This window comes from Schistocerca gregaria, chromosome 5, assembly GCF_023897955.1.
Source record: "Schistocerca gregaria isolate iqSchGreg1 chromosome 5, iqSchGreg1.2, whole genome shotgun sequence".
NCBI lineage: Eukaryota > Metazoa > Arthropoda > Insecta > Orthoptera > Acrididae > Schistocerca > Schistocerca gregaria.
Window position 1 is genome coordinate 294,120,874 of NC_064924.1, and position 72,089 is coordinate 294,192,962.

Sequence of the window (72,089 nt, forward strand, 5' to 3'; positions counted from 1 at the left end):
AAGATGTGCTCAAGGTTCCTAAAAATGCGTCTTTTACACAGGAGACTGAGAACTTAGGTTAGATGAAGCATAACTTCAACTACGTGTGCACTGATATTCACCAGCAATAAAAAGACTAATAGCTTCATCCATGTTGTTTTGAGCTATATGGCTTTGCTCATTCTTACGAATTATTTAAATTCGAAATGCAACTACTTCATGACTACAACAAACTATGAATACGTCTTAACTAATATACATTGAATGTTGTGTTGCTCGTTGTGACAGTTTAATATTCTGGTGATGGTGTGATACATTGCAATGTTCACATTTAACGATATTTATATGTATTACCACTAGTTATGTAAAATGAGGATACATTTCTAATTGATTTTTACCTCTTACTCCTCTGAAAGTTCAAGGTTTCATTTGCTTCAATTTTTTACCGATTCGACTGCACTATATTTCTGTGTAATACAGTATCACAGATCTATGGATCTTGCCGCTGTCATTTAAAGAATTGTTTGTAACGTGCACTTAATTTTTGCTTTCGCTACACTAAATTACTTTACGTCTGACGGTCGTGTGGCTTTCATGGTAGGGTTTGAATCTATCTATACGTATTATAAACTGCAGTCCCTCGCCGAGTTTTTTCCATCTGTATGTGGAGACTAATATCAGGAGCTACTGCGGGGATTTTGATACGGTATTCGGCAACTGACCGATTCAGGAGGAAGGATTAATTTACTACCGCTACGCAAGACAATTCGTCCTGCCGTATATACTTTTACAGTGGTTTCCGCACTAAGCCAGTGCGAATCGCTGGTTTAATAAGCTGCTGATTTCCAGTGTTTAATATTCAGATCTGTTATCACTCTGTCACACAATAGTACTTGGTCTCACCACAGCATTACTTAACGAATATTCAAACTTAGATAGATTGTTTAAGCAACATTTATATTCTGAATAATTAACTTCTACTTCATGCACCTAACGCCTAAGGAACAGCAGGCACCTCGAAATGCGTCACACTGTAATAGAACAAAATATAAAATATCAGAGTTCCCTGGACAGCCCCTCTTCCCTTCCTGTAAAAAACTATTTACGCCTTTTCGGAACACGCAGTCCTATTTACCTGAAGATGAAAGGAAGTTTAAAAACGCAAAACAGTGCAGTAAAACGAAAACTAAAATATATTTGTAACCCGTAGAAGTACAGATACATAAGATGTTTCAGAACATTCAAGACCATTAGCTGATATGGCAAGAAACAACACTAGCTTAATGCTGGAAACTGACGTAACACGCACGACGTCAGGTAAATACTTAGTAACAGAGTTTTTTTTGCGTTCTTTGTTCATTTCCTTTTTCCTACTGCAAAATACAATGAAACATGTTCAGAATATTTCAGTTTCTGACATTTGTGCATTCCATGGCCTGAAGCACTGCCAGCTGTTTCGTATCAACAGTTCGTGTGTAACGTGCTGCCACCTGGTTCGATTTGGGAACGGTAAGTGCTACCATCTGGCGGCAGCGTTGCGCATTGTCTGGCTATCAGATGCGCTCACCTCTGCTTTCTGGAAGGAAGGATACCATTTATTTTAGTTCTGTAACTTCGTCTTTGCACGCTGCAGTACCTGATTTTCGCGCATGACCACTGATCATGCACCTTCGTTAGTAGAAGGAAATCTTTCATCGTCCGCTCTTCTGCTGTTTTTTTTATCATTACTCATGGCTGCGTCGTACAATTTGGCTCTTAAATATGATTTTAGCGGGGAAGGGGTTTCTCAATACATATATCTGTTTCAGTTATGTTGGGTTGTAGGTATACTTTAGGGACCTGAGTTTCTTCAAAAGCGTTGCCATTTTTTGCTACCTTTTATTCTCTGTCCTCTGAGATGGCACTTTAATAAACATGGTAGGGAATTGCGTCCTGGTATTATTTTTGAGGCAGATGCCCCCTTTAGTGTGGGTAACGAAATTGTCCGAATGGCCGTTTTCAAGATATTTCCCCTCGTATGCCGGCCGGAGTGGCCGAGCGGTTCTAGGCGCTACAGTCTGGAGCCTCGCGACCGCTACGGCCGCAGGTTCGAATCCTGCCTCGGGCATGGATGTGTATGATGTCCTTAGGTTAGTTAGGTTTAAGTAGTTCAAGTTCTAGGGGACTGATGACCTCAGATGTTAAGTCTCATAGTGCTCAGAGCCATTTGAACCATTTTTCCCCTCGTATGCACCAACAGTATAAGAACTGTATTTCGTTTGCTATGTCCAGCGATATGGGTAGTGCTGCCTATATGTGGTTGACTTGGCTGAGAACAGAGATGTTGAAGAACAATATTCTGTTTTTTATTTTATTTTTAATATGTCCAGGTTTCTCAAGATGCGTTCTCTTATTATTGTACATAACGAGTTAGCTATTTGCCCTTGATTTTATTTCAGACACTTTTTTGAGTTTGCGATTAAGTTCCAATCGCAGAAATTATTTTATACCACTTGGCTAGTATCAGAAACTCGTGTAAATGTTAATTAGGAAGAGATCTTGTACTAGTACAGCTAAACCTCGAAAACTGTCAAGAATTGTTATTGTGTTTTACTCGTATCTTTCCAGTATGCAAATTGTGTTAACGACCTTTTGGTAATTCGTAATGTTTAAAATTACTTAAAAACATGGTATTTGGTAAAACGTCTCGGTAAATATCCCTCTCTTTCCTAGTGTTTGTCTCCTCTTAAAGGGCTCCATTGCTTTCATGACTGGCAATTTTATTTTTATTTTAACATTGTGGCCGGATGCTGCCCCTATCGTCACAGTCGCAGTTAAACTAAGGGAGCGAAGACGTGTAGGCCATCTGTCCGTGAAACGCGTAAACTTCGTTCTGTGTGTTATTATGCTTCCATTATTTGTTTATAGGTTTTTCAGAGGTCCAGCATTTTCCTGGGCGATTGCGGAAAACCGTCAAGAAAAACAGTCAGATTTTAGAGCACCGACCAACGGTTGTTTCACCCCGATATCGCGGAGGAGACCAGAAAACAGCTTCGCGGGGATTACTTCCGGTAAACGAATTACGTCAAGATCCATAATATAAATCCGATCTTGAAGGCCCTAATTTCATATGTTACTGTTATCTACTTTATTTTCCTTCACTGTCACAATTGTGTAATCTTGTTTCACGCTTTATTTATTTGTCTTAAGGGATATCTTCGTAAATAAGTAGTTGCATCGAGGACATTTGACGAAACTGACTAATGTGTTCGCAAGTAATGTCGGATTTGTCCGAAGGAAGCGGAATATTACATATAATGTTATCAATAAACGTAGGTGATTTATCATATAGAATCGGTGTCATTTTAAGATTTTTCGCTAACGAAGCTGCTGTGTACAGGAATGTATTACCTTTGGAGCGTCATAACAACACTTGTACTAAAGACTGACAGAGCTGAGATATGGGATATTCTCTTGCTCCTGGGGGTGGGAAACAGCTACCAAAAGGCCGAAGAACGAGCAATGATCAACGGCTGGTAGTTCTAAGTTCTAGGGGACTGATGACCTCAGAAGTTAAGTCCCATAGTGCTCAGAGCCATTTTTTTCGAGCCTGCGACCGTAGCAGCAGCGCGGCTCCGGACTGAAGCTCCTAGAACCGCCCAGCCACATCTGCCTGTTTATATTGTTTCCTGCGGAATCTCAAATTGCGAGCTTACGTAATATGGGACCAGCTTTGTATTTCAGAACTTCCTGGCAGACAAAACTCAAAGCTTTCTTCTTAAAGGAGGAAACTGTAAATTGTGAAAGTAGCATATAGTACTGGGTAATGTAGTCATCTGGTTCCTGTTAGCGCCGAACTGTGTGTGAAAAGCGAAAGCGTGTACTGACGAGACAGCAGAAACTTGAAATAATTCACAAACTCGAAGAAGGAAATATTGATATGCAGAATCTGCCACTTATTTACAATGTGGCTGAAACTACGATCCGTGATATTCGGAAAGACAAATACAAAATAATTCAATTTGCTACGACTTCAGACTCATATAAAGGTCTGTCAACGCGGAAGGCTTGAGGGCACTCAAGCGTGGCGACTTGCAGTATTACAGTCAGATGTTCTCCATTGCTTTCTGGCTGATCAGAGAAATAGTTTTCAGACCCTCCTGAGAGAGAGCGACGAACGAACAAATACATATTTCTTACTTCTGTATATTCTACCCGCCGATCCACGCAAGTATCTGGCCCAATATGCGAAAAATAGCCCAGTTTTTCTTCAAAATCTTTTGTGCTGAAGGACATTTTAATGCATCACATTTTAATGCGTCTTCCGGCTGACTAAAGCGATGTAAACAGCATCATGGTATTCGGGAGACCATTGTCCAAGAAGGAAAGTTAAGTGCAGATAAGAAGGAAGCTTCTGAATTTTGTAATGATTTCCAGATGTTTAGTGCACGAGAAAATTTAGAGCTGGAGTAAATATACAACGCGGATGAAACCGGGCTGTTTTGGATGTGTCTACCAACAAAGAATTCAGCTCTCGAGACAGAGCGCGTTGCACTGGTTATAAATCAAGTAAGGAAAGGTTGACTATGTTGTGGTATGAGATCACATGAAGTTAAGCTTGATGTAATAGGTAAAGCTAAAAAACCTGCGCTGTGTGAAAGGAAAACAAATGCACAATTTATCTGTCCATTGTTTTCAAAAGAAAAGGGCCTGGATAGACAACGCAGTATTTCAAAAATGGTTCCTTAATTGCGTTGTGCCACAGGTGCGAGAACTTTTGAAGCTGAAGGGTTTACTTGCAAGAGCTGTATTGCTACTGGGCTTTCCCCCATCGCATCCGAATGAACTTGTTCTGAGGCTGGATGGGGAGATGATATTTGTGAAATATTTACCCCATAATGTGACAGCGTTAATTCAGCTAGTGGATCATGGTGTTATTGCTGCCATGAAGAAAGTTTGTATAGGATGTTGTATTCTCTTTAGCCGCTTTTATGTCGTCTTGTTGTTTCTGTAGAGCTGTACCATGAGAAGCAAGGAGAGGATGTTGGCTGGTGGCCGGTATCCTCGTTCTATAACACAAACTGCAAGGAATTAATATCTGGGTTCTTTATTCATCAACAAAGAGCTACTTAACTTTCCATGTGCTGTGCTAGAAGCTCTGTTATGTATAGTCCACGTAGCCTCAATGCTATTGAAGTACAAGTCCGCTATGTTCACTATAAGGTTACTGTGTGCTGTGGGTCTCTCTGCTAGAGGCTGTCTGCAGCTCCGTCTCTGTGAAACGCTGGAACTTTCACGGCGTACAGATTCGAACTAACCGAGGTAACAAGCTCGAACGAACTGACTAGCTAACTGGCCCTCCGGTACACCGCGGCAATCCTAAATACTGGCGGCTGAGAGGGCGTTGGCAGCGCGTTTTCAGCGACTATCGATACTCTCGTAACCTCTATGCTACATGGTATGCTGGCGCCAGCGTACGCCAGCGCAGAGGAAATCTGCTCTAGAAGCTTACCGATAAGGGCAGTAATCTTCAAACATTTTGGAAACGACTGATCGTGATACACGCCATTTATGAAGTGTCGAAGGCGAAACAATCAACCATACTCATGTCATGGAAAAACGTTAATCCTGAAATGGATGAAATGAGAGATTCCAATGACGAAGAAGACTGTTGATTAGCAACGTTTACTTCTGTTTTGAAACGTACGCCAGAGAGTGAAACTGTGGACAAAGAAAATATTGCTGAATGGTTTGACGTGGGTCGCAGAGAGCCAGGTCATGAGATGTTGAGTGACAGTTCTGATGTTCAACGGGTACAAGGGAAATCCGATGAGGCGAACGACACTGGCGAAGACGACAACGTTCCTCTAATTCCACAAGCAGTAATTAGTCGTACATCAGCAGTTCAATGAGCCATAGAGGTACTTGATTACCTGGAAAAGCAAGAAGATTGTCCCCTTTCTGACAAGTTGGCATTGCTTAAAATTCGTTGTATGATATATAAAAGACAAGCTACGTCGCTGAGACAGAAAGCAGTTCAAGATTATTTTGTAGTGTAGTGTAATGTGAAATTGGTTTGCACTCTATTCTCTTTAAGTATTGTATTCTCACACATAATTTTTTGTCCATAGTGGAATTAATTATAAGTGATTTTAGTTATGACACTAATTTATTTTTGTTTTTGAACAACTCTAATATATTACCGTGTACTATAATTGCGTGTTATCCGTAGAATTCGATTATCAGCGGGTAATCGAGAGTACACTGTATTGTTATTATTTTGTACTCAATATAAAGTTCTTTGTCAGGATCAAAGGCATTAGTTTCCTATTATTATTGATAAATGCGGAAGTTGTTTATGAGTAACAGAAATGTGTTTTATATGAGTTCGACGAAGTATTGATGTGATGTCTGATATGTTGTTGTATGTTTTATTTATTTTACCTTTTTGTTGAGAAAACTGCGTTTTAAAGAGCAGCAGCCACTATAAATTAAAAAATAAAGTAGTTACAGACATTGGCTACATGTAGACATTGATTTATATCAATGGGGAAAGTAGGACATTAGTGCCGGACTGCGATTAGATAGCATTTGCCTAGTAATCAGGAGACCCGGGTTCGTATCTCGGTCCGGCACAAATTTTCAACTTTCCCCTTTGATTTAAATCAATGCCCATTCGCAACCAATGTATAATTCGTTTGTTTCTTAATTATTTATATTTACTGCGATACCCCTCTGTTTCAAGTTAGAAATCAACAGTTTTCGACTTCAACCTGAATTAAACATTGACAATTACAATTTTGATACTGTGTATTCTTAGGCAGAAAACATGTTCCGTAGGTTACTCGGCTCTTTATGCATCCTCACTCAGTTTCCAAACGGTTCACCAATTCCAGTTTTTAGGGGAATCTAGAAAGACACTGCATACGTAAACATGGGTAAGATCTTAACTGACCAAAACTACTAGGAAAACTACCTTAGTCTACACTTACTTATGGTAGTCTTCGGCAGCCTATGGTAGTAGTCGGACTCTAGATCTGCCACAGGGTTGTCCCCTGAGAAGATGGCTGGAAGGCAACTTGTCGACCATGTCTGTAAAGCGGCTACCCTTCGTCCTAGGCGAAGGATACAACATCAGCAATTACTACTCATTATACAAGGGGTGAACCAAGTAACTTCGACATCATGGAAGTTTTCATAAACGGTTGTAGATGTTGGAGTGGGGATTCTGGCACAAGTTCTTGACAAACACTGATGAGACAAAACATGATCACTGCCCACCGTGACACGGAATGCCGCCTTATAGCGCTGCAGACACGTGACTCGATAAGGAAAGTCGTTAAACAGAGCAGAGACAAACGGACGATCGCCGGTATGACTATGAGACGCCAGCTGAGAAGAAACTCCGTTGCAATAATCAGGGAATGTCTAGTGACTATACAGGTTGCAAAGGCGGAGCTCAACCGACATAAGCGACGTTGACGGATGGGAGACTGATATGGCCCAGTGTCTGGGATCAAGCGTATCGTAAACAGAGAGGCTGGTCGATTGTACACTTGCTACTGTCATGAGCATCTGTGAAAAGTGGTTGAAGGATGGTGAAACATCTCGTGCTTTAATCATGACTCTGCTGGACGTCCAGGCCCCATCACAGAAATGTAGGTTGGAGTCTCAACCGCTGTGTAAAGCGTGACAGGCTGCGATCTTTGGCGACGGGGCGGCAGAGCATACATGATACTTGCTTTCTGGAAAGCCTTGGCAGGCATCCTCAAGTTGAAAATGGCACCTGTGAAAGACGCCTACGACCGTTTGCACGAGCAAACACCACTACACAAAATTTCTGCTTAGTTGTTCTCTTTAAGTTGGAAGTTTGAATAACTTAATTGGAATGATAAAGGAAATATGGCGTTGCTGTGAGGAACCAAGTTACGAATTTTATATAACAACAACATTTATTTCCTAGAAAACTTGAAAATACCCATCAATCACTCACTTCACTTGATAATGCGATTCTATGGAACTGTAGCCCATCATAAGTAATACAAAATAAAAATAGCAATTTTATCCAACCTGACTATCTCTCCCAACTGAGATGACTGTGGGAGCAATCACACAGAGCGTCCGTACTCACCAGAGCCTCAGCAGGGAATGCCTACTCGTCTCTCCTCGTCCGGGGTCCACACACAGTGACCGGAGGGGCTCAGAGAGTCTGCACAGCGGCTATTTGCCAACCTAATGCGACCTGCTAACGCGCGGGGAACTTACGTCTCTCTGGTCCAGTGGAGTCGCACTCTGCTGAATACAATGGTTGGCTAAACTGCATCTGCACATTCACAGAACCCACAGCAGACAGCCCACGCATACATCAGTAGAAGACCCGCAATCACACTTGCAGACAATACAAAGAGTGGTAATATTAAAGTAATCACCTATATTAAACATAATTCCGAATAATGAATCTTATATTGATCTTCCCTGAGTGTCGGAAGGGCACACAGTTGTGTTTTGGGTATATGACTGTTGTGTCAAGCCATGTAGCGGCTCACATGGAGCCGTTGCAAGCACAATGAAGGTGCAGGCTCGTTTTGGAGTTCAGCATTCAGCACACATTGTTGAACACGGGGTTCCCATGTTTACCCAACAACATCGTGGATGCATGGAAACGTGACGACTTTGTGCCTGTCACATTTCGTATTACACCAGCTAGACGGTTGTGTACAGATATGTTTTCATCCAGGCAAACGGTTGCTCCAACCATACGCCGTGCTATGAACGCAAGCTATTGGGGGCTGTATTACGCTAGAGGGAATATTCACCAGGACTGGTGTTAGTAATCGAAGGCACCATGACAGCGGTATCGTCCTTCAGTTCTGCACCTCAGCGGTGTGTAATTGTTTGGGAAATGTGTGACCTGTGCGAAGACGTCTAGTAACACTAACCCTCGAAATATACTCGTATCAAGAACTCGCCGAATATATCCTACCCAGAATCGTTGTTGGGCTATTCTCTGAAGGTTGAAGAACGCGCTTTTAAGCAGTTGGTCGTAATATTTTATCTGTTCAGTGTATACACGGTGTGAAGGATATACGTGCAGATATTTCTGTTAGTGGCTGAGAACGGTGTACTGAAAAACGTTGCATCACTGTCTACGGCATTTGTAGGCTAATGGTTATTACAAGTCTTATGTTTTTAGATTGTGTAGTATCTCCAAGTAAATGTCGCAAGTCATAATCGCTTATTTTCCTCTGGGAAATAGGTCAGGTGTCGAATGTGGACGCGTGGACGCCGTAAAATGGTTATTCTAGACTGACAGCTTGTAAGTGGGCTGCTTCTGTGTTGGCAGCGTTGTGTAGCACTTTGCATTGGATCTCTGACTGCGCTTTCTTTGTAAAAGACTCTTTAGCTGGTTGGACTCGTTGATGGAAGTTAATCGCCAGTAGTGTTGGGCAGATGGAAGTTAGTCGCCAGCAGTGATGGAAGTACTGTTGGGCTGTTGGAGGTGAACAGCTAACAATGGTGCATGTTAAATGTGAGAAGTAGCATCAATGGAGGGTAGACGTCTGAAGTGTAAGCGTAAGCTAACGATCTGGGTACATCAGATTTCGAGATTGAAAATTATTCATGATTATCTATCTTTGTACTGGATGTCATCGGCGATTTATATTCTTGTTTGAACTGGATCTCAAAATATTAAGGTAAAAAATACATTATTTGATTTGCAACAAAACTTTCCTTTGCTAACCACATGCCTATTAGTAGTTAGTGGCTTTAGGAGTTAGAATCTTTTATTTAGCTGGCAGTATTGACCGTCTCTGTATTGCAGTAGTTAGCGTAACGAAGATTTTTGTGAGGTAAGTGGTTTATGAAATGTATAGATTATTGTCAGGATTGCTTCTTATTCAGGACCATTCTTTTGTATTGATTATTTGAAGTAAGGTTGTAATTTTTTGGGGGCGGTCAGTTTGCGTTGTGCTAGAATATTGTGGGTCAGTGCTGACATGATAAGAAAAAGTAAGGACAAAATAGGCTCAGTACGTTCTGTTTTACTCAGCTGTTTCAGAATCAAATAACGCAGAAGTTTCATCTTCTCAGTCATTCTGCAATTTAAGTTCCTTAGTGGTGCAGCTACGACTGTACATAAAACATCTGGTAGTATGTTATGTGACGTGTTTAGGGAAGATTGACAGACGCAGAGGAAAGACAACCAACAGAGATTTGCGTACAAATATACAACGCGTAACGCTGGGAGCTCCGTGTGGCTGCTCGCAGACGACGATCTTCTGTATAGTGAAATCACAAGTTTAAAAAAAAATGTTGAGAAATGCAGGAAGACATGCAACAGTTTCACATTTGGTGTTGTGTTCTTGCCGCGCGGGATTAACTGAGCGGTCTCAGGCGCTGCAGTCAGGGACTGTGCGGCTGGTCCCGGCGGAGGTTCGATTCCTCCCTAGAGCATAGGTGTGTGTGTTTGTCCTTAGGATAATTTAGGTTAAGTAGCGTGTAAGCTTAGGGACTGATGACCTTAGCAGTTAAGTCCCATAAGATTTCACACACATTTGAACATTTTTTTGTTGTGTTCTTCTTTTGTAGAAGCAGGAGGACAAAGTGAATGGTGTATATTATATACAGATTGAAGCAAAGATTAAAAATTTGTACGAAGACTGGGATTCGAACCCGAGTCTCCTGTCCGCTTTGTTATTTTTTTTTGTTCGTTGTTGATCGATGTGTTTGGTCGTTGCGGACGTCACATGACATCCGGTCAAGTTCGGTTTGTTGATACTTCCACTCAGTTTTTTATTACAGAGGCCAACCAGCTCTCTGACCGAACACGCTGAGCTACCGTGCCGGCTAATTCGCTAGGAAGATGCGCTAACCACTACGCCACTCAATCACTGGAGCGCAGCACAGTGGCTTTTCACAGTTGCAAAAACTACCGTAGCACATCTCTCTCCTCAGTCCAGATTCCCATTCACGCCTCAGCCCACTCAGTATTCCTTCTAAACTCAAACAGCATTGCAAAGGCTCTCCAACTGTATTGGAATTGCACGTCATCATCGAATGAAACAGTCTAGCATATCTGAAACCCAGGGATAGCTGCTTTAATAATAAAACGAAAGTGTATGGTTCCAGAGACCTTTTCAAGTGTCAGACATCTACGATGTATATGTGCAGACTGAAGTGACGAGTAAAAATTTGTACCAAGGCCAGCATTAGAACCCAGGTCTCCTACTCACTAGACGCAAGCGCTGGCCACTATGCCATTACCGTAGCACGCCTCAGCCCACTTGGTATTCCTCCTGAACTCAAGACTTGAGCCTCGAAAAGGTCTCTGGAACCATATCGTTTGATGTGAAAGAGAACGATGTTAGAACTTGCAGACACAGTCACATAACACAATTCTTTATTTAGTATTGAAAATCACTTATTTTTGTAGATATTCACTGCAATGACTGAGTTAAACACGAGTGGAAGTAGTTGTACAAATATGAATCTTGATAACAAAGAAGGAGCCGAAGACACTGAGATGGAAAGTACGTAGATCTCGCACTCTGACTATTCTTAGTTCAGTACTGCAACAACTGACTGGCATGCATTCGGCAGATCGATGACTCGACGGCTCTGTGCGCTGAAGGCGGAAGTGGATCTTCAACCCTAGGCGGAACTCAGGACGGAACCGCCGCACTTGTCCCATGCGACCATGGTTCATGAACACTACGTGTCAGTGGCGCCTCCCTACTCCCGGGAGGCGTGGCTCTTGGCTGGTCTGGATTGGCGCCCGGTGATGCTGCGTGGATATGCTGCGTCTCCGGGCAAGACATTAGTAAAATATGTGTAATATATGCAAAAAAAACATTTATCTGTGTTCTTATATTTCATTTCTGTATGAAAAATTATCGATTATTTGGATTCTGTATAATCGTTTTGCATTTTATGTTTGTATAATATTAGGTACGTCAAGTTTGCAAATAATAACAAGTTAGTTTGTGTGGCCATCCTCCGCAGCAAGCATATAAATACTTGTTTTGCAAATCAAACTGCCAATTCCTGCTGTTAGTTATTTTATTAATCCCATACGCGTTTCGCCTTCTCCTTTTCTAAGGCATCATCAGTGGGATGATTTGCCGATCTGCGTTTCCTCACATCTGGTCTGGAGCTCGCACTACCACTTTTATCACTGCCATATATTCACATCATTGTGTTTTCGGCATCCACACACTGTTCTCCATGTTTCTCACTCTCATACCAAAGACGATGAAACACGCAATGGAGTCACAATATTTACGCTGTGAAAAGAAGTGTACGACGAAATAGTTGTATCAAGTCACAGAAGAACGATAGTCCACCACAAAAAACAAACATGGTGGACAGTGTGTGGATGGCGAAAACACAATGATGTGAATACAGAACAGTGATAAAAGTGGTAGTGCGACCTCCAGATCAGATGTGAGGAAACGCAGATCAGCAAATCATCCCACTGATGATGCCTTAGAAAAGGCATGTGGCCGTCCGGAGCCTGGTCTTCTTGCGATGATACATTCTAGTGACCACCGCTGCCAGCAATCATTTACAATGCCTACATTCCTGCCAAGTTTTTCTGCCGTATCACAAGAGGAACATCCAACTTCTCGTAACCCTATTACACGATCTCGTGAAAATTCAGCGAGGTGTTGATAACACCTTCTTCGCCTTAAAGGCATACTTGGGTAATGTCAGTTCACCATGTGCAATCTCAAAGGTATCTAATGTTCACGGCTGTTAAAGCTTGTATTTAAAGCAATCCTGGTTTACTTCGTTGTAGTAGCGCTATTAGAACCACTGTTATGCGACTGGCGCGAAATTTGAGTAGACAGCATCTTACACATGTAAGAACGAGCCTACAAGCTTTTGTTTATACCGCACGCCTTCTTCTTAGTGTTACTTGTTTTCCGTCAGAGCGGTTTGAGCCGTGGCGCGGCTCTCGAGTGCAAGACACTATCGATTACTCCTCTGGTTGAGGTTAGCACTATGTGCGATCGCAAGCGCCTCCTGTCGGAGCGCGTCCTAACGAGGGAGTGAGTGCGAGTACGGGGTCTGGGGCGGACAGCAGGGGAAAACGGACATTGCGGCCGCACTCTGAGGCAATAGGAGAATAGTTGTTGTGCACGGCCGTGAATGGAGCGTTGAGCAAGGCGACAGTCAGCATCGCTTTCCGGGGGACAGAGAGTTGCGGCAGTCCGGTTTGTGGACGTGACGTGGGTCGTATTTTGGCGCAGTATAGTTTGCTTGGTACGCATCTGCTGCTCCCTTTATGCCCACGTGTGTTGTTCTGTCCGTATGTGCATTGAAAAGGTTACGCTCCGGCTGGAACAGTGGCTTGTGCTTTACGTTCATGCACTCTGACTCATTTGTTTTGCTGCAGGCACCTGTAATTTCAGAGATTTTTTTTCGTCGCGATTCTCTTAGCCCGGTGTTGCCTAGTATCCGAGATCAAGACAGCTAACGTGTGACCTGTTGTTTTGGGTTTTGGAGTCCTGTTTGGGCAACCTAGTTATCACGCACACAAATGTATTGCTGCCGAGTGAGGTTAGTCCTAATCTTGTGGAACTGAGCTTGCAGTGACTGGCTCGTCTGCAAATTAATTAATTTAACCTTTGTGGTGTGTTTTTTTTTTTTGCTTTCAATGGTGAATTTCTTGTCATTCATTTGTGTATGTTTCGCCGTTAATGATAACTGTGAGTAAGATAGCAAGGTCTTGAAGGGCTTACGTATCGTGACTATATTTTTGGCAACTGTTTAATTTGATTTCTTGTTTATCGGTCTGGTGAAAACTTGTGCCAAGTTTACTAATTTCCGCCTGTGGTCCGGAAGTTGGTTTGGAGGTAAATCCTTTGGTAAATCTTTACTCGACCTAACTGTTAACTGATCTTGCATTGAACTAATGCCATTATTAAATCGTTTCTTGTGTGATATAAATTGTATTACAATAAACAAGGAGACAGGGCACATTCTGTGGTCGAGGGGTAGGCACGGTTGGTGCTATGCGCGTGGCCTCGCTATCATTTCCCGAGTTAGTACAGGCGGCGTGAGATTTGTTGCTCGCGGTTGTGTGGCCGCTAGTCAGCTGTGCCTGCTCCCGCTTCAGGGTGTGCCGTGTTTCGTAAGGCGTACGCCGACTTTCAGTCAGTGTTACTTCTGTGCTGCTGTCTGTCGCTTACCGAGACGTTGGTCTGTTTCAGCACGGTGGCCACTGGGTCGGGACGATGTCGGGACGATGTCGGTTGATGACCAGCGTTGGGGCGGTCGTCCGCTCTGAGTGGCTTCGGTCGCTTGGACTTGGCAGTTACCTTCTGGCTAAACAGATCAAACTTGTTTATTTGCTGTAAATTCGTAAGTAGTTTGTGAGAAAAGTTGTAACTCAGCTTTTCATGATTTTACACAATTCAAGCATTTTGGTTAGGCATTTTTCTATCTATGTTTTATTTAAATGAGATTTCTTTATTGGGGTTATTCACCTGTTGAAGCTTAACATAAAATTTGTAACTTAACTTTTATGATTTTACTTAATTTAAGCATTCTTGTAAAGCAGTCCTTTATCTACGTTTTATTGATTGGTAATTCTTGATTGGTTGAAGGTTAACATATGTTTGTAACCAAGTTTATGTCCTTGCTTAATTGAAATTTGTTAAGAGCCTTTATTGCTGGAAGATCATTAAAACTTGGGTGCTTTTAATTGTGAATACTGTTGTCTGTCTATGTTGTGGGCTACCCTTCCACTTCCACAGCCAAGCTGTCATGTCTACCAGTACACGGTTATAGGGTGTGGAAATGTCAGACTGACTGCATTGGCAGAATTGTTATAAACTGACTAAAGAAATAGCTTATAACTCGTTCATTACTCGTGAATCTGGGACGCATCATATGTAGAAGCAGTCGAAGAAGTTGATGTCTAAAGAAGAGTAGCCAGTTTCTTCAAGATTACATTGAAAAACCTACAAAATCTCCACAGAGATGTTACTCATGCTCCAGTGGCAGGAGGTACAAGAGATATTGTGTGCCACGAAGAGATATATCGTTAAAATTCTGGGTGTATACGTTTTAAGAATTTTCAGAAGGTAATTATAACTGTTACCAAAATCAAATACAGGTGAACGTGACATGTAGTCAAATGAATGAATGGTAGACGGACCAAGAAAGTTCTCTGTTGAGTTTGTCAAGAGAAGAGCTACTCGACGATCTAATGGAAGGTTGGTACTCATATTAGAAAGTACCCAGGATCGCGATAGATGTGCGTAGCTGTAAACCGCAATTCGTGAAGAAGTCTAGTGAAATGCTTACGACGCTGATCAAATACGGTTTAGAGTACAAGAATTTAAAAAAGAAACATTGAAGCCTGACAGAAATACACTATTCAAATGACTTAGATTAGGCTTGTATCAACGTCCGCAGTGTCAAATCTACACTCCTGGAAATTGAAATAAGAACACCGTGAATTCATTGTCCCAGGAAGGGGAAACTTTATTGACACATTCCGGGTCAGATACATTACATGATCACACTGACAGAACCACAGGCACATAGACACAGGCAACAGAGCCTGCACAATGTCGGCACTAGTACAGTGTATATCCACCCCTCGCAGCAATGCAGGCTGCTATTCTCCCATGGAGACGATCGTAGAGATGCTCGATGTAGTTCTGTGGAACGGCTTGCCATGCCATTTCCACCTGGCGCCTCAGTTGGGCCAGCGTTCGTGCTGGACGTGCAGACCGCGTGAGACGACGCTTCATCCAGTCCCAAACATGCTCAATGGGGGACAGATCCGGAGATCTTGCTGGCCAGGGTAGTTGACTTACACCTTCTAGAGCACGTTGGGTAGCACGGGATACATGCGGACGTGCATTGTCCTGTTGGAACAGCAAGTTCCCTTGCCAGTCTAGGAATGGTAGAACGATGGGTTCGATGACGGTTTGGATGTACCGTGCACTATTCAGTGTCCTCTCGACGATCACCAGAAGTGTACGGCCAGTGTAGGAGATCGCTCCCCACACCATGATGCCGAGTGTTGGCCCTGTGTGCCTCGGTCGTATGCAGTCCTGATTGTGGCGCTCACTTGCACGGCGCCAAACACGCATACGACCATCATTGGCACCAAGGCAGAAGCGACTCTCATCGCTGAAGACGACACGTCTCCATTCGTCCCTCCATTCACGCCTGTCGCGACACCACTGGAGGCGGGCTGCACGATGTTGGGGCGTGAGCGGAAGACGGCCTAACGGTGTGCGGGACCGTAGCCCAGCTTCATGGAGACGGTTGCGAATGGTCCTCGCCGATACCCCAGGAGCAACAGTGTCCCTAATTTGCTGGGAAGTGGCGGTGCGGTCCCCTACGGCACTGCGTAGGATCCTACGGTCTTGGCGTGCATCCGTGCATCGCTGCGGTCCGGTCCCAGGTCGACGGGCACGTGCACCTTCCGCCGACCACTGGCGACAACATCGATGTACTGTGGAGACCTCACGCCCCACGTGTTGAGCAATTCGGCGGTACGTCCACCCGGCCTCCCGCATGCCCACTATACGCCCTCGCTCAAAGTCCGTCAACTACACATACGGTTCACTTCCACGCTGTCGCGGCATGCTACCAGTGTTAAAGACTGCGATGGAGCTCCGTATGCCACGGCAAACTGGCTGACACTGACGGCGGCGGTGCACAAATTCGACGGCCAACACCACGGTTCCTGGTGTGTCCGCTGTGCCATGCGTGTGATCATTGCTTGTACAGCCCTCTAGCAGTGTCCGGAGCAAGTATGGTGGGTCTGACACACCGGTGTCAATGTGTTCTTTTTTCCATTTCCAGGAGTGTATTATACCGGAGCCAAGGAAGACCCTGAGGGCCGGCAACCCATATTACACCACAGAGGACGAGGTTGTCTATGCCCAAGGCGTACCAAACGATCATGGTAAACACCGGCTATTTACATATAATGGAAGCAGACATTCCGAGCACTACTTCCTGCAGGGGGAGCTCGAGCCACGGCCTGCAGGAAGTATCACTACGCCAAAATCTGATTGGCTGGAGACAGCTATTTAGGGGCTAGAACCATCCCCAAAGTTCAGTTCACGCCCGATGCCGATCTCGTGTACTGCGACCGTTGAAGATTACCTCTTCGTCTCTGAATGGGACTGTTATTAGATTGTGTGTGTGTTACCACCAACCTTTGTGGAAAATTAGAAGTGAACTTTTGTTTGTCTCGGTTAGGAGACTTTTACTGGCATCGTTATTGTTACCTTTCGTTTGTTGTTCAGTCATCAACCTTGTGAAGTTACATCAATAAAGTTGTGTATGTGAAAAATTGCGAATTGTCAGTCACAACAAAATCTGTTTCGATACAGTCAGTACCTGTGGTATTATTGCATCGCTAGGGTTCTCCGCTTTCAATGTAAGCAAGGCAATAATTAAAATCATTCGCCATGTATTGGCTGTGTTACCTATTACAATATTAGGTGACCCCTCAGAAGGGAATACCCCGCTTGACACGGCGACATTCTGAGGTCGCCTTCAGATCTGCTGTTCCCATGTCAACTAGCAACTTCGTCGCATTCAGGGAGTGAGTACCGGTATCCTATTGTTTTCTAATGAGGAATATACGGATGGCAGTTGTCACTTAGGTTCGTCAATGCAACAACGTTATGCAGTACAAGTTGCAAGGACGGTCTGTTTGATCCAAAACGGGTGCACTTTCGGTCGTGTTGCTGCAGATGCCAACGCCTCTGCGTGTGTCATCCATAATTTGTGGACACGCTACACGAGGCGAGTTGGACAAGGTAGCCAGTGCATTACAACCCCGCGTGAACACCGATATCTGACCATCTGTTGGCCAGAGAATTGCAAGACGATCTCAGAAGGAGCACTGGAGCTGCTCTGTTCGATCAGGAAGTAATGAATAGGTCACGTGAAAGTACCTCACTATGCAGATGTCCTTTTCGGTATCTGGCGTGACACGACAACATCTTGAAGATCGTTGTAAACGTCCACTGCCGGAACTGTCACAATAAAATTTTCAGGCTATTATGCCGTGGTCGAATGGTTTTCATTTTAAAACAGGTCGATTCGTCTCCATCTGCGGAGGACATTTCCAGGGCCATAGTAGCTTCTTTGACGTCCAATTTACACCGAGATTCGCTGCTGACTACAGCAAAATTCAGATTCCTAGAGCTTCCGCACAATGGCGTCACATCACACGTTTTTAATTTATCTTTTTTGGTCATCAGTCTTTTAAGTGGTTTGATGCGGCCCGCCATTAATTCCTCTGCTGCTCCAACCTCTTCATCTCAGAGATACACTTGCAACCTACGTCTTCAATTATTTGCTGGATGTATCCAATCTCTGCATTCCTCTACAGCTCCCTCTAGTACCATGGAAGTCATTCGCTCATATCTTAACAGATGTTCTATCATCCTGTCCCTTCTCCTTATCAGTTTTCCACACGTTCCTTTCGTCTCCGATTCTGCGTAGAACCTCCTCATTCCTTACTTTATCAGTCCACCTAATTTTTAACATTCGTCTGTAGCCCCTCATCCCAAATGCTTCGATTCTTTTCAGTTCCGGTTTTCCTACAGTCCATGTTTCGCTACCATACAATGCCGTACTCCAGACGTACATTCTCATAAATTTCTTTCTCATATTAAGGCCTATGTTTGATACTGGAAGACTTCTTTTGGCCAGGAATGCCCTTTTTGCCATTTCTAGTCATCTTTTGATGTCCTCCTTGCTCCATCCGTCATTGTTTATTTTACTGCCAAGGCAGCAGAATTCCTTATGTTCATCTACTTCGTGACTATCAGTCCTGATATTACGTTTCCACTGTTCTCGTTTCTGCTACTTCTCATTACTTTAGTCTTTCTTCGATTTACTCTCAAACCATATTTTTTACTCCTTAGATTGTTCATTCCATTCAGCATAGCATGTAATTCTTCACTTTCACTCAGAATAGCAAGTCATCTGCGAATCGTACCATTGATACCCTTTCACCTTGAATTTTAATTCCACTTCTGAACTTTTCTTTTAATTCCATCATTGCTTCTCCGTTGTGCAGATTGAGCAGTAGGGGCGAAAGACTACATCACTGTCTTACATCCTTTTTAATGCGAGCCCTTCGTTCTTGGTCGTCCATTCTTATTCTCTCTTGGCTCTTGTACATATTGTATATTACCCGCCTTTCCCTACAGCTTACCCCTATTTTTCTCAGAATTGACAACATTTTGCGTCATTTTACATTGTCGAATGCTTTTTCCAGGTTTACAAATCCTATGAACGTATCTTGATTTTTCTTTAGTGTGGCTTCCATTATTAGCCGTAACGTCAGAATTGCCTCTGTCGTGCCTTTACCTTTTCTAAAGCCAAACTGATCCTCATCTAGCGCATCCTCAATCTTTTTTTCCATTCTTCTGTATATTATTCTGTCAGCAACTTGGATGCATGAGCTGTTAAGCTGATAGTGCGATAATTCTCGCACTTGTCAGCTCTTGCAGTCTTCGGAAATGTGTGACTGATATTTTCCCGAAAGTCAGATGGTATGTCGCCAGACTCATACGTTCTACACACCAACGTGAACAGTCGCTTTGTTGCCACTTCCATCAATGGTTTTAGAAATTCTGATGAAATGTAATCTATCTCTTCTGCTTTACTTGAACCTAAGGCCTCCAAAGCTCTTTCTGATTCTAATACCGGGTCCCCTATCTCTTCTAAATCGACTTCTGTTTCTTCTTCTATCACATCAGACAGATGTTCCCACTCATAGAGGCTTTCATTGCATTCTTTCCACCTGTCCACTCTCTCCTCTGCATTACCTGTTGAATTTGCACTCTTAATGTTACCACCCTTGCTTTTGTCACCGAAAGTTGTTTTAACTTTCCTGTAGGCTGAGTCTGTAATTCCGATAATCATTTCTTTTTCGAATTATTCACATTTTTCATGCAGTCATTTCGTCTTAGCTTCCCTGCAGTTCCTATTTATTTCATTCCTCAGGGACTTGTATTTCTGTATATCTGAGTTTCCCGGAACATTTTTGTACTTCCTCTTCTCGATCCCGCTTTGAGTACGCGAGCGCAATTGCCGTTATCGACTGCCGTTGTCCACTGTTGCTATCATCCCATGGCGGGAGGCCCTGTGTTGTTCCTGATCCACACAAACTATATAGGAGACTATCTGAGCAGTCGCCTTGGATTGTTTGTAGATGATGCTGTCGTGCACCGTTATGTAAAGTCATCAAATAATCAAAACAAATTGTAAAATGACTTATACAATATATCTGCATTGATTTCTTGTTCAAATTATTTTGCAGTTCGTTTTGATCGTCTGTTGACAGCATAATCGGCAAACAATCTAAGAGGACTCCTCAAACTGTTTCCTAAACTGTTTATGCAGATCAGGAACAACAGAGGTCCTATAATACTTTCTTGAGGAACGCTAGATATTTCTTCTGTTTTACTGGATGACTTTTTGCCACTTATTAAGAACTGTGATCTTTCTGATAGGAAATCATGAATCCAGTCACATTATGAAGATGATACTCATTACTTCGTGGGAATAAAGAGCTATTTATGTTGCACAAGGACTACACTTTCTGAGTACCTGTTGGCTATTTAACAATAAATAGTTTTCCTCATGGTGATTCCTAATGTTCGAGCACAGTATATGTTCCAAAGTCCTACTGTAGTTCGACGTTAGTGGTGGTGGTTAGTGTTTAACGTCTCGTCGACAACGAAGTTAGTGATATATGTCTGTAATTCAATGGATTACTCGTATTTCCTACCTTGGGTTTTGATGTGACTTGTGTAACTTCCCAGTCTTTGGGTGCGGATCTTTCTACCAGAGAGCGGTTTTATATGAATGCTAAGTATGGAGCTACTGTATCGGCATACTCTGAAAAGAACCTAACTGGTATACAATCTAGACGAGAGGCCTTGTGCTACTTAAGCGGTTTCAGCTGCTTCGCTACGCCGAGGAAATCTGCTTCTAAGTTACTTATTTTGGCAGTTGTTCTTGATTCGAATCCCGGTGTATTTACTTTGTCTTATTTTGTGAAGGACTTTCGGAAAATCGTGTGTAGTAACTCTGCTTTGGTGGCGTCATCATCAGTCTCATCACCATTGTCATCGCGTAGTGAAGTTACTGATGCTTCTGTTAAACTTCGCCAATCTTGAGGATTTTGTGTTCATTTAAATTTGACATATGTTTTTCGTTGCTTCTGGAATAGTAGTCTGAGCTGTTCTATGTACCACAGGGGATCGGTAACATCTCTTATAAATGTATTTGGTATATATCTTTCAGTTGCCGTCTACATTATTTACATGAATTTAAACTAAATACGATCTACACTTATGCAGTCGGAGTGAAATGAGCGGAGACTGTCTCGTAGGAAGGTGTCAAGAGAATTTTTATCTCCTTTTTTAAATAGATCTATTTTGCGTTTATTTTTGGTGAGTTTGGGTGTTAGGGTATTCAGTCTAGCTACATCAACCTGGTAGTCAATTATCGCTGTCCTTATTTCTTCAGGATTATTTGTTGCTACGAGGTCAAGTGTGTTTTCTCAACCACTTACACTTCGAGTGGACTCCTGAACTAATTGTTCAAAATAATTTTCTGAGGAGGCATTCAGTACTATTTCGGACGAAGTTTTTTGCCTACCATCGACTTCAAACATATAGAGGGCAGATTGAAGTCACCACCAACTGTAATTATATGTGTGCGGTACTCATTTCAAATGACACTAAAGTTTTATTTGAACTGTTCGGCAACTTTATCATCAGTGTTGGGGTGCCGGTAAAAGGGATCAATTATTAATTCATTCCGGTTGTCAGGTTAACCTCGACTTTCACTAACTCACAGGAGCTATGTACTTGAATTTCACTAAAAAGTAAAATACTTCTGACAGCGATAAACACTCCACCACCAACTTTATCTAATCTGTCGTTTCTGAATACACTTGGGACTTTTCTAAAAATTTCAGCTGAAATTATTTTCTGCTTTAGCCAGCTTTCCGTACCTATAACGATTTGAGGTTCAGCGTTTCTATTAGTGCTTAGAGTTCTGGTTCTTTTCCAACACAGCTACGACAGTTTACAACTACAATATTGATTGTTGTTGTGTCTACCTTCTTCCTCGTTCGTCCCGCACCCTTTGAAACTAAAGCTCTTTCTGCACTTTCGCGAGACCGCCTAACCTAAAAAGCCGCCCATTACCCTCCACACAACCCCCACTACCCGTGTACCTGTTTCCTGCTGGTAGTGGATTCGTGACCTGTTTAGCGGAACCCGGAACCCCACCACCCTATGGTACAAGTCGAGGAAGCACCACTGTTTTGCTCTTGAAAATATGGTAGTTTCCATAATCCATTGTGTCTTCGTCTGTTATGTGTGTTTCGTGCAGGACAAGTACCATTTTCTTCTGTTTATCGAACTCTAACGTTAGGCTGTACAGTTTTCCTGGTTGGATCAGTATGTTTATGTTGAACGTTCAAAAAAAAAAAAAAAAAAAAAAAGTTCTATACTGACTTTCTCTGTGATCGTGTGAGCCCATTTTCGCCAGAATCAGAGTTGATGGGTGGATTGGTTACCACCAGGATGTTGTTGTTATTCCTTGCACAAGTCATGCCAAGCGTTTCTACTACGAAATTAGAATCAGGTATTGTTAGTTCCTGGAGTATTCAGTTGCTGGTCGCACCTCTGCTTGGACAGACGCTGGTGAGGAAGCCATCCACTCCAGATACTCAGGCCTGGATTTTCTGTGCTTTTTTTGGTCCAGCCGAGTATTGTATTTTCTCAGTACCCATCATATCTGATGAGCATCCCCCTGTCCGCCACATGGGGAGGCACCCTTTGGGAATAGCAGCCCACCTGGGTGTATACGAGGTGCGACAATAAAGAAATGAGACTGATTTTCTTTGCAAGATGTGGCAACCCAGCAGGCACAATATCTTTGACCTTGGTCTATAAGCTGCTTCTAGTCCAAGCGGCACATCGATGCAACTACTCTGTCGTGAGTTGTGCTGTAACAAGCTAACACTTGTTTGTATCTCTCGCCACGGAAATGGATCGCACAATATTGCACAACAGTATGCCATTTCTTTTTGTGTTAAATTGGATGAAAACGCGAAGACAACTTACTGTAAGCTTCAGAAGGGTTTTGGAGAGGAGGTTATGTCAAGAGCTCAAGTTTTTCGTTAGCATAAAATGTTTAGTGAAGGCAGAACGAATGTTGAAGATGAAGACTGCAGTGGAAGACCATCAACCTCACGGACGGATGTCAACTTGGCCAGGGTGCATGAACTCGTACGATCTGATTGAAGATTATCCGTGAAAATGATTGCAGATGAACTGAACATCAATCGAGAAACGGTTCGTCTAATAATAACTGAAGATCTTGGTATGAGAAAGATTTGTGCAAAAAATGGCCCCCAAAAATCTCACACCACAACAGCGAGAAACACGGAAAAATGTGGCAGCCCTCTGTTAGAGCAAACGGAAATCAATCCAGAATTGTTAAGCAGTTAAGCAGTGTTATCTCTGTTGATGAAATTTGTTTTTTTCAGTACGATCCAGAGACAAAACGCCAAACTTCGCAATGGTGCTCAAAGGGAACACCCAGACCAAAAAAAGCTCGCATGTCAAAGTAAAAAGTGAAATGCATGCTTGTGTGCTTCTTTGAATCTAAAAAAGGTCGAACATGGGTGATTGAGCTGCGCCTGTTGCTGTCATTTTATGCAACCCGAAATACTATATCTGGCCTTCAACAAGAGACGTTCTTGGTAGAAAATTTAATGTAGTTAAATTTTGTACCGGAATACGTTTGCGCTAGAGACCGTAATTTTCGAGTTATTCAAGAAAAACGTTCAAAAGTGACCTTCAAATGCACCCCGACTCCCACACCCGGCCCCACCGGTCTGGGTTTGTAGTATGTTGTTCACGGCACTCCTTCCTACCACTACGAAAATTCTGCAGGTTTGCGGCTGCATCGGACTGTAACCGGCCTGAATACAACTTGTCTTAATGTTAAATGCGCGAATGAAGTAAAACAATTACCTTGCCCTAATCAAAATTTCCACTTACCTCAAGTCTTGACAACATTGTTGCAGATTTCTCGAAAGTACAACCAGAAACGGCAAGCAGGCAGCAGATAAGTTAGGTTTATGTTTTTTAAATAAAAGTTCCAAACAATTTGAAACTGTTGCAATTTGGTAATGCGTAATGATAAACCTTCTGTGAACAGAAGTATGGGGAAAATAACTATTCCTATTAAATAGTGTTCCGAGACAACGATTTCAGAATGTAGTATGTATTCGAAAAGACATAGTAAAACTTAGACTTTCACACTTAACACTGGTCTAAGCAGAACTGTGCTTAACAAAGTGAACAATGATTAAAAAAAGAGTACAATATTAATAGAGAATTTCTATAAAAACCGAAGAGTTTATTCAGTTGGTATGTTAATGCATGACTCAGGATAGCGAGATGGTCTTTCCCTCAGCTCTGAGCAGGTGAAGAAAGTTAACTAATTCACAATAATCATTCCGATAAACTGCCTGTACAATGCTGCAGTCTTACCTCAAACATCTTCTCTTCAAAACAACAACAGTATACAAAAATTATAATTTTTCACCTTTCGACCTTTCGATGTATACATCATATTCATCCTTGATGTCCATTACAATAAATCTTTCTTTACGTCTTTACGACGTGTTTTGCTGCAGAACAAGAAATTATCTATGGTTAGTAAGGTGAGTGTACCTCTAACTTTAAACTGTAAATAAAAATTTTCTCAACGCGCAATTAACTTATCAAACTTGGTTCTGTCTACAAGCGAACAAAGAAACGTGAAAACAATGATTATTCGCATGATGAACAACCTAACGTGTTTCTTCCTTTCTTCGGTTCTACACTCCTGGAAATGGAAAAAAGAACACATTGACACCGGTGTGTCAGACCCACCATACTTGCTCCGGACACTGCGAGAGGGCTGTACAAGCAATGATCACACGCACGGCACAGCGGACACACCAGGAACCGCGGTGTTGGCCGTCGAATGGTGCTAGCTGCGCAGCATTTGTGCACCGCCGCCGTCAGTGTCAGCCAGTTTGCCGTGGCATACGGAGCTCCATCGCAGTCTTTAACACTGGTAGCATGCCGCGACAGCGTGGACGTGAACCGTATGTGCAGTTGACGGACTTTGAGCGAGGGCGTATGGTGGGCATGCGGGAGGCCGGGTGGACGTACCGCCGAATTGCTCAACACGTGGGGCGTGAGGTCTCCACAGTACATCGATGTTGTCGCCAGTGGTCGGCGGAAGGTGCACGTGCCCGTCGACCTGGGACCGGACCGCAGCGAAGCACGGATGCACGCCAAGACCGTAGGATCCTACGCAGTGCCGTAGGGGACCGCACCGCCACTTCCCAGCAAATTAGGGACACTGTTGCTCCTGGGGTATCGGCGAGGACCATTCGCAACCGTCTCCATGAAGCTGGGCTACGGTCCCGCACACCGTTAGGCCGTCTTCCGCTCACGCCCCAACATCGTGCAGCCCGCCTCCAGTGGTGTCGCGAGAGGCGTGAATGGAGGGACGAATGGAGACGTGTCGTCTTCAGCGATGAGAGTCGCTTCTGCCTTGGTGCCAATGATGGTCGTATGCGTGTTTGGCGCCGTGCAGGTGAGCGCCACAATCAGGACTGCATACGACCGAGGCACACAGGGCGAACACCCGGCATCATGGTGTGGGCAGCGATCTCCTACACTGGCCGTACACCTCTGGTGATCGTCGAGGGGACACTGAATAGTGCAAGGTACATCCAAACCGTCATCGAACCCATCGTTCTACCATTCCCAGACCGGCAAGGGAACTTGCTGTTCCAACAGGACAATGCACGTCCGCATGTATCCCGTGTCACCCAACGTGCTCTAGAAGGTGTAAGTCAACTACCCTGGCCACCAAGATCTCCGGATCTGTCCCCCATTGATCATGTTTAGGACTGGATGAAGCGTCGTCTCACGCGGTCTGCACGTCCAGCACGAACGCTGGTCCAACTGAGGCGCCAGGTGGAAATGGCATCTCAAGCCGTTCCACAGGACTACATCGAGCATCTCTACGATCGTCTCCATGGGAGAATAGCAGCCTGCATTGCTGCGAAAGGTGGATATACACTGTGCTAGTGCCGACATTGTGCATGCTCTGTTGCCTGTGTCTATGTGCCTGTGGTTCTGTCAGTGTGATCATGTGACGTATCTGACCCCAGGAATGTGTCAATAAAGTTTCCTCTTCCTGGGACAATGAATTCACGTTGTTCTTATTTCAATTTCCAGGAGTGTATTTCCAGTAAAATAGGCAGGATCCTTCGTAGACGAGGTTTAAGACCGATCTTTCGACCTCCAAGGAAAATCAAGGGGATGTTGCGTCCTGTGAAGGACTGCCTCGGTCTCAGGATTCCTGGTATTTACAAAATTCCTTGTGAATGTGGAAGTAGTTACATTGGTCAGTCAGTCCGGACCATTTCCGATCGCTGTGCAGAACATCAACGTCACATTAAAAATAGGGAGCTGGAAAAATCGGCAATTGCGGAGCATAGCCTCACTAGGAAACATAAAATTTTGTTTGGTGAAACAAAAGTTCTGTCTCAGTCCTCCACACACTGGGACTCGGTAATTACAGAGGCGATAGAAATTAGAACGTGCGATGACAATTTTAATCGTAACAATGGTTACAATCTTAGTGGTGCATGGAAGTGAGAGATTCGCCGCGGGTCTTCGATTCTCCGGGAGCGATGGAGCCACCAGTGCAGGCGTTGACAACATCTGCGACACCGTGACGTATTCGCCGTCCAATCAGGAGCCGTCCAATCACAAGCCGTCCTGGGGCTACATAAGGTCCACCACAGCTGCTGTTTAGCCAGTCAGTTTCCTGACGATGACGATGGTGGTGAATATCGTTGAAAGCTAGAGGTTTTAGCAAGATTTGACGCGGCAAGAAGTCCGAGAATATTTTATTCAACAGTGCCATCGCGAAAGACTTCTTTCTCGAACAAAAAGTGTTTCAGAAAGGTTTTAAATATGCTCCTCCCCACCTTCCATCAGAAAAAAATTGGATGTTATGAAAGTAGATATTGAATATGCTCTAACGAAAGACACCACTGCAAAATATATAGTTGCCAATGCACTAAAGAATGAAGCCAAATTCGTGTTAACATCCCATGGTCTGTGTACTTTCACACCCTCAAGTCCTTAAAACAGAAATTACAACACCAAGGTATCATTGCAACAAAATCTGATAAAGGCAACAGTACGGTGCATTTGAACAACTGTGATTATGAGGATAAAGTTAATGATTACCTGAATACCACAGGATTCCAAGTTATTCCTAAAGATCCTACTAAATTGTTCAAAGAGGATGTTAAATATGGAATCAATTCATGCAGAAGCATATTCTCTGAGTTCGAAACAAAACTTTTAACTAATATGAACCCAGTGCCTCCTAGAATGTATGGGCTTCGTCCAGTTGTATCATCATTCACTGCTCCATCTTACAAACTAGCTAGTAAACTGGATGTTCTAATGAAGAGCAAGACTAAATTCAAAGCAAAGCATGGTTTTCAAACTCGGTGGACCTAGTAAATAAGTTAAAAGGTATATCTGTCTCACACAGTGGTAAATTAGTATCCTTAGATGTCAGCAGTTTGCTTTCTAGCATACCAGTGGTAGAATGCATTGATATTCTGACAGAGCTGATTCACAAGTCTAATGTCAGTCCTGTGGAACTGAATGACTTGAGACTGGCCACACAGACATCCCTGGCGCAGAACTATTTCCAGTTCCAAGTGACTCTTTATAAGCAATTTGATGGCTTAGCTATGGGTTCCCCTCTTAGTCCACTGTTGGCTGAAATATTTATGGACCATTTTGATCAAAATTTTCTAAAAACCGAACCTTTGAGTGCAAATATCAAATACTGGTTTAGATATCTAGATGATGTCCTTCAAAGTTAATTTAAATTTTTTCTTTATCTAACTACTATTACATGTCCACACATCACAACTGAATACGTCCATCACCTGCAACACTTCAACTAAGAATGTATCAGGCTGCACAGAGGCAAAAACTGTGTCACGACAACACCAAAGACTGTTTAACAGTAACATAACTTGCTCTCCTTCTGAAGTGCACATCGATAAGTTACAAAAATCAAAATGAAATGCCGACCTTACTATAGAGGATGGTCCATTGATAGTGACCGGGCCAAATATCTTACGAAATAAGCATCAAACGAAAAAACTACAAAGAACGAAACTCGTCTAGCTTGAAAGGGGAAACTAGATGGCGCTGTGGTTAGCCTACTAGATGGCTCTGCCATAGGTCAAACGGATATCAGCTGCGTTTTCTTAAATAGGAACCCCCATTTTTTATTACTTATTCGTATAGTACATAAAGAAATATGAATGTTTTAGTTGGACCACTTACTTCGCTTTGTGATAGATGGCACTGTAATACTCACAAACATTTAAGTACGTGGTATCACGTAACATTCCGCCAGTGCGGACGGTATTTGCTTCGTGACACATTGCCAGTGTTAAAATGGACAGTTTACCAATTGCGGAAAAGGTCGATATCGTGTTTATGTATGGCTATTGTGATCAAAATTCCCAATGGGCGGGTGCTATGTATGCTGCCAGGTATCCTGAACGACATCATCCAAGTACCCGGACCGTTCGCCGGATAGTTAAGTTATTTAAGTAAACAGGAAGTGTTCAGCCACATGTGAAACGTCAACCACGACCTGTAACAAATGATGATGCCCAAGTAGGTGTTTTAGCTGCTGTCACGGCTAATCCGCACGTCAGTAGCAGACAAATTGCGCGGGAATCGGGAATCTCAAAAACGTCGGTGTTGAGAATGTTACATCAACATCGACTGCACCTGTACCATATTTCTATGCACCAGGAATTGCATGGCGACGACTTTGAACGTCGTGTACAGTTGTGCCACTATGCACAAGAGAAATTACGGGACGATGACAGATTTTTTGCATGCATTCTGTTTAGCGACGAAGCGGCATCCACCAACAGCGGTAACGTAAACCGGCATAATATGCACTATTGGGCAACGGAAAATGCACGATGGCTGCGACTAGTGGAACATCAGCGACCTAGGCGGGTTAATGTATGGTGCGGCATTATGGGAGGAAGGATAATTGGCCCCCATTTTATCGATGGAAATCTAAATGGTGCAATGTATGCTGATTTCCTACGTACTGTTCTACCGATGTAACTACAAGATGTCTCACTACATGACAGAATGGCGATGTACTTCCAACACGGTGGATGTCCGGCACATAGCTCGCGTGCGGTTGAAGCGGTATTGAATAACATATTTCATGACAGGTGTGTTGGTCGTCGAAACACCATGCCATGGCCCGCACGTTCACCGGATCTGACGTCCCCGGATTTCTTTCTGTGGGGAAATTTGAAGGATATTTGCTACCGTGATGCACCGACAACGCCTGACAACATGCGTCAGCGCATTGTCAATGCATGTGCGAACATTACGGAAGGCGAACTACTCGCTGTTGAGAAGAATGTCGTAACACGTATTGCCAAAGGCACTGAGGTTGACGAACAGCATTTTGAGCATTTATTGCATTAATGTGGTATTTACAGGTAATCACGCTGTAACAGCATGCGTTCTCAGAAATGATAAGTTCACAAAGGTACATGTATCACATTGGAACAAACGAAATAAAATGTTCAAACGTACCTACGTCCTGTATTTTAATTTTAAAAACCGACCTGTTACCAACTTTTCGTCTAAAATTGTGAACCATATGTTTGTGACTATTACAACGCCATCTGTCGCAAAGCGAAATAAGTGGTCCAACTGAAACATTCATATTTTTTTATGTAATAAAAAATTGGGGTTACTATTAAAAAAACGCAGTTCATATCCGTTTGACCTATGGAAGCACCATCTAGCGGGCCAACCTTAGCGCCATCTGGTTTCCCCCTTCAAGCTAGACAAGTTTCGTTCTTTGTAGTTTTTTCGTTTGATGCTTATTTCGTGAGATATATGGCCCGGTCACGATCATTGGGCCACCCTATATAGTAAAGCATATTCTGAACCCATAAGCCATGATCAGACGTAAATGAGCAGAGTTGCAGTTCTGTGTGACAGCTAAAACGGCCACCACATAATACTAATGTCGTTCGCGTTTGGCGTTGTCACGGCGCCTGAAAAGTATATAAGGAGCATGAGGAGCGTCAGATGTGGATGCCGCATACTCCTGGGAGATCGCGTAGCCAAGATAATAGAAATCAGAGTTCGTCCGGAGACATGTAGACAGTCCTTTCTCCCTCACTCCATTTTTGAGTGAAACAGAAAAGGGAACAATTAGCAGTGATACAAGATACCTTCCCCCGTGCACCACACGGCAGCTTGGGGATTATTTATCTAGGCATAGTGTAACTGTGGATATAGGTCCACACACAGCAAGTCGCTGACGTCTTCACGAAGGCTCTTTCCAAAGCTACTGAGAAAAGTATGTAATTTAAGACTCAGTTCCTCTCATAACTCAGCAGCTGTAAAAGTTAAAAATTACTTCCATATTTCACAAAGTTGGCGTAAACATCGTCCGCCACTACTAAGTGACAACCGCACCTCCGTCTGTTTACCGCTTCGGAGTATATTTTAGGTTGGTCTCTCGTAGCTGACTCACCCTGTATATGCGGACAAGATGAAGCCGTCACGTCGAGAGAGTGAGAGATATTTAGGATGCTGCAGAAAGTGGGGGAGGGACTGGGCTGCCGCTGAAAGCGAGGAGGGGAGGCAGAACTCAGGGACACACGACCTCGAGTGTGCAGTATTAACAAATCTGCAATATTAAAAATTCCTTCATATTCTATATACGTCGCGACACGAGATAAAAGCCTGTAATAAAGGCATTTCACAGCGACACACATAAAGAGCTCTCCTGCCTGCTGCAGTATTAACTTTCACATAGAGACGGAAGCGCGACGCCTCGCAACGGACCTCTGATATTAAGTTGCGTTATTTCTCCGACTCCATCCCTCGCTCCATCCATCAAGAAAGTAATTCTGTCTTCATATCCGTATTGCTCATATACATCTCATAAAATTTGTTACAGTTTGTAGGCTCTGTGTGGACCATCTGTTTTTTTTCTGAGAGTTAAAAACACAGAGGGTTCGATTATAAAATATCCAAAAGAATTTGGGGAACATGTGTGCTCTCCGTGAGAGTTAATCGCTGTCTGACACGCCCTATGTATGTCTATGGAGCTGACACTGCCGTAACCGTTCCCAATCTTCAATGGGGGCCCATAACAGTTCTTGGAGAGTCTGTGGTGTAACAGGACGACCACATATACATGATTGGGTTCGCGACGGGATTAATCACCGGCGTTCCATTACTTCTACATCCAGGCCTCGCAAGACATCACTACTGACGCCCGCCACATAGGCCCTGCCATTAAAAGGAATTCATGGTCACTACCTTCGCAGCAGCCACCACATGTTCCCACAGGGCCTGTTCGATGTTCGGCCTGACGGTAAGGCGACAAAGGACAGTATCCGTATGGCTGTCAACACTGAAGCTTTCCCAAAATCACAGTACCGTGGAAATCTGGCGATTTCCTAGGCAACGTTAGGCAAGTACCGCTGACCATAGGTCTCCGCACGTGAACACGGCCGTCACCTTGCGTCAGAGGTTATCTGGATATGTCTGTGAATAACACGTTTTGAAAGTGACGAAGTTGCCAGTTGGCATGGGAGCAGCAGAACTGAAGGCGAGCTTCGAGATCACAATTAACAAAATGTTCCGGGCTATTATGCCGTGGTCGAATGGATTTCACCTTAAAACCCGACGTTTTGGAGTCATCTGCGGGAGACATTTTCAAGTGTGATCATAGCTTCTTTTAATGTCCGAGGCCGGTCGGATTGGCCGAGCGGTTGTAGGCGCTTCAGTCTGGAACCGCGCGACCGCTACGGTCTCAGGTTCGAATCCTGCCTCGGACATGGATGTGTGTGATGTCCTTAGGTTAGTTAGGTTTAAGTAGTTCTAAGTTCTAGGGGACTGATGACCTCAGAAGTTCGGCCCATAGTGCTCAGAGCCATTTGAATGTCAGATTCACACACTGGATCGCTACTGAATACTGCACAATTCCGCTTACTCGAGCTTCCACCCAGTGGCGTGACGTCACATGTTTTGAATGCGCGAGTGAAAGACTGGTATACATCTTCTTCAGCACCGTAATCCGAATGTCATTCAATTTCATGCCCTCCTTCTTTCTATTGAAATTCCTGGAGTGTTTTACAATCTTTATGAACTCTGCACAGCTATCATGGTATCCGCTAGTGGCTGGCAGTACTTGAGTCCTATCAGAATGAATGTAGTGGTCTCCGGACTTCAAAGCACTTTACCCAACAGCTGATCCGTCAGTCTTCCCTCTTCTGCAATTGCCCTCCTTCTTCTAGTAGTTTTTTTTTAAAGTTCGTTTTGTAGTTCAAAAATGATTCAAATGGCTCTGAGCACTAAGGGACTTAACTTCTGAGGTCATCAGTCACCTCTAGAACTCAGAACAACTTACACCTAACTAACCTAAGGACATCACACACATCCATGCCCGATGCAGGATTTGAACCTGCGAACGTAGCGGTCGCGCGGTTCCAGACTGCAGCGCCTAGAACTGCTCGGCCACCCCTGCCAGCCGTTTTGTAGTACCCCCCACCACCTCCACACAACAACACGGAATCGTATAAATATCAACTTTTCCAGCGGTTGGCGAGCATCCTTGGCCTCTTTTAGGTGATCTTGTATCTTGCGTGAGCGCCGCGCGCGATGAGCCGAGCGGTCTGAGGCGCTGCAGTCATGGACTGTGAGGCTGGTCCTGCCGGAGGTTCGAGTCCTCCCTCGGGCATGGGTGTGTGTGTTTGTCCTTAGGATAATTTAGCTTAAGTAGTGTGTAAGCTTAGGGACTGATGATCGTAGCAGTTAAGTCCCATTAGGTTTCACATACATGTGAACATTTTCTTAACGTTTGTTTTGTGGCGACATGGCAGGGAAGAAGTAGATTGTTTTCACAAACAATCCGAAGATTCACTTTACTACGGAGGAAGAGGCAGGCGGAAGGTTAAATTTTCTTGATGTGCTAATTTCAGGAAAGAAGATGGTAGCTTGGGCCACACACTTGTACCGAAAACCCTCGCACACGGATCGTTATCTACGCTGGGGTTCGAACCACCATCCACAACAAAAGAGAGGCATGGTAAAAACTTTGGCGAATAGAGCAACGAAAATCTGCGAAGCAGAGCTACTTGACGTAGAATTAAAATATGTCACCAGTGCATTGCTCAAGAATGGTTTTTCTTTCGCTGAGGTGAAAAGAGCGTTTAGACCACTGCATAGAAATCATAGCAATGCTCAAGCGCCTGTAACGTCAGATATTGCTTCTGTTGTACTCGATGACTTTCTGTCAATTATTACGAACTGTGACCTTTCTGACAGGAAATCGCGTATCCTGTCACACAACTGAGATGTTAGTCGGTAGGAAAATACCTCTAAATCATGGAAAATGTGAGCACTAAAAAGAATATGCTTCATTTATGTTACACGAGAAATCACACGAATCTAAAGGCTGTAAATTCAACTAATACTTAGGGGTTACAGTTACGAATAACAAACTGAAACAATCACATAGATAATACCGTGGAGGGAGCAAACCAAAAACTGTAGTTATGGCAGAACACTTACACTATGTGATCAAAAGTACCTGGACACCCCCAAAAACATACGTTTTTCATATTAGGTGTACTGTGCTGCCACCTACTGCCAGGTACTCCATATCAGAAATCTCAGTAGTCATTAGACATCGTGAAAGAGCCGACTGGGGCGCTCCATAGAGTACACGGGCCTCGGGCTTCGAACGTGGTCAGGTTGAGAGAGGGCAAGTTACTCTTTCACCTATTTTTCGTATACGGAAAATTACTGAAGATCTTGTTACAACCTGACGGACCTTGAGCGAGACTGGCTGAGCAGATTTAGGTGGAGCCTGGTAGGGCTCTGCAAGTATGAGGTATTTTTATGGCCCTTAGCTTGTAGAAGCGGCAAGTTGGGAGTTGTAAACAATTGGTGGCGAGCCCATCCCTCAGTAATTCTTGCCAGATAGGTCCACAGCCGTACAGAGCAGACTGAGCTGCCTCTCATCGAGACAGGTCTCCAGCAGAATGCTTTGGCGACTGCCGAAGCCAGGACTGGGGGTGACGGACTGAAGGAACGTGTCCACACAGTGTGGTCGTAAACCAGGCACTGTATGCAGAGCCACATGTAATAAATATTAGCAAGTTTTCGTGTTCGCCAATACTGCAAATAGGCTTGTGAACCACTTCAATCAGCTGCCTCCGTTCTATAAGAGTCTCCGGCGTCTGAGAAACGTTTGGAGATAGAATCTTTATTACACCTCATTACTAGGGCTAACAAGCTCCCAGGCACAGGGGATTTAGATAAAGATCTTTAAGATTGTATCTGTTCACTTGTTGCTGTGGCACTTGACTCAATTTTGGAATAAATCAACTCCTCCCGTCATTAAAAATTTAAAAAAAGCCAGTAATTGGCGGTTTCCTTTTTTTCCAGAGACGCAGGTTACGTAACTCTTGCTCTGGTTCGACATGAGTTTGTGATGTCGTGTGGAAGAGGAGATTTAGCGCCTCTAGAGCCCTATGATTGGCTCAAGACGGCGTGAAGGCGGTGTCGTTCGTGCACTTTGCAGGAAAACGGATATTTTTTTCTGGAGAGGTTTGAAGCACTCGGGTGCTGGACTTTGGGCTGGTAAGAAGACTTCTGGTCGTTTTTGTGCCATGTGTAGTTGCTGCTTGGGGGACGTGTCCTGAGACTGACTTCACTTGCGAGTAGTTTAGACTGGGGAACCTGTGGTGAAGTTCTTACTGTACCGACAGTGTGACTTCAAATGTCTTGGACTTCTCGTCTGCGGAGGGCATACTTATTCGGTTTTGGTTTACCAGTCTTGACATTTGGTACCCTTGTGCACTCTCTCGAATAAGGGAGCCAAATATGTTCTTTCGGACTTAACTGAAAGAACAGATACCATCTTCATATAGTTAAGACTAAAAGTTCTTGGCCGGTTTACTTCAAATTACTAAACGCTTTCCTAATGAACATTCGAGTTGACGTAGTAAGCTATATGCATTTCAATATATACAGTATATAAATATATGCATAAAATAGTGGAGTATATAAATTTATGCATAAGAATAGTGGAGTATCTCCGATTTACTTCAAAGTTATTGCCCCATTTACTACAAATTTCTACATTCAATGAAACAATGAAGAAAATTACTGAAAAATTAAAAGCCTAACAAATGAAACATATAGTGGGAAATTGACTGTAATTCCTACGCGAGAATACATAACAGTGGCAATACCCATCTTGGAGGTGGTACCATCGGACGTCAGTTGATCGCATGACGAGTGGAAGCTCGTGAATTTGACATAAACATAGTTGCATACTGTTATTTGTTGATTAATTGCCGTTGTTATATATGACAGATATGTTTCACAGTTGCTTCTATTATTAAAAACCACGGTGCCATACAGTCGCTAAGACAGCGCATGGAAATAGTATCAACAAAAGCAACTAGATCACGGGCCGATCAAAAAATTGAACAGAAACCAAAATTTGTCGAACTGCAACGTAAACTGTTCTAACAGTTCTTGATGTGCTCAGACGCAGCCCTACTCGAAACAATGAAAATTGAGCTGAAACATTAGAAGACGAATTCTCCAAAACCACACTGAGATACTAACTGCAAAATGTAACAACAGATGGAGCAACTAGTCATCTCTTCGTACAGGTGAATTAGTACTCATTCGTCGCATTCCGTTGACGCCGGTGTGATCCAGATACGCCCTTCAATTTAAAGTGACTGCAGTATCCCAAGCGGCTTGCATTCGCTATGAGTATCAGCAAGGCAGAGGGCCAATCACTTTCTGTTGCAGGTATTAGACAGCCCTGGTAATGCCAGGCACTGCAGGTAGGTATACGATAAAATGAGAATCTAAACCTAGATGAAATTTTATAAGTGTTTGAGACATGTCGAAGCATCAGAAATGAAGTTCCTTCGATGAGTGAAAGGCTGCGGAAGAGAAGACAAATATAAAAAATGAAGAAATAAGGAAAACATTTAATTGGGAAAGTAATCCAACGAAACCAAGGCTGAAAAGACTATATATGTATTACGTATGTCACCTCAGGCAATCCCTCGACATACGGTGTTACGCTATACAATCCTATTGGAAGAATGGGCGTGGAAAGACCGAGGAAGAAACGGTGAGGCCGGAACAGACCATAAAGCATAATCCTGGATTGGCAGAGAAGAACGGTGTGTTTCATTTCTTTTGCCTCTTGTTTAGTCAAAATATATCGTCTAATTATCTGCCTCTTCATAGATACATTGCAAATCACATTTAAGCGCCTGGTAGAAGGTTCCTCGAACCACTTTCTCAATAATTCTCTATTATTCAATCAACAGCGCATGGGAAGAAACGAACACCTATATCTTTCCGCGAGAGCTTTGATTTCCCTTATTTTGTTATGGTGATCGTATCGCCCTATGTAGGTCAGCGTCATAAAAATATTTTCGCATTCGGAGGAGAAAGTTGGTGATTCAAATTTCGTGAGATGATTCCGCCGCAAAGAAGAACGCCTTTGTTTTAATGGTGGCCACCCCAAATCATGTATCTTTTCAGTGACACTCTGTCCCCTATTTCACGATAATACAAAACGTGCTGCCCTTCTTTGAATTTTCTCGGTGTACGCCGTCAGTCCTATCTGGTAAGCATCACACAGCAAGCAGCAGTATTTGCAAAGAGGACGGATAGGGGTAGTGTAGGTAGTCTCTTTAGTAGATCTGTTGTATTTTCAAAGAGTCCTGCCATTAAAACGCAGTCTTTGGCTAGCCTTCCCCACATTTTCCATGTGTTCCTTCTAATTTCAGTCGTTCGTTATTGTAATTCCTAGGTATTTAGTTGCATTTACGGCTTTTAGATTTGACTGATTTATCGTGTAACCGAACTTAAACGGATTACTTTTAGCACTCATGTGGGTGATCTCACAGTTTTCGTTATTTACGGTCAATTGCCAATTTTGGCACCATACAGATATCTTTTCTAAATTGTTTTGCAATTTGTTTTGATCGTATGATGACTGCCATAGTCGATAAACGACGGTATCCTCTGCAAAGAACCCAAGAAGGCCGCTCAGACTGTCTCCTAAATAGTTTATATAGATGAGGAACAGCAAAGGGCCTACAATAATACCTTGACGAAAGCCAGAAATCAGTTCTGTTTTACTTGATGACTTTCCGTCAGGCACTGCGAACTATGACCCCTCTGACAGGCAATAACTTATCCAGTGACATAACTGGCACGATTTTCCATAAGCACGCAATTTCACTACAAGCCGCTTGTGTGGTACAGTGTCAAAAGCCTTCTGGAAATCTAGAAATATGCGATCAATTTGAAATCCCTTGTCAACAGCACACAACACTTCTTATGAGTAAAGAGCTAGTCGTGTTTCACAAGAACGATGTTTTTTTAAAACCGTGTTGACTGATTACAGCCTGTGGTTAGAATTTTTATGTTTCCACTGTACTGGAGATAATTATTAGCGAGTGATAGTGATCGCCAGTATTATTCATATTTTTGCGATCAAAATTGAGGATATTTCTGATTAAAGTGAAACGTTTTCTTAAGAAGACTAGACGAAAATAGGCGGATCATACACAGGGAAATTTTGGTTCTTTATTTTAAAATTTATTTGTGTGTTGGAGCCCAGCATAGAGTGTAAATGTAAAAGCTGTTATACCCAAATCTACAAAATATTTGTGAATATGAGTACTCGGAATCTAAAAATGATGTGAGCCGTACTGCGAATCAAATCTTGATTTCCTGTAAGCCTTATGACGTGATTTGCTCGCATTGACAGTTTTCTTTAAAGCAGTTTATTTGTTGTCTGAATAAGAACGGTTAGTGGTGCTTTTTTTACGGCCCATAAGCGGCCAAATTGTGGGCGGACTGCACGGCGTGTGTGCTGTAGATGTAGAAGGCCGCCCTCTCTGACAGCACGTGCCCGCCCACAGAGCGACGTCACATCTTCAACCCGATCCCAGTGGTGGTGGCCCTGCTTCCGCCTGGCTGGGGATGATTTATCGTTCTGCCATGCGTTTCCTGAGGGATGGCTGGCGCCTGGAATTTTTTCAGAGACTCACCGCCCCAACCTTGTCTGCATTCTACTGCCAATTCACCTCTGTATAACATCGTTAAGTTACAGGGTTAAATTGCTGTACATAAACCAGCTCACCATCTACCTCACTACTAACAACCTACTAACGAATACCAATCAGGTTTCCGTAAACATCGAAGCCCAGCATCTGCTCTGATAAAGGTGACAGGTGACCTGAAACTTGCCATGGACAGACAAGAAGCGACTATCATTTGCTTCTTAGATTTCAGCAAAACATTTGATACTGTCGACTTCGACATCTTACTGGCCAAACTTAGCGGTCTAAATTTCTCACCAAGTGCAGTGCAATGGTTTCGCTCATACATGACGTCTCGTCAGCAGCGCGTCCTATCTGGGAATATAAAATCACAATGGCGGCAGGTAGTGTCAGGCGTTCCCCAAGGCTCAGTATTAGGTCCTATACTCTTCTCTCTGTATGTCAACAATGTATCATCGGTTCTGACCTATTGCAAATACCATATGTATGCTGATGACCTTCAGTTGTATCTAAGTGCGAAACCAAGCAATCTCAAGAAAGCTATTGAAATTTTCAATACTGACCTCGATGCACTGTCAAAATGGGCACAGGACATAGGTCTAAAACTAAACCCATCTAAAACCCAAGCGGTACTTTTTGATCACTCTAAGCTCATTAGCCCAAAACATCGGGAATCCTTACCACCTCTTATCCTAAATGGAACAAATATTAACTTCTCTCCCTCAGCAAAGAGTTTGGGAGTAATAATAGATGAAAATCTAAATTGGACAGAGCACGTAACTGCAGTGTGCAAAAAAGCATCAGTATCCCTTCATGTCCTACAAAAATATAAAAAACTCTTCCCTTTCGATCTGAAAAAGAAATTAGTACAAACGCTTATACTCCCAATCATTGACTACAGCGATATTATCCTACAAGGCCTCTCTCAGGAAAATTCCCGACGTCTAGAATTGGTCATGAATGCCTGCGTCAGATATATCTGTGACGTTCGACTTTTTGATCACATTTCACCAGCATATGCAAAATTGTCCTGGCTGCTTGGAGACAAACGAAGAGATTTCCATACACTCTGTCTCATCTACTGCCTTATAAATGTAGACTGTCCCTCATATCTCTCCTCGTCCCTAACGCTCATGTAGGAACAACATGACAGAAACACACGTTCCCACTATAATAAAATCCTCTCCGTTCCACTGCATCGCTCAGTCACTTTCCCCGAGTCCTTTACAGTAGCGGGAACCCGACTCTGGAATAACCTCCCTCGTTATGTTAGAGAACTTAAAAACACGTCCAGCTTCAAAAAACAGTTAATGACGTATCTACTTAAGCAACAATAATGCCTTCCTCTGTACATGAATGCACTTCTCCTCATTACTTCCCTCTTTCCCCCTCCTTAAATCTCCATTCCCCAAAACACGCTAAACTAGTAAACATCTACTTTACACACCAAGATATTATGTACATCTGCACTAACCTTCATTACTATTGCCAATTCTTCTCATGTTTGTCATTATTATTTGATTTTCTACGAAAAACTGAGTTAATTGCTGATGACAACTAACAGGATAGGCAAGAGGAGGGATAGGTAGTGTGTCCTAGCTGCACATTAAATCATTAATCCACTACAAGCCAGCGATTAATTTAGAAACTCCAGTGATCGATTGAATACCATATCAAATAATATTACAGCACGAATCGGGTTTAGCGGAGCTGTGGCAATGGTACGCTTCTTATCTAACCATTAACCCCTACCTAGTGAGGCGTGCTGCTGCGTACTCTCATCAGTCGACTGTGGAGGACCGTGGTCGTAGTAGAGAATCAGTATCGCTCGTCAGGCAACGAACACATCCAAGCGCCACAACGTCTCGAACCAGTGACCTGTCCCCATCCATCATCAAACCAAGAGTGTTCCTTTTTCAGACGAATTCGAAATTGCGAATGGTGACTACCATCAGCTGTAGAATGGAATGACGACCACGAAAATTTGTGCCCCACCGGGATACGAACCAGGATTTCCCGCTTATCGCGAGCGGTCGCCTTACCATTTTTTCTTTTTTTTTCTTCCATGTTGTTCGATATAGCTCGTTGCGTTTGCTGTGCGTGAACGTCACAAGACATCCGTTCAATTTGATCGTTGACTCCTTGACTCAGCTTTTTATTACAGTGAGCACGGAGCCCTCTGACCGAACACGCTGAGCTACCGTACCGGCAGCCATTTGGCTATCCGTGCACGACACACGGGCAGACCCAAATTTCCATATGTCGTCAACCATAATTTTCATTGTCGTCATTACATTCTACAGCTGATGGTAGTCACTATTCGCAGCTGCGAATTCATATGATGTGTTTAGTAACGACTGGTCGTCGCAGTGCATCGTATCAGAATAACACCGACACTGCAATATCGTATGTTCCTTTTTCTTCCACCAACTCCCGATGTGGCAGTTCGAAAACGTCAATGAGGAAAAATGGTACTCTTTTCCGCCAATAGCGTGTCAATGACACCTTTAACAAATTCCCATCCCAGAATGTCGCCAGTCACGGGCCAATCGGAGCACGTCTTCCTTCCTAGTTCAGAAATTCCCGTACGACGTCTGGCGGCGATGGGCGAATCAGAACGTAGTTTAACAATTCTGAACTTACCAGAGCCAAACCACATTCCAAGACTTGAACTTTTCCGCCATAAACTTCTGTGTCCCGGCAAGCACTTGAAACTGCTGCCCTCGGCCATCTCTAGAGGCGAGTCGTGTCACAGTCTGCTAACCCCGAATTAGTGAAAAGGACTAACAGATCCCAAAAGCTTCTGTTGGTGACCACTTGAAACGCCCAAGCCAGCACAAAGCTCTGCTGCCCACGACACACCTGCCGCATTCAGAGCAGTGTGCGAGCTGTGTATTTCTCATTTATACACAGACTGGAACTACTATCTCCATTTACCGACGACAATTGAAATTTTATAAAATACTTCTCCCTGTAATAAATAATTGGCATGAGACTTTAAATAGAAGCAACTAAAGTGTCCTCAATACCCCCTGTCGAGACAAGGGGCAGATAAATTGAGTATAAATGTAAGAAGATAAGTCAGACGAGTTGTAACCTTTCAATCGATAGGTGGATTTTCGGTGGTTTTCTACAGGGTGCAGGTGGAAGATTGGGAAATTGGAGGTGGGTATGCCAGGGTAGCGCTCTTCGTGCGGTAAGTAGTAGCTGTACTTTGACCTGCAAGCAGTGTGAGTACACAGTTCTCGGCAAGAACGCTCAGCTGTGTTTCCGTGTTTGGCCTAGTGCAGGAGGCCATTGCCACGTGGAGTGCAGTTGACAGCCATTAGTAAAGCCATACGAGACGAGGTAGCTAACGTTGACGTGCATGCAGACGTGATACCTCACGTCACGACAGAGACAGCGCCGTCGCCACACAGGACGAGCTGTTCAACGGGATTCTGCGCTTTCAGCGTTCTCCAGTGTCAGTTGTCGACTTTAATTGGCTCGAACATCACAACGCTGTTTCAAAAAATGGACGCTCGTTAGCTCTATTAAAACGCACATTTCCTTTCTTGACCGCCTGGTAGTCGTGTTGTTCTTCAATATCCGTGAACGTGTAATAAGACAGAAATGAAAGATACATGTCCATTCAAGAAAGACATCAGCCTATAAAAGTTCATCAAATTGAACGAACTCACTCCTCAGTGCACCTGTATTTACAAAACATAAAATATTACAGAAATAATTTCTTTTAGTTGCATAGAACACTTCCACAACCTTTTAGAGAAAGCGAAAGTGAAAGAAAAAAAAGAAGAAATTGGGTGCATAGGGACAGGAACCCTCTCCCGTTCCACGTTTGGTTATGTATCCTGCTGCATTAACCAGCAACGCTATGCTAACGTTTTGGTTTTATTGACCTCGTGTTTTATGTTACAAGTTTGTTAAGTCTTAAATCGCAGAAATGTTATTGACATTGAATTATAACAAATTCTAACAACAAAGACACATTTTCATGCACCTTCAATGGGTCGTTGCGTTGAAACGGCTTAATCTCCTACCACGTGACGTATAACATGAAAATAAGTAAGTAAGAAAATTCTTTAACCACCAATATGGCGTTTCCCGTCATTTTATTACAACAAATCGTACCAATAACGATTCGTTCCCGACAAATTCAATATACTGGTGTTTAGAAATAACATAAATTCATTGGGTGTAACATTCAACATAGAACCCACCGAATTGGGCATCTACTGAACACGACAAATGCAGTACAGCATCTTGCTTCCTGCTTGTGAAGTAGGGAGCGATTTTGTCTCCCGTTAGTTGTACTTTACGTAGCACCTTGTCGAAATATCGCAGAACTTATTTTGTGTTTCACGTTAAGAAATGGCTCCTCAATTAGAAATAGCAGGAAGTTACGTCACAAAACTAACAGAGCGCCACATCAACGTTTACTAATTTATCCCGTGTATCGACGGTTTAAGGAGCAGGATTCAGTTTCCCGTCAAGAGGTGTGATTCTTCGAGATTATTCACGAACTAGAGACATAATGACGGGATTTATCTGTACAATGCTGTGTCGTGGGAGGAGCCGTTGCGGGGAGAGCAGTTGGATCGTATATCTGAAGTTGCACACTGTCTCGCCGCGGTTCCTGCTATGGTATGTGACCAGTTTACTTCGAGCGGACTGCGTAGGTGTTAGAACGGTGGGCATCTGTTTTACTAAGTTATTTAAAGAAGCTATTCGGTTTGTTCTAGGGAGCCTACCAGTCTATGCTATCCTGGTTTCGAAACTGCTGTACTGTGGTTCGCTGAGAGCTCAGAGTGCAGTGCAATATATGCTGTATTTCGTGTAATATTAAATAATACGTGTTTCGCTGCCTTACACGTAAGGAAATATTGCAATTTGTTAAAAGTTGCTGTGTAATTCAGAGCTGGGAGACGGGCAAGTGTCATTTAGTTATAGTAACGGGTAATTAGTAGTTCTTGTTACTGGCCCATAAATTTCCTAAGCCGCTGGAAAAGTATTTCAAAGTACTTTAAAGCAGTTGGCTCATTTAGTTGTGGCCGTTTTGTAATAATTTAAAGTGAAGTTTTAGGGACTACCTGCTGTTAAAGGTAGCAGGCGTTATTTTACTTTACGTGTGTTTTAACTGTATTTCTACTCATATACTTGGTGTATTATAGGTAGCTTATTTATTGTGTTAGTAAACGACTTGAGAATATAAGCGGTTACCTGGCGGCCGCGGAGCATGCTATAGTAAATATAACTGGTTCGTTGTGACCAAATTAATGCAAGATTTGTTCATGCCATTTATTGTTTGTCATTTTCTATTACGTTACTGCCACATCGTTTTCTTGTTCCATTTACTGGCGTCACTAACTTCCTGCCTTACTTGCCCGTGAGCGGCAGCAGCTGCGCGTATCGATAAGTGCACTGTCGTCCCATCTCTGGAGCGACCGATAGTACATCCGTGTCGTCGTGTGTCTGGCAGTTAATGGGGACCGACCAGCAGTGCAGTCGGGTCACAGAAGTAGTGAAATCGGGGACGGAGCGCCGATGAGGCGCGGACAGCCAATGCTAGCCGACCACATGAACTGCCCGACGGAGGCAGATTGGAGCGGGACGACCGAAGGTTGGTCGTTCTGTTGGTCGTCTCATCGCCCGACTTATATTTGGTCCTTTCTACCATTCCGGGCCTGGGAGTCGGTCGGTTGGCATGGAGCAGTGAGGAAGTCTCAGTCGCACGTACTCTGCTCAGGGCCGCTGGCGGTGTGCACGTGCGGTTGGAGTGTGAGGTGCTGCTTGCGAGTGCTACGAAGTTCGTTTTGGACATGAAAGTGAATCCTCACTTAACCTACTATCTAGCCTTTCTTCGTTTGATCATTGTTGTCGCTTTTGGGACATTCCCGTGAGCAACAAAGTGTGTTGCAGCAGTGTACCATAGGTCTGTAGAAGAGCGTAGCGTTCCAATGGATTGGAAAAGGTCACAGGTCATCCCCGTTTTCAAGAAGGGACGTCGAACAGATGTGCAGAACTATAGACCTATATCTCTAACGTCGATCGGTTGTAGAATTTTGGAACACGTATTATGTTCGAGTATAATGACTTTTCTGGAGACTAGAAATCTACTCTGTATGAATCAGCATGGGTTTCGAAAAAGACGGTCGTGTGAAACCCAGCTCGCGCTATTCGTCCACGAGACTCAGAGGGCCTTAGACACGGGTTCACAGGTAGATGCCGTGTTTCTTGACTTCCGCAAGGCGTTCGATACACATCCCCACAGTCATTTAATGAACAAAGTAAGAGCATATGGACCAGTTGTGTGATTGGATTGAAGAGTTAGCTAGATAACAGAACGCAGCATGTCATTCTCAATGGAGAGAAGTCTTCCGAAATAAGAGTGATTTCAGGTGTGCCGCAGGGGAGTGTCGTAGGACCGTTGCTATTCATAATATACATAAATGACCTTGTGGATGACATAGGAAGTTCACTGAGGCTTTTTGCGGATGATGCTGTGGTATATCGAGAGGTTGTAACAATGGAAAATTGTACTGAAATGTGGGAGGATCTGCAGCGAATTGACGCATGGTGCAGGGAACGGCAATTGAATCTCAATGTAGACAAGTGTAATGTGCTGCGAATACATAGAAAGATAGATCCCTTATCATTTAGTTACAAAATAGCAGGTCAGCAACTGGAAGCAGTTAATTCCATAAATTATCTGCGAGTACGCACTAGGAGTGATTTAAAATGGAATGATCATATAAAGTTGATCGTTGGTAAAGCTGATGCCAGACTGAGATTCATTGGAAGAATCCTAAGGAAATGCAATCCGAAAACAAAGGGAGTAGATTACAGTATGCTTGTTCGCCCACTGCTTGAATACTGCTCAGCAGTGTGGGATCCGTACTAAATAGGATTGATAGAAGAGATAGAGAAGATCCAATGGAGAGCACCGCGCTTCATTACAGGATCATTTATTAATCGTGAAAGCGTTACGGAGGTGATAGATAAACTCCAATGGAAGTCTCTGCAGGAGAGACGCTCAGTAGCTCGGTACGGGCTTTTGTTGAAGTTCCGAGAACATACCTTCACCGAAGAGACAAGCAGTATATTGCTCCCTCCTACGTAATCTCGCGAAGAGACCATGAGGATAAAATCAGAGAGATTAGAGCCCACACAGAAGCATACCGACAATCCTTCTTTCCATGAACAATACGACACTGGAATAGAAGGGAGAACCGATAGAGGTACTCAAGGTACCCTCCGCCACGCACCGTCAGGTGGCTTGCGGTGTATTGATGTAGATGTAGATGTGTATTCAAGTCGGCTAAGATTCCAGCTGTCTTCCTATGGAGTTTAACTTAATTAATTCCTTGGTATTGAAGTCGACCAGCGGTATGCTCTGCCTTGTGGCCGTTGACGTAATTTTCGGCAGTGTATTTTCCTCGTTCTGCTGTTGCTGTCCAGCGTGGCATGTAGTTCGACAGCTGAGGTGTTGTTGGTCGTTGTGGGCAACAGTATTCTGTGTGTCGTTGTATTGACATTTTGTGGTCATTTTGCTGGTTGCGTGGAGCGGAACTGATTTAATTGACGGGTCTGTCGGCTGTCTGTCGGTGGGTTGCCTTCAGATTAAGAAGTTGTTGGACAGGCTGCCTATCTCACCTAAACGGGTGTAAGTGTTACAATCCCAGACCGACGCTTGGAAAATTCTGAGCGCCGTTCCTTGTGTGCTACATAGTAATTTCCCTGTTTGTGTTTTAGTTATTTTTTGATGTGCGGCCTGCAGCAGAGTTTTATACCTTAAGGTATAAGATTCTCATGCTTTGTATGGGGCCTTCAGCCGAATTTTGCATGAAATGTTTAAAGATAAGGCATTCTGCCTTTTGACTGAAACTCTTCTTATTGCTTAATAAGTGGCCTCCAGCCAAGTTCCATTAAAATTAAATTGCTAAGGCCTTCATCATGTTTGAATTGGAGATTTAAAAAATATTTTCGGGTGAAACCGCCAGAAGAACCTTGTATTTCAATTTCTTTCTTAGGTCTTGTGTCTTGGATTTTGAGTATGGCCTTCAGCTAATCTACAGTTAATCAAAGGAGGTCGATTAAAGTTTTGAGTCTTTTGCATCCTCGTTGTGTGTTGATAAATGAAGTGTGTATGGTGAGTGCAGCTGACAACAACTTATTATAGCCTCTTTCCACAACCTGATCCGCTCTGTCCTGCTAACCCAGGCCTTTCACTGAAGAATTATTCTTTTAAAGTTCATGCACCATCATTTGCTGTGGAATTATTTAAATAGCTTAAAGTTTTATTGCTGAGTTTAGTAACTGCTTTCGGTTGGAGTTGTTTTAATTAAATTCATTTTAATCAAGATTGTTATTTTCTTTTGTTCATGGCCCACGAGTTATATTACACTATAGCCATTAAAATTGCTACACCAAGAAGAGATGCAGATGATAAACGTGTATTCACTGGACAAATATATTATACTAGAACTGGCATGTGATTACATTTTCACGCAATTTGCGTACATAGATCCTGAGAAATCAGTACCCAGAACAACCACCTCTGGCCGTAATAAAGGAATTGATACGCCTGGGCATTGAATCAAACAGCTTGGATGGCGTGTAAAGATACAGCTGCCCATGCACCTTCAACACGATACCACAGTTCATCAAGAGTAGTGACTGGCGTATTGTGAAGAGTCAGTTGCTCAGCCACCATTGACCAGACGTTTTCAATTGGTGAGGGATCTGGAGAATGTGCTGGCCAGGGCAACAGTCGAACATTTTCTGTATCCAGGAAGGCGCGCACAGGACCTGCAGCATGCGGTCGAGCATTATCCTGGTGAAATGTTAGGTTTCTCAGGGATTGAATGAAGGGTCGTAACACATCTGAAATGTAACGTCCACTGTTCAAACTGCCGTCAATGCGAACAAGAGGTGACGGAGACGTGTAACGAATGGCAGCCCATACCACCACGTCGGGTGATTCGCCAGTATGGCGATGACGAATACACGCTTCCAATGTGCGTTCACCGCGATGCGACCATCATGATGCTGTAAACAGAACCTGGATTCATCCGAAAAAATGACGTTTTGCCATTCGTGCACCCAGGTTCGTTGTTGAGTACACCATCGCAGGTGCTCCTATCTGTGATGCATTGTCAAGGGTAACAGCAGTCATGGTCTCCGAGGTGATAGTCCATGCTGCTGCAAACGTCGCCGAACTGTTCGTGCAGATGGTTGTTGTCTTGCGAACGTCCGCATCTGTTGACTCAGGGATCGAGACGTGGCTGCATGATCCGTTAGAGCCACGCGGATAAGATTCCTGTCATCTCGACTGCTAGTGATACGAGGCAGTTGGGATCCAGCACGGCGATCCGTATTACCCTCCTGAACCCTCCGATTCCATATTCTGCTAACAGTCGTTGGATCTCGACCAACGCGAACAGCAGTGTCGTGATAGATAAACCGCAATCGCGATAGGCTACAATCCGACCTTTATCAAAGTCGGAAACGTGATGGTACGCATTTCTCCTCCTTACACGGGGCATCACAACAACGTTTCACCAGGCTACGCCGGTGAACTGATGTTTGTGTGTGAGAAATCGGTTGGAAACTTTCCTCATTTCAGCACGTTGTAGGTGTCGCCACCGGCGCCAACTTTGTGTGAATGTTCTGAAAAGCTAATAATTTTGCATATCACAGCATCTACTTCCTGTCGGTTAAATTTCGCTCGTCATCTTCGTGATGCAGCAACTTTAAAGGCCAGTAGTGTATATAAGAAAAAGTAAAATCTATTTCCACGCTCCGAGATTCCAAACATTTTAAATAAATTTGTTTAAAGTATTATGGCGTTTGAGAAAGGCTCAGCATCTTACCACTCCACCACCTAGCTCCCTACCATTTCAGAATTCTTGTGCTCGATATTTGATGGCTGTAAGCAAAAACACAAGAAAACAACTAAGAAAGAAACTGGAAGAGTAAGTGTTGCTTAAAAATTAAATCTCTTGTAATGAATTTTTCAGTATATTTTGTCTTCGTCATGTCACACAGATGGAGCATTTCTGTCTCCTGGGGATGAACAATAAAAAAAATGTTCTGTTACAAGACAGCCATTTGTTACTCTATTTTGATTTCTAGACTTTGTTATTTCCCGATCTCTTGTATATTAGTTGATTTCATGGTGTATAAAGTGTTATACGAGTAGAAATTCTTCCAGTCCATATGTGGCATACAGCAAACCAGTGCTTAACACTATTGGTTAAAAACAGTCTTGGTTGCAATTTTAGATTTTTATTTTTTCAACTACGCGTTTCGCCTTATATAAGCATCTTCAGGTTGACCTACACAGAAAACAGAGAAAAAATGCTTCTATTTAAGAATCGCGATCGCGTGGTGCAGACTTGGATAACCTAAACCCATGTACAAACAGATCAAATACTGAGAGCAAATACCTTAATTTGGTATTTCTTAAAACGATCCGTTAGACAGTTTAGCCAAAGGACATCGTCGAATACATCAGGCCAACATCGCATTCGTTAAACTCAGTAAAAACTAGAAATAAAAAATAGTAGAAACAGATAAGAAAATTCACCAGTGATCGGACACTCAGAAATGTAATCATATTGCCGAAGCCTTGTGATAAGGTATTACCTTTTCTAGATGGACGCGAGTGACTCCAAGACCTGCATAACGCGTTACCGTTCACAGGAGCGAGTAACAGAGTAAGATGAGGCTCGGGTAGTAAGCACAATACACCACAGCGTCGCGTGCCAGTACTGAGGCCTAATACAGAAACACCTCAATAGGTGGCGCTGCCACGCAGCTGCTGGTAAGAATGAGAGATCGTAAGCCGGATATACATACTCACTAAAACTTTATAAATGTAATGCACATAAAACATTAATAAGAAGGAATTACTAGGAGCAACACATGTGCAATAACTTATCCTAAAATTTTAACGAAGTAAAATACAAATGAAGGCGGTAAATTTAAAATGAGAAAACAGGGTCTATAATACAACACACAGGTGCAGTACATAAACAGATTTTACGTGTCATGTACCACTAGAACGAGAACATTAAAAACACAGGACCGTAATTTCAGATGAAGAGGCCCCCCTATAACACTCAGTACTGCGTCATTCGGAGCTAGAACTTCTAACTAAAAAGAAAACGCTTTTTTTTAATAAAATACAAGTAAACTTATTACACTTAAACATACACACCATCGTGGAAGATGGACGTAATGGGGGTAAACTTTTTCCCCATTTCCATTTTATAGCTACATTGAAATATGTAAAATGCGTCGACATTTAAAGCGACAAACTCGCAAGTATCATATTTAAGTCAAAAACCCCTAATGGCTTCGCTAACAAGACGACGTAAGGCCAGAGAGGAACAGGGCTCATATTTTGGTAGAATTACGAGAGCCCTAGGATTACATTAATAACACCATCTCAGCGATGGAAATCAGAACTGCGAAGCCCTATGTTTTTTCATGAAGGCACTGACCATCTTGTCTCGCAATGGGATAAATGTATTAACAGTTATGGCGATTAATTTTGAAACAACAGTTTACTTATTTTCCTTCATTTGTCTCGATTTCATTTGACTGTCACTTATAAATGTGCAGCTTCATTCGATGTGACTTGATGTCTTGTTCAACTGTAGTTCTTTGATAAAATAAAATTACTTTCATTGGGTACAGACTACGGGAAGCAAATTAATAGCCATTCCATTTCATTGTGTTGTTTGCTGTCCTTAGGTTAGTTAGGTTTAAGTAGTTCTAAGTTCTAGGGGACTGATGACCATAGATGTTAAGTCCCATAGTGCTCAGAGCCATTTGAACTATTCCATTTCAATGTTCGTATAATTTAATAGTGAGAAAGCACCTCTCGTCCATGTTCAGTACACATGTGTAGCAGTACAAATTAAAGCACTGCATTACTGTTGCTGGCTTTGAGCAGACCACTTTCATCTCACTCGGGTAGCTAAGATGAACTGCATTTTACAGAGCAGATCTAGTTGCTTGTCTATTGGTTCACCTTCCTTCAAACTCAGTTGAGGTTCATGTTGTATTTGTTATTTAGTTCTACTGATGATCTCTAAGCAGCATCTAATACTAGATTATACATTGCAGGTGTAGCTCAGCATGAGCCTCAATCGTGGTTTGAATGTAGAACCACCCAGAACCACATGAAGTCAAATTGTTATTTATATCACCAACTTGATGCCCAGCATATTAAATTCAAATATGTAACTCAGGGCTCTGAGTTTCCCATTGTACTGGCAATAAGCGTGGGTTTGATCTAGGAATGAATAAGCTTTCGATTTGAGCAAAGTAAAGGGCAAACAGAGAACTTTCAACACTTCTTTTTAAACCGAAAAATTGGCAAAAACTCAGATAATTTCAGTTTAATTATATCAGTTTCAATATATGTAACCTTGAAAATGTAACGCAATGTAACATGTTACAATCCCTCACTCATACAGGTGTTGACTTTGCGTTAAGCTTCATGTACAGAAGTTCTATTTATGGGAAATATTATTAATTTATAATAAGGAAAGAAAACAATACGGGCCGTAACTTGAGTTACTTAAATTATTGGTTACCTATTTCAGGACAAAAATTATTGTCTACAACGGAAGAACACTGGGTTTACAAAGTACATACTGAATTTAATTTTTTCTACGCTGCATTTAAATCTGTTACTGTTATAATGTTTTGCAATGCCCGCACCACTATATGCGAGAATTGGAAATCCTCGATTCTACATATTTCCATGTGGGTCACTTTTCCCAGTCTCATTTTGCCAATGCAGATTTCTTCCAGTTTCAGGTTTAGCACTGTCTACTTCTGGAAGAGACTTATTGCGTTGACAGAAGTTGCTAACTTGGCTTTGTAAGTGAATTCAACAAAGTAAGTTGTATTAATGAAACTGAGCAACACTGCATTATCGTTTCCTTTTTAAATATGCATCACAGAGTTCTTTGTAACTTCTGCTAGAGCTATACTCCAATTAGAATTAGTTATGGATTCACGGGGACATGCGTGGCATGTGAGATATGCTCAGTGATCCGTTTTGAAGTTCTCTAAACATGATAGGAACAGATATACATCGCTGAACCTGCCAAGTTTATGGGGACGAGTTTAAGAATGAATCCATAGACCATGGATGGATGCATTCGTTGAGTTCATAGTATACACTGAGCAGAGTGATGCAAGTGACTGTCTAAAGTGATTGAAACAGGTGGATATTGCTGATGCATTTTTAGGAGAGCCTGGCCGTAGAACAGAGACAGGTAAATTAGGGTCAGGAAGGCTAACACCATTGTCACGCTGGACGTGTGAGAGGGATGGTTGATAAGTCTCTTAAGAAAGAAAGCAAAAAATTTTTGTTTCATAAACAACTCACCTTTATTCTAGACATAGTCTCCTGTGAGGGTATACACTTGGGCCAGCAATCCTCCAGCTTTTTCACACCACCGGAAAAATAGGTTCCGTCAAACTCTGCAAAATACTCGTTGACTGCTACTATCACTTCTAGAGTTGAAAGTTTTTACTTAGGGAACAGAAAGAAGTCACTTTGTGCTAGTTAGGTAAATAGTGTGGATGATGAAGCTATTCAGAGCAAAGTTCATGCAATTTCGCCTTTGTTATCGCCAATGTGTGGAATGATGCATTATACTGGTGAAAGAGCACAATCTTTCGCGCCAACATTAGCCTTTTTTCAGCCAACGTAATTTTCAAAAGATCCAGCAATGAAGTATAATAGGTTACATTTAGGGTTTTGCCTTTTTTCCGACTGATCTATGAGTATTATTCCTTGGGAATCCCAAAAAACAGTGGCCAGAACCCCTCCAGCTGACAAAACGGTCTTTGCCCCCTTTAGCGCACTTTCACCAGTTTTTGTTCCTTGTTCTGACTTCCGTTTTCACTGGTGCGTAATGATCGATCCAGGTTTCATCAACAGTCACAAATCGGCACCAGAAGTCTTGAGGATTGGAATTAAACATCGCCAGACAGTATATTTAAATGTTGTGGTGGATGCGCTTTGGCCGCCTGTGAGCAATCACAGCACGCGCCTCGCATACAGCTTTCTTCACAGCCAATTCTTCTTCCAGAATATTACGCACTCGCTTGGTTGAGATGCTTACAGCCTCAGTAATCTCATGAATTTTTATTCAGCTGTCTTGCATTAGCATATCAAGGATTTTGTCAGTGGTTTCCGTTGTGGTGACCTCAACTGGACTGCCGTAGCGCGCTTCGTCTTCGGTGCTTTTCCGACCACGTTTGAACTCATTAATCCAAAAGTAAATTGTCTTCAATGATGGAGCAGAGTAAGTGTGTACTCCATCCTGTTGTGATTTATGCGGCAGTCAAATCCCTCAAATGAAAATTTTTTAATAACAGCAGCCGCCCGGGATTAGCTGATCGGCCTAAGGCGCTGCAGTCATGGACTGTGCGGCTGGTCCCGGCGGAGGTGCGAGTCCTCCCTCGGGCATGGGTGTGTGTGTTTTCCTTAGGATAATTTAGTGTAAGTAGTGTGTAAGCTTAGGGACTGATGACCTTAGCAGCCAAGTCCCATAAGATTTCACACATATTTTAACATAATAACAGAACGAAACTCCTTTTCCTCAATTTTCAATCGCAATCAGCACACTGGCTAATTCAGACGACTCTCAGCAATGAACTATAAGCTGTACATTTTTAGAAATTGTTTATAATCTACTTTGAACAATCGGGTGTACCAACCATGAAGGAGCAAGAAAAATGTTCTATTCCTTCATGGAGGGGGTCTTCAAAAAGTCTCTCCGCAGTGCCGTATGATTGTAAGCCGCGCGTGCTGTATGAGTGTTCGCCTGCCTGGGTTACTTCCTTTCAAGTGGTCTCTTCCAACATTTCACTGTTTCGTTTATCTCAGCCAGCGTCAGTAGTATAGTTGGTGTGTGTCGTTACGTGTTAACGTGAACGTTTAAGTTTAGTTCGTTTGTTTCGTTCTTGTCACTGTTAAAATGCTAACCATTGAAGAACGTGTGTTTTTAGTGAAACAGGTGTTCAAAGCTGGCGGTAAATACACAGTTTAAGTTCGTCAAACATTTGATTCTGTTTTCCCGGAGACAACACTCCCACATCACGATACTGTGTGAGATTTGATTAACAAATTTCGAAGCACGGGTTCAGTGACAGATGCACCGAGAAGTGGTCGTCCTAGCGTTTTGTCTGAGGATAAACTACTTGATATTTACGATAAAATGTCCATGACTGTGAACAAGTCAGTAAGAAACCTCGCCCAGGTAATCGATGTTAGTGACGGAACGGCCCACACAGCTATAAGGGAAAAATTAGAACTTTTTCCATACAAAGTGACAGTCGTGCAAGAACTGAAAAATACTGATCATTGCAAGAGACCGCATTATTGTCAATGGTTCAAAAATTGCGTTCAACAAAATGGAAGGGATACTCTTAATGAAACGTTTTTCACTGATGAGGCATGGTTTCATTTATCCGGGCACATGAACTTGCAAAATTCTCGTATGTGGAGTACTGCAAATCCATTGTGTATTCATGAGGAGTCACTCCATTCTTTGAAAATAGGAGTTTGGAATGCTATTTCTGGACTTCAGATGGGGGGGTCCCATATTTTTCAGCGAAACAATAAACGCACAAAGATACCGCAGTGATATTCTGTACCCATTCATAGGAGAACTTGTGTAAAGTGAAATCCTGAACGGTTATTTTCAACAAGATTGTGCAACCGCGCATCCACCTCGCGTTTCAATGTCACTGCTTGCTGATGTTTTGGTGTTCGCATGATTTCACAGGGACTTTGGCCTCCACGATCGCCTGACCTAAGACCACCCGGGGTGTAACGAAAGCAGCTGTCTATAAAAACCGTCCAAAATCCATCGATGAATTGAAAAATGCAGTATCCACTTTCACTGCTTCTGTTACAGAAGAAATGTTACAGCTTGTGTTTGGAATCAGGATTAGAAGAATTGAATTTTGTATTTAGCAACAGGGGGGACACTTCCAACATTTAATACGAAAATTTGTTAGTAAAAATGAATATTCAATAAATTAAAACTCGTATTTCACTGAGTTCCATTTCAGTATTTTCAGTGCGGCATATGGCACGGGCGACCTACAATCATACGGCGCTGCGGAGAGACTTTTTGAACACCCTGTATATGTAACTCTTGGAACGAATTCAGAGAGGGACTTGCGTTGTGTGTATATTTGTCTGTTATCACTGGAAAAGAGGGTGGTGGTGAACAGCTACGAAAGCCGTTGTTAAATAATTCGACTGGCGAGACAAAGAACCCCGTCATAGCCTGCCTGACACTTAGGTGGACATACACTCAGGAAAATGCAGAATTCTAGAGAGAAATCCTTGATGTGGGAAACATTCTCTCCAAAACTTCAGTTTGAGCATTCATGAAAGATACATCAGTGTTCGGCCTGGCGTAAGGCAACCCACCGTTCAGAGGTCGCCCAAGATTTTTCTTGCGTGGGTAGTGGCAACAGTGGGAGACACATTGTCACTAACACTGGAGACCAGGCTGCAAATACTTGGTAGCAGTTGCAGCTCCGTCTTCGTGCTCCGTTAGGCTGTTTGCGACTCCACCGTGTTACCAATAGAGTGATACCTGATATGCGCTTAAGCACCACCAACATAACCCACCTGCCAATGTTCTGTTTATATCATAATTACAACAAGTAATGATAATGATATCCCACACTCCTTGACAGAGCGTAGGGAACGATGCGGGAGACCCGCACCGCCGTACTACGCGAGGTCTACATTTACATCTGCATCTACATGTTTACTGTGCAATTCACATTGAAGTGCTTGGCAGAGGGTTCATCGAACCACAATCATACTATCTGTCTACCATTCCACTCCCGAACAGCACGCGGGAAAAACGAACACCTAAACCTTTCTGTTCGAGCTCTGATTTCTCTTATTTTATTTTGATGATCATTCCTACCTATGTAGGTTGGGCTCAACAAAATATTTTCGCATTCGGAAGAGAAAGTTGGTGACTGAAATTTCGTAAATAGATATCGCCGCGACAAAAAACGTCTTTGCTTTAATGACTTCCATCCCAACTCGCGTATCATATTTGCCGCATTCTCTCTCCTATTACGTGATAATACAAAACGAGCTACCCTTTTTTGCACCCTTTCGATGACCTCCATCAATCCTACCTGGTAAGGATCCCACACCGCGCAGCAATATTCTAACAGAGGACGAACGAGTGTAGTGTAAGCTGTCTCTTTAGTGGACTTGTTGCTTCTTCTAAGTGTCCTGCCAATGAAACGCAACCTTTGGCTCCCCTTTCCCACAATATTATCTAAGTGATCTTTCCAACTGAAGTTGTTCGTAATTTAAACACCCAGGCACTTAGTTGAACTGACAGCCTTCAGAATTGTACTATTTATCAAGTAATCGAATTGCAACGGATTTCTTTCGGAACTCATGTGGATCTCCTCACACTTTCCGTTATTTAGCGTCAACTGCCACCTGCCACACTATACAGAAATCTTTTCTAAATCGCATTGCAACTGATACTGGTCTTCGGATGACCTTACTAGACGGTATATTACAGCATCATCTGCGAACAACCTAAGAGAACTGCTCAGATTGTCACCCAGGCCATTTATGTAGATCAGGAACAGCAGAGGTCCCAGGACGCTTCCCTGGGAAACACCTGATATCACTTCAGCTTTACTCGATGATTTGCCGTCTACTACTACAAACTGCGAACTTCCTGACAGGAAATCACGAATCCAGTCGCACAACTGAGACGATACCCTATAGGCCCGCAGCTTGATTAGAAGTCGCTTGTGAGGGACGGTGTTAAAAGCTTTCCGGAAATCTAGAAATACGGAATCAACCTGAGATCCCCTGTCGATAGCGGCCATTACTTCGTGCGAATAAAGAGCTAGCTGCGTTGCACAAGAACGAAACCATGCTGATTACGTATCAATAGATCGTTCCCTTCGAGGTGATTCATAATGTTTGAATACAGTATATGCTCCACAACCCTACTGCAAACCGACGTCAATGATATAGGTCTGTAGTCCGATGGATTACTCCTACTACCATTCTTAAACACTGGTGCGACCTGCGCAATTTTCCAACCTGTAGGTACAGATCTATCGGTGAGCGAGCGGTTGTATATGATTGTTAAGTAGGGAGCTATTGTATCAGCGTGATCTGAAAGGAACCTAATCGGTATATTATCTGCCCGTACCAAGTTATTTGAGTTGCTTCGCAACCACTGTGTCTACTTTTAAGAAACTCATGCTAGAAGCTGTTCGTGTTTCAAATTCTGGAATATTCCATGCGTCTTCCCTGGTGAAGGAATTTCGGAAAACTGAATTCAATAACTCCGCTTTAGCCACACAGTCGTCGGTAACAGTACCATCGGCACTGCGCAGAGAAGGTATTGACTGCGTCTTGTCGCTTGTGTACTTTACATACGACCAGAATTTCTTCGGATTTTCTACCAAATTTCGAGACAATGTTTCGTTGTGGAACCTATTAAAGGCATCTCGCACTGAAGTCCGTGCCAAATTTCGCGCGTGTATAAATTTTAGCCAATCTTCGGGATTTCGCGTTCTTCTGAACTCCGCATGCTTTTTCCGTTGCCTCTGCAACAGCGTTCGGATCTGTTTTGTGTACCATGGGGGATCAGTTCCATCTTTTACCAATTTATGTGGTATGAATCTCTCAATTGCTGTTGCTACTATATCTTTGAATTTGAGCTACATCTCGTCTACATTTGCATAGTCAGTTCGGAAGGAATGGAGATTGTCTGTTAGGAAGGCTTCTAGTGACACTTTATCAGCTTTTTTTTTAATAAAATCATTTTGCGTTTGTTTCTGGTGGATTTGGAAGAAACGGTATTGAGCCTAGCTACAACGACCTTGTGATCACTAATCCCTGTATCAGTCATGATGCTCTCTATTAACGCTGGATTGTTTGTGGCTAAGAAGTCCTAGAGGAAGTGGTTTGCCATTGCCTTCCTCCGACCGTATTGGGGATGAATGATGATGATGAGGACGACACAACAACACCCAGTCATCTCAAGGCAGGTGAAAATCCCTGACCCTGCCGGGAATCGAACGCGGCATCCAGAGCTCCGGAAGCGAGAAAGTTACCGCGAGGCTACGAGCTACGGACTCAATATGTGAAGCCTATGGAAGAAGCCCATTAGAACGGGCATATTATTGCATTCTTATTTCGATCATGGTGATAATATTGTTTCGTAAATGCATTTTGTAAGGTGTAGCTGAGGTAACTAGTCGTTATCCAAAGAGGATCTAATTTTTTCTGCCATTAAAACGATTCTAATGAACTCTATTTCCTGTAGCTGGTGAACCTAATATATTATTTATTAAAATAGCTGTAAATTCCTCAGTCAAGCGCTGTTACTTTGTAATTAATGAATGTGTTCAACGGTAATTAACCCACAACGTGGAGTTTAACCAAAAATTCATAACTACATTATTGAGGCGAATATGGAACCTAATTAAATTATTCATTATGTAATTTGCATGTTCGACGAGGGGAAATCGTTATGAAATGCCGGCTAAAGGAAAGTGAGGCACCCAAAAGTGAAGGAGGAAACTAAATGAAACTTCGCGGTTTGAGGCGATATCTATGTCAATACAGTGATTACAAAATCAAGTCAAATTTACAAAGAACTTGGTGGTATGTGCCCAGTTAAGTGTATGATGTTACACCTTCTCCGGCGTGGAAGCATGTACCAATTCGGTTGGGCAGTGCGTCATGATCTAGCTGTGTCATTTCCAGAGGCAAGCTGATCTGCAAGTGTTTGCTGTAACTGGTCCTTGATATCCTCGAGACTGGCACTGGTATGGAGATGACATCCAGATTTGCAATGAAATGAATACCCCTAGCTACATACAGGCGTTGATATAAGTCAACGGGGACAGTTGAACATGTGTGTCCCCACCGGGACTCTAACCCGGGATCTCCTGTTTACATGGCAGTCGCTCTGTCCAACTGACCTACTGAGGATACAGAGGGTACTGCGACTGCAGGGACTTATCTCTGGCACGCCTCCCGTGAGACCAACATTCCCAACTTATTGTCCCGCACTATATTCATAGTGCCGCAGCCCATTATACTCATTACTCGCGGCTTTTTGCCGATTCCCGTAAGAGTTCGGGTACTGTTTGTGCATCCGCACAGAAGAAGATGGTCGAATGGCCGGTGCGCCTTAACTATATATATATATATATATATATATATATATATATATATATATATATATATATATATATCCAGACTTGTCTATCGTGGACAGATCTGCAGATTACTGGTCACAGGAGTATCTCAGCATCACGCAGTTCAGTTCATAGAGACAAGTGCCATTTGTGAACAGACATTGTCCTGTGGTCTCCCCCTACCACCATAGCTAGCTGGTCAGTGTGACCGACTGTCGTCCTAAAGGGCCCTGGTTCGAATCCTGGCTGGGTCGGGGATTTTCTCCGCTGAGGGACTGGGTGTTGTGTTGTCTTCATCATCGTTTCATTCCTTTCCGGCGCGCAGGTCGCCCAATGTGCACCAAGGCGGCAGGACCTGCGTCGTAAGGAGCCTCACGGCCAATGACGCCAAACGCTCATTTCCATTTCCATTGTCCTGTTGAAAAATGAAGCCGGAGACTGTCGCATAACAGGTAATACATGGGGACGGAGGATGTCCGTGACGTACCATAGTCTCGTCAGAGATCCCCAATCAGTATCAGTAGTGACTGAAGTCATACTCCAGGAGTAACATCGCTGTCCCTCTACAGAACATCAGAAGAATTGGACATCTCCGCAGGTCCTCACTATTCTCGTCGACGACGGTAATCAGGAGTAATGCACTGCAATTCATTTATGAACACAATGCGACGACATTCGAGAGCAATTGGAATAATACAGTACCAATAGCTGTTGCTTTGTTGTTGTTTTATTAGGCAACCAGTTTAGATGCTCCAATCACGTCATCTTCAGTTCTGTTGCATGAATGACACCAAGTACCACTCGTGCATGTATAAGACAAGGCACCAATGTTTGTGTCTGGTTTGGTAGGTATTCGAACTTCACGAGCATGTGCCCTCTTCAAACATGTGGGAGCTTATGTGCGGGCGATCAGTATCTAATCCAGCTGTTGCTGGTCTCTTACTAGTGCTGCGGAATGATACAATATGTTGCAGGGAGTCCATTACTTGTTCTTGGATAGCCGGCGCACATGTGAAGAGATTCTTATGTGCTTGCTGCGCAGTACGGCGATATTCCCTCCAGCCTTCAGATGCGTCGATCAAAACCTTGGTGATGAGTATGCTTGTTCTCTCTTTCCCACTGCGCCAACGTCAAATCCGAATGCCCCAAAAATCTGGATCTTGCGGCCATACGGAAATCCACAACGAGACTCCTTTCAAACACCGTCAGGAGCTGATAACGCTGTCTCATGCGCATGCATCGCATCGCCTTGTCTTTCACAGTGATCAGTCACTATCTGACGCTGTTCACACCCGTTACATATACTAATACGCTCTAGATGTGTCGGCACGGTAGGTCAGCGTGTTCGGTCACAAGGTTAGCGGACCTTTGTAATAAAAAAACTGAGTGAACGGATCAATGATCAACTTGTACAGGTTTCATGAAAGGTCCGCCACAAAGAAATGTAACGAACAAAATGAGGTCAACAAAAAAAGGCGTAGCGTCTTTTATTACTAATCAAAACATCCTCGGTCCGGATTCAAAACCCGCCACTGCTTAAATTTTGATTAATAATCAGCATTGGCGGCGAAAAACTTCCAGCATAAGAAGTCACACTCATTCTGCCAAGCAGCCTTGTCAAAGAGGGCAGAGGAGCGGACAGAAGTTCAGGGCACTCTCTTGTCCTGGGGGTTGGAAACTGCTCCTAATTGCGAATCAGCAATCATCAACAGCTTGAGGAGACAAAAGGCAATGGAAACCACTGCATTAAAGACACGTAACGTGTACCCACAGGACATGTGGCCTGTAACTGAAAAAATTGCCACTGGCAAAAGTTTCCGGCGTAGGCCCCTTTCGAGTATCCGGGAGGCGACTGCCAAGGGGGAGGTGACCATGAGGAAACGATTGATTGATCAACGGAAGGATAACGTTCTACGCGTCGGGCCTTGGAAAGTCAGAAGCTTAAACGTGGTACGGAAAGTAGATGGTCTGAAAAGGGAAACGCAAAGGCTCAGTCTAAATATAGTAGGGGAAATAATAATGTCGTGTGACTAGAGCCTCCCGTCGGATAGACCGTTCGCCGGGTGGAAATCTTTCGATTTGACGCCACTTCGGTGACTTGCGTGTCGATGGCGATGAAAATATCATGATTAGGACAACACAACACCCAGTCCCTGAGCGGAGAAAATCTCCGACCCAACCGGTAATCGAACCCGCGCCCTTAGGATTGACGTTCTGTCGCGCTGACCACTCACCACTCAGCTACGGAGGGGGGGGGGGGGGGTGAGGGGGCGGACATGGTAGCGGTTGTTGTTGTTGTTGTGGTCTTCAGTCCTGAGACTGGTTTGATGCAGCTCTCCAAGCTACACTATCCCGTGCAAGCTTCTTCATCTCCCAGTACTTACTGCAACCTTCATCCTTCTGAATGTGCTTAGTGTATTCATCTCTTGCTCTCTCTCTACGAGTTTTACCCTCCACGCTGGCCTCCAATACTAAATTTGTGATCCCCTGATGCCTCAGAACATGTCCTACCAACCGGTCCCTTCTTCTTGTCAAGTTCTGCCACAAACTCCTCTTCTCCCCAATTATATTCAATACCTCCTCATTAGTTATGTGATCTACCCATCTAATCTTCAGCATTCTTCTGTAGCACCACATTTCGAAAGATTCTATTCTCTTCTTGTCCAAACTATTTATCGTCCACGTTTCACTTCCATACATGGCTACACTCCATACAAATACTTTAAGAAACGACTTCTTGACATTTAAATCTATAATCGATGTTAACGCTTTCCTTGCCGTTGACAGCCTACATTTTATATCCTCTCTACTTCGACCATCGTTAGTTATTTTGCTCCCCAAATAGCAAAACTCCTTTACTACTTTAAGTGTCTCATTTCCTAATCTAATTCCCTCAGTATCGCCTGATTTAATGCGACTACATTCCATTATCCTCGTTTTGCTTTTGTTGATGTTCATCTTATATCCTCATTTCAAGACACTGCCCATTCCGTTGAACTGCTCTTCCAAGTTCTTTGCTGTCACTAACAGAGTTACAATGTCATCGGTGAACCTCAAAATTTTTGTTTCTTCTCCATGGATTTTAATACCTACTCCGAAGTTTTATTTTGTTTCCTTCACCGCTTGCTCAATATACAGATTGAATAACATCGGGGAGATGCAACAACCCTGTCTCACTCCCTTCACAATCACTGCTTCCCTTTCGTGCCCCTTGCCGCTTATAACTGCCATCTGGTTTCTGTACAAATTGTAAATAGCATTTCGCCCCCTGTATTTTACCCCTGCCACCTTTAGAATTTGAAAGAGAGTGTTCCAGTCAATATTGTCAAAATCTTTCTCTAAGTCTACAAAGAAACGTAGGTTTGCCTTTCCTTAATCTTTCTTCTAATATAAGCTGTAGGGTCAGTATTGCCTCCCGAGTTCCAACATTTCTATGGAATCCAAAGTGATCTTCCCCGAGGTTGGCTTCTACCAGTTTTAACATTCGTCTGTAAAGGATTCGCGCTAGTATTTTGCAGCTGTGACTTATTAAAGTGATAGTTCGGTAATTTTCACATCTGTCAACACCTGCTTTCTTTGGGATTGGAATTATTATATTCTTGTTGAAGTCTGAGGTTATTTCGCCTTTCTCATACATCTTGCTCACCAGATAGTAGATTTTTGTCAGGACTGGCTCTCCCAAGGCCGTCAGTAGTTGTAATGGAATGTTGTCTGCTCCCGGGGCCTTGCTTCGACTCAGGTCCTTCAGTTCTCTGTCAAGCTCTTCACGCAGTATCTTATCTCCCATTTTACCTTCATCTACATCCTGTTCCATTTCCATAATATTGTCCTCAAGTACATCGCCTTTGTATATACCCTCTAAATACTCCTTCCACCTTTCTGCTTTCCCTTCTTTGCTTAGAACTGGGTTTCCATCTGGGCTCTTGATATTCATAAGAGTGGCTCTCTTTTCTCCAAAGGTCTCTTTAATTTTCCTGTAGGCAGTATTTATCTTGCCCCTAGTGAGATAAGCCTCTACATCCTTACATTTGTCCTCTAGCCATCCCTGATTAGCCATTTTGCACTTCCTGTCGATCTCATTTTTGAGACGTTTGTATTCTTTTTTGCGTGCTTCATTTACTACATTTTTATATTTTCTCCTTTCATCAATTAAGTTCAATATATCCTCTGTTACCCAAAGATTTCTACTAACCCTCTTGTTTTTACCTACTGCCTTCACTATTTCATCCCTCAAAGCTAGCCATTCTTCTTCTACTGTATTTCTTTTCCCCATTCCTGACAATTGTTCCCTTATGCTCTCCCTGAAACTCTGTACAACCTCTGGTTTAGTCAGTTCACCCAGGTCTCATCTCCTTAAATTCCCACCTTTTTGCAGTTTCTTTAGTTTTAATCTACAGTTCACAACCATCAGATTGTGGTCAGAGTCCACATCTGCCCCTGGAAATGTCTTACAATTTAAGACCTGGTTCCTAAATCTCTGTCTTACCACTATATAATCTATCTGATATCTTCTAGTATCTCCACGATTCTTCCATGTATACAACATTCTTGAACCAAGTGTTAGTATCATTAAGTTATGCTCTGTGTGAAATTCTACCAAGCGGCTTCATCTTTCATTTCTTAACCCCCAATCAATATTCACCTACTATGTTTCCTTCTTTCCCTTTTGCTACTCTCGAATTCCAGTCACCCATGACTATTAAATTTTCGTCTCTCTTCACTTCATGAATAATTTCTTTTATCTCATCACACATTTCATAAATTTCTTCATCATCTGCAGAGCTAGTTGGCATATAAAATTGTACTACTGTAGTAGGCATGGGCTTCGTGTCTGTCGTGGCCACTATAATGCGTTCACTATGCTGTTTGTAGTAGCTTACCCGCACTCCTATTTTTTTATTCATTATTAAACCTTTTCCTGCATTACCCCTAATTGATTTTGTGCTTGTAACCCTGTATTCACCTGACCAAAAGTCTTGTTCCTCCTGCCACCGAACTTCACTAATTCCCACTATATCGAACTTTAACATATCGATTTTCCTTATTTAAATTTTCTAACCTACCTGACCGATTAAGGGATCTGGCATTCCACCTTCCGATCCGTAGAGCGCCAGTTTTCCTTCTTCTGATAACGACGTCCTCTTGAGTAGTCCCCTCCCGGAGATCCGAATGGGAAACTATTTTACCTCCGGAGTATTTTACCCAAGAGAACGCCATCATCAAAAATCATCATCATCATCATCATCTAAGACTGATTATGCCTTTCAGCGTTCAGTCTGGAGCATAGCCCCCCTTATAAAATTCCTCCATGATCCCTATTCAGTGCTAACATTAGTGTCTCTTCTGATGTTAAACCTCTTCTCAGAATAGCCCCCATTGATATTAATAGTTCCCCATCTCATTACCATTTGTTTGCCAAGTCGTATCTTAGGAGTCCCTGGTTGGTCAGTTAGAGGTGGGACTCAGTCACCTCCAAAGGTCCGAGGCATTTTGCTCTGATTGTTGCCAGCATCATATTTAAAGTACCAGGGAAGCAGGCTGCTAGCCCATTGGGTTTTACCCCTAACGGCTGAGGGACTAACCGGTGGATTTGGTAGTCTTTGCCGTATGAGCACAAAGGTGACCACGACTCAGAATATGTCCGAGATGCCCAGCCTTATTGCAAAGTAACTGGTATCCCGACTGTCGGGACCACTTACTTGACCACTCATACGTTGCCTGTGGTTCATGAACTAGGACATGACTACAGGAACCCACACCATGAACCACAAAAGAAGAAAGAAAGAAAAAAAAAAGAATCTGAGCGAGGTTAGCAGGCAGGTTTTGGCATTCGGGAGGCCGACGGTTCAAACCCTCGTGCGGCCATCCTGGTTTAGATTTCCCTTGATTTCTCTAAATAGCTTCTGGCAAATGCGAGGATGGTTCCGTTGAAAGGGCACGGCCGATTTTCTTCCCCATCCTTCCCTGATCCGATGGAAGCGATGACCTCGCTGTCTGGTCCTCTCCCTCAAAGCAACCTACCAAAAAAATTCTCGGGCCATGAATTGAACACATGCCACCCACATCTAGGGCGAGCATTCTACCACAAAGCCAGGCTGCCTAACGAAAAGTTAGCCTCATTTCAGGTTTCTAAAGATACTCATAAAAATCAATATCGATCTCAAGAGTGTTCTAGATTTGCATAGAATAGCTTTGCACGGCTGATATTTGAGTTCTGAAAGTCACATACCACAAACAGAAAAGAATACAAAAATCTGAATTTAAAATTTTGTACATGGCTGGAGCAGCAATGCAGGATGAAATATTATTGTAGAAATAGTAAACAGCCAATCAGTTGTAAAGTGGAAGATTTGTTAAAATCCAGTTACCAAGGTTTCAGCGTTTATAAAGACGTCTGATTGAGTAGACAGCTAGTGCACTATAGCTGCACATTGGTGAGAAAATACCAAATGACAACAGTCACGCAGTGCATTATTATGGAGATGAAATTTTATATTTGACTGACGACTTGCGGCTGTATCTTAACGTACCTCTGACACAACATGCAATCCAGTTGTCTGTATTTCCTTCTGAATAACACGTTTTTAGAAACCTTCCGTTTCGCAACTGATTGGCTGTTTACTATTTCTACAAGAAAAAAAAAGTCCTATTGTCGTGTGGTCTCCTTCTGAGTCTCAAAATAATTGTTGATATGATTTTCAACTGTGTAGGAGATGCATATGAATCCTTTGGTGTCGCAGTTTGACATTAAAGACTGATTTAAGTAGTTGCCCCCTCTAGGGGCTTGCCGTACTTATCGGCGCGTCTGTTGAATCACACTGGAGGCAGAATGGGACGGCACTGGTGTTTCATTAGCTCGTCGTCTCTGCCTCAGTGAAAAGGACGTTAGCGTGAAGCAGTACTTTGCGAGTGCTTGGAACATCCGTCGTCTCTTGTCACATAATGAGATCTTGTCAGGGTCGCGGCAGCATGCTGTTCCGCAGAGCAAGACTACTCACGCAGACGCTCTTGTATGCACCGCCCGTCTTCTCTACTTGAGTCACTGCGAGAGATAGTCGTTGATAATGGAAGAATATAGTTTGTAACGCTCGTTCTCTGTCTAATTCGTGGTTTCCACACTCAAAGGTCAGGGGGCCGGACCTATACAGAAGTTTCAATTCCTACTGAAACTGACGAAAGCGTCTTGCACGGACTCGCTGACTGTGCAGCTCACTTCCTTCTCCTACTCGCATTCGCAATCTTTAAATATCATCCTGAATATCATCCATCACTCTAGAAATGCTGAAAACTATTGGTTTGCCAACAATATTTCTCGTTTCTGGTTATTTTTCCATGTCAGAGCCTTCTCACAACAAATCTTACTCTTAGGCTGGTATTACACTATCAAATTTCTTTGTCAAAGATTTGATCAAAGATGTGATCAAATATTTGTCAAATATATTTGACAAAGATTTTTGACGTGGCGCTAAAAAGAGGTATTACACTGTCATCATATTATTCGTCAAAGTTTAAGATGGCTGACAACAACAACTTGTTATTAACCGCAGCAGTTGCATGTACCACAATTGCACTGTGTGCACATGCAGAAGAGAAGCGGGGAAAAAAAAAGGAAACGTACCTGGGTGAAGCCGTAGGTTTTACGACAACACGATAAAAGCATTCAGCAAAACTTGTTAAGTGAGCTTATAGTGGCGGACGTCAAGTCGTACATCAATTACTTAAGAATGAATGAGCATACATTTCTGTATGTGCTCAGTGAAAAGCATCCTCATATCACAAAGCACAATACTCACTCAAGAACTGCTATATCTGCAGACGACAGGCTCACTGTAACACTCCGATTCTTTGCTACAGCAGAGGGTTAGGTTAGGTTAGGTTAGGTCTCCAATCTTCTTAATCTATTTTTGTATTCAGGGTGCTTCACGTTGTAAAGCGCCTCATCAGCTTCATACATCGCTATTGGTTTTGTAGTTGTCATTACGCACCAATTGTATTTACCGGCAATGTTTATAAAAACACTACAGATGACAGAACGCTGCAGCGATGCTAGGGCTCCACGTGGTAACATGTCACATTCCAGTGAACAGAGGACAAGCGATTTCTTTGATCAGATCTACAGCGAGGCCTTAGATTTGATTAAATATTTGACGACATTTTACAAAGTTCCCTATTACACCATCAAATATCTTTGACAAAGATACTAGACAAAGAAATTTGATAGTGTAATACCGGCCATAGTGATGCTAAGCCGAGCGAGGTGGAGCAGTGGACAGCAACTGAACTTGCATTCGGAGGCCGACAGTTCAAATCTCCGTCCAGCCATCCAGATGTAGGTTTTCTGTGTTTTCCCTAAACAGCTTAAGACGAATTACAGGTTGGTTCCTTTGACGAGGGGACACCGATTTCCTTCCCCATCCTTTCGTAATCCGAGCTTGTGCTTCGTCTCTAATGACCTCGTTGTTGACGGGAGGTTAACCTCTAATCTTCCTTCCTTCTTAGTGAAGCTAGGTGTGCTTTACTCCAGCAATACGAAAGTCATTCATAAAATTGTCAACTGTCAAATTTTTCATTCAGTTTCCTTTAATTTACGTCTATGCTCACAAACTTTTTGTTAACAGATTACTGGTTTCGGTCTTTAATGACCATCATCAGATCTGTTTCATAAAAAGAAAGTCCTAATGTACTGCAGCCATAGTGGCGTCGTCAAATGTTAAATGCAGCAGCAGGGCCAGCATCGTCAAATTAATATAAATAACTTCATATGCACGAGTCATGTTGTCAGTAACACTACAGTTTTTCAACAGATCTGATGATGGTCATTAAAGACCGAAACCGGTAATCTGTTAACAAAAAGTTTGTGACCATAGACGTAAATTAAAGGAAACTTATTAGATATACGGGTCACTGTTTTTTTTTCTCGACTATCTCGCAGCTTGTGAAATTATTCATTCTTACGCGAGTCTTAAGTCGTAAGTTTGTTGATAAGGCGTCCTGTACTAAATTATCGATTGATTAATGTATTTCAGTCTCTGACTCGTCGAGGGAAGTCACTTCTGCTAGTCTATATTTTAGAAGCGGTGTGTTCGGAGCAATTAAAAGCCTGTGTAGAGCGTGTGACGTGTTTGTAAGCCCCGTTGCACCGTGAATAAAACATTCTTTTCTGTTTACAGCTTCTACTTCTGATGGTGTTCGTGGCTGTTGGTTCGTCTCGTCGCTTTCATGTTTTGCTATGGACCACCTGTGTGGCAAATTCTTACTTACGGGTGTTGGTTACTTGGGTTGAGGTTACTTTCTGGTATCCATTATCATACAATTGTCTATAACACTTTACAGTGAGGTGACAGCTTCCCCGTAGCTGAGGGCAATTCTTTGCTTGCACCTTTTTAAGTCTCTCAGTAGGCCTTCGCTCATGTTCGAACTTGACATCCTTGTTCAAAGAGTACAGTATCGGTTTTATACTCGTTCTTCCGTATGGTAGGCGCACTGGTTGCATCACATTCCCGTTTTTTAAATGTGTTCAGGATATGCTGACGTGAGTAGAATTTTTTTTTGTTCAAGTTTTTATACATCATGACTCTATATGCGACGTGGTCCATTATAGGACAAGAGTAATATCTGATTTGTTGTTGCTTTTGAACCAAGTCCTAATAAAATTTTTGAAAACATTATAAGCGATCTTTTAAAATTAAAATTTATAGATTAAAAACAGTCTGGATTAACTGTCGAAGGTCGGCGCAACTTGCTCGACGGCGTCCACCCACCGTTCTGGAGTCTGAAGAGGGTTCTTAAATAGAATCGAATCTGGTCACTCCAAAAAAAAAAATAAAAAGTTGCTATCAAGCCTGTTTTTAATCTTTAAATTTTGAGTCCTAATAATCAGCAGTTTAACCAAAATGTCTATTTTCCTCCCCCAGCCACTTAACGGAATTCAAGCTGAGCATCGATTGTACCCATTTTGACGTATTCACTCTCGAGTCTGTAGTTAATCTGAACACAGATCTTACTACGAAAACTACCTTTTGCAGAAATATTGATCACTGCGAAGTAAAACTGCAATCTGCACAAGCCTTCTTCAACTTCTTTCTACGTCTTTACAGCTCAGATGGAATGTAATGCTGCAGGGGCTTCGAGGCTATCTACCGTATAGCACATTACGTTCGAAGCGATTGTTATAATTTATGTTCTTGTGTGAGCAGGTGTTAAGCTATTAAACTGGGGTTCAAATCCTTGTAGTATGTGATGTTCCTACAATGAAAATCAATTATTCGTTCACCTAATCAGTAATGAAACATGAAGAAGTAACTGTGATCTTAAATTCATTCAAATCATTGTGCAGCCGTCTTTTCTTTCCGTTGTGCAATGTAAGCATCCGCTACTCTTCAATATGTTTATGAAAACGACACAAGATAGGATTATAAATTATTTATAGGGTCCAAATGTTATAGAGAAGGGGCAAATGTTCAGGACATTTTACTTTAGTCACTTAATCTCATGTACTTTGTAGGAGCAGGCCGCGGTGGACGAGCGGTTCTAGGCGCTTCAGTCCGGAACCGCGCAACTTCTACGGTCACAGGTTCGAATCCTGGCTCGGGCATGGATGTGTGTGATGTTCTTAGGTCAGTTAGGTTTAAGTAGTTAGAAGTTCTAGGGGACTGATGACCTCAGATGGTAAGTCCCATATTGCTCAGGGCCATTTGAACCATTTTTGAACTTAGTAGGAGGCTTGGAAGTACTTACTACATCGTAAACCATAAGTTTGACTGGAATTGCTCCAGGCGTACCAGGGTTATGCATACATCTTACCATTTATCCACCAGCACAACAAAAACAGAGGGCTGATGGGAGGTGGCGGATGAGGGCTAGCTGTGTCCTACAGCCACGATAATAATTGTCTTGTTTATTTATTTGTTTATTGAAATTTCTGCAAATGGTCTAGTGATATGTTGGAACACACACACACACACACACACACACACACACACACACACACACACACACACACAGAAAGGTGCTCATGTCGGCAGGATTAAAACTACTTATATTTATGTAAAGTGGTAGTGTCACCATTAACTATCTGGCCTTAGACCCAGTTAACTCAGTACCACGAAGGTGAATTTTCGACATGATGGCTGGTACCAAAGACTCACATTTATCTTTGCACCGAGTTACTAAAGCTCCTTGGGCAACGTGAGTGGGGGTGAAAATATGACGACATAGAAGTTTAACCCAAGAACGTCTGGAGCAATTTAAGGCATATTTGGTATATACATGACTCATTATTTGCATGAGTGTGGGAGTAAGATGCCCTTGCTACTTCTAGGTGTAGGATTGAGGAAGACAGAGGATTAGATGTAAAAAATTTCGGAAAACGACCTGTTGATATTTCTTTCTTCCGTTTAATCGACTAGCAATGCCTTAAAATTTCGAAGCGCATTCTATCTCTCATTTAACGATGCATCTAGCATGTCGCGATAATAAGTACTTAGTAGAGTACTTAAGTTTCTCTGCTTCTGAAGTATGTTAAACATAGGTGAAATATACAGAGTGTAAAAACCACCAGTACGACGTTGTAGTGTGTTTAGAGAAGATAAAAAATCAACATTTTTTATGTGACAAAAATGCAGCTGCTGTAGTGTTTCCCCTCTAGCCGTCCATGAAGATTTTGACGCCGACGATGTTTAGAGACGAATATTCTTCTAGGAATGTTGCTGAAAATGTCGTCCGTTTACACTAATGCACAACTGGGATCTGCTTGCTAGTCATTATTACTAAGCGACTAAGCTGAGGGACGGTAAACCGCTCCAATTGCGTCTTGCCTGTCTAGCAGCTTCCAGAGGTAACAAAAGTTTCATTTTCGAACTTTCATACGATTGTGGGCCACAATTTAAAAATTTAAAACGCCGCCATAATCTTGTCATTTCAGGTTTAACACAGTAAGGCAAGTAGCACAATCAGAAACTACTTTCTCGTTGAGACATCCCCAACAAAATGATGAAAACGTTTATAGCATACTAAATTTCTGCTGTTCATGCGATACAACTTCAGCATCAGCCACAAAGTTTGTATTTATTACTTACTTACTACTAACTGTCTTCTTAACACAATTTGTTACCGAGTTTGCATACGAGACTCCCTTGCTTCATTTTCTTAAGATTAAGTTCTTACTTGTCGACTTTTAACCTGTATTGCGCGCTTAATACATGAATGGTTAGGAGATAGTCTGCAGAAACTTTGGTTACCCACTTCTCTGTACCTAACCTAACATTTCATTCTTTTAGCAGTGTTTTTTCATCGATTGCATCTGATATTGACCAGGTAATCTCCTTTTCGCTGGCACGAAAACTGAAGGGGCTTTCGCACGCTCTGGAAGACCTGCCAGTCACTCAGAAGGCAGGATCCAAGTTTGCAAACTTCACAGACAGTCGGGCGAGCCTTTCAAGGTAATCCTCGTAGCTCAGTGTCTGCAGACAATGAGCGGCGGAACGGAAGAATTTTGTCTCTAATAGCAGAATGGGAAACCACTTAAGGGAGGGGGTGAGAACTCTACGTATTAGTAAACTCTGGGTAGAGTCCTCAGCTGTGTAATTGCTGTTATCCTGCTGTGTGGGGTCTCCAGACATATTTCTTCAAGTAAAATTTATAGCCATTCATACATTTGAAAATTTCCAGACTTTGCACTTCCCACGAAAATGCTGTGGGAAGCCCAAAATTATTTCCTGAATTTCAGAATGGGGCGACATTTGTTTCTTGTTTCCACATACAGGTGTCTCATTGGCAGAGACAGTCTTTACTTTATGGTTAGAAGTAGTGAACGGCCGTCAAGATCCCTCATTGGAGGAACACTTAAGACCTTTAACGGATTAGCTAGAAAAACTGGGCCAGGTGTCTTTCCCTGACTTAGAGGAAGGCTATGAAATTTGAGAGAGGCATTATGACTTTATTTTACCAGATCAAACTCTATCATTCAGCAATTATTCAATTAAATTATACAACTGAAATGCTCAGGTCTTCCAACCGTAAAGAACAGGCGATGCCCCTGACGAGTTCAGGATCTTATTAAATAACGTTTTCCGATGGGTTTGGCAGTTGATTTTTCGAGTAGCCTTTTAGCGTCATGGGGGTACTTACCATTTTCTATGAACTGGGGTGACAGAGTCAGCGTCAGTCTAATCTGCATTCCCACAGAGCATCAGATGAATGGTCGTGTTCACAGTGCACTGGGGTTTTGACAACTCAGCATAATGTATCCACATACTCCTATACCTCTGAATGTACCTGCAAAATTATATCAATGTATGACACAGAGTTCAGGATACGTGACGAGATAAAGACGAAACTCCAATTACCCGTGTTATACTCATTTAGTATTTGATAATGGGAGAACTTACCGAGTTCCAACAAATTTTCAACATAAACTGACGTGACAGAAGTCGTGGGATACCTTTTAATATTGTGTAAGACGCTCTTTTTGCCTGGCGTAGTGCAGCGGTGGACGTGGCATGGAATCAACAAGTTGTTGGAAGTCCCCAGCAGAAAAAGTGAGTCGTTCTGC